The 72,089-nt window shown below is 38.4% G+C and overlaps 1 protein-coding gene and 2 long non-coding RNA genes across 5 annotated transcripts; 1 reads left to right on the plus strand and 2 right to left on the minus strand.

The window, feature by feature from the left end:
- Positions 1-9,523: 9,523 nt before the first annotated feature.
- Positions 9,524-10,421, minus strand: LOC104229179 (uncharacterized). The gene is made up of 3 exons (XR_711546.2): positions 10,152-10,421; positions 9,984-10,060; positions 9,524-9,826 (listed from the first exon to the last, which is right to left on the minus strand). It is a non-coding gene; the product is annotated as an uncharacterized lncRNA (long non-coding RNA).
- A 37,621-nt stretch (positions 10,422-48,042) lies between these two features.
- LOC138888009 (uncharacterized) lies at positions 48,043-48,399 on the plus strand. The gene has a single exon (XM_070169804.1). The coding sequence runs from the start codon at positions 48,043-48,045 to the stop codon at positions 48,397-48,399; it is 357 nt and encodes a 118-aa protein (XP_070025905.1).
- Positions 48,400-50,192: 1,793 nt separating this feature from the next.
- On the minus strand, positions 50,193-55,765 carry LOC138886911 (uncharacterized). Of its 3 annotated transcripts, none has more exons than XR_011405868.1 (5): positions 55,538-55,765; positions 54,168-54,273; positions 53,532-53,621; positions 53,207-53,432; positions 50,193-51,654 (listed from the first exon to the last, which is right to left on the minus strand). It is a non-coding gene; the product is annotated as an uncharacterized lncRNA (long non-coding RNA). The 3 variants fall into 3 exon arrangements; XR_011405869.1 differs by having other exon boundaries at positions 54,145-54,273; XR_011405870.1 differs by lacking the exon at positions 50,193-51,654 and adding an exon at positions 52,406-52,711.
- Between the last annotated feature and the right edge of the window lie 16,324 nt (positions 55,766-72,089).

Below are 72,089 nucleotides of genomic sequence, written 5' to 3' on the forward strand. Positions count from 1 at the left end.
ACGCTCGTGAACGCTCTCCTGGCTGCGCTACTAGAGCGATCACGCTCCTGGACGCGCTAGTTCCGACGATTTTTTGTGTTATATTTTCTGAGTTGTTGTAATTTTTTTTTGTTAGTTGTAATAAAACCCCCCTCCTTTAATCCCCCAAACCCATACCCCACTCCCAATCCCCACGCCCCAATTCCAAACACAAGAGAAAGAGAAACAAAACCCTCCCCAAATCCTCTTCTTCATCAAATCCCCTTCACCTTCAACTCCCCTCTTCCACAAATTTTCATTTTTTTTAATTGGCCCCATGTCTCCAACCACATTCTCCTCCACCTTTTTTCTCTGTTCCCCACTTTCTATCACTACAGGTATGCATTTTAGGGACCATTTTTTTTCTTTTATTCCTTTTATTTCTGATTTTCGTTTTTACCTTTATTATTGTTGCTCTTGACCTTGTTTAGTCAAAATTTGTAGTATTTGTTGTAGTAACTATGGGTGGAATGGTTGGTGGAGTTAGAGAATGATTTAGTTGTGCTTGTGGCTACATTGTGGTGGTTTTTGATGTTGTCAAATGCTTGAAAAGGGTTGTGAGTGCCTAATGTCCACAAGGTGTTTGTGGAAATGCCTCAATGAACGTAACTATGTAGTTGTGACCACTTATGCATGTGAAGTCTGAGTAACCGTAATGCGTCACAATTTTGTGTTGAGTTGTGCTAATGTGTTCCCGTTTTTCAGGTACTATGACTCCATCTAGGAAATGCCGCGCCACAAGTGCATCTTCTAGCAGCCAAGACGGCTCATCCAGGACACGAGGAGCAGCCCATGCACGCCCCTTTGATAGCACCAGATTTGTCTCGTCCAAGGCTCAGGACCGATTTGCGGCGAAGGCCTCTAAAAATCCGATTCCGGAGAGGGGTATTAACATCGGATTGGTCCAGCGGCACTGCCCTCACATGTACACTGAGATGATGAGGTGGGGGTTGCAAACTTTCATTAATGAGCCAAGTGAGGGCAATGTCATGGTTGTTAGAGAATTTTACGCCAATGTGTCGGAGCATGACAATGGTGTAGTCATGGTGCGCCGAAAGGCAGTGAATGCTTCTATTGAGGCGATACGGACGACATACCAATTGCCCCCTCCTGTGGTTGATTATGATGACTTTTATGAGTATGGCCATAACCCAACACACGAAAAGTGGGAGCGATTCTTTGAAACAATCTGTGTACCAGGGAAGGAGGTGGTTTGGATGAAATATGGTGAGAAGTTTCACTCCTCGGCACTAACCTTTGAAGGAAAGTGCTGGTTGTATCTTATCAACAATCGTCTGCTTCTGTCCTCCAACATTATTGAGGTAAATGGGCCCCGAGAAGCTTTGATTTGGTGCTTCGTCAATGGTCACAACTTCGATGTGGCCAAAGTGATACATGAAGAAATGTTCATCCGCTACCCAGTGAAAAGGTATAGGTTCTTTTTCCCTTCTTTAGTTACTCAGCTTTGCAGGGAAGCTCGGGTGTCCAAAAATCTAGCTGTGGATGGGCTAGTACCAAGAGACCGTAAGTTTCGGGCTGACAAGGTAACAACGGGTAAGGAGCCGGCGATAGCTGAGGGGGAGGATAGTAGTGGCTCTGATGACTCGGACGAAGAGGAGGACGAACATGAGGATGTGGAGGCCGAACCACAGGCCCATGAGCACAGTGCAGCAGCTGCAGCACCACCTAGGACTTCAACATCCTCTCAGCCACGCCGTAGTACCTGCATGACCGCTTTGGAGCAGGATATGGCTGGGTTGCGTACCTCCGTCACGAATTTAGGTGCCCGCGTTGACGCGGTGGCTGAGTGGCAGGTGAAGTCGGAAAAGAAATTCTTAGGCTGGCTGAGAGCTCTGGGTCGCGCATGCAATGTGAACCCAAACATCGTCTCCGATCAGGAGTGATCCTTCAGGGAAGTTTTTTTACCTCACTACTCTTTAAATTTTGGTGCCATGACGACATGTCCATTTTAAGTATGGGATGGGGGATACTTCAATGTATATATGTAATTGTACAATTTGACTATTTGATGTCTCTTTGTTTTGCGTTGATTGTTTTCGATGTTTGAGTAATAGTTTCATTAGGTTAGTTTAAAGTAGGTAAGTGGCTTGTTCCGACGACGGATCTCTTTCGGCGAGATTCTTGAGGGACTAAGTCGATTGAAAAAAAAAAGGAAATATGGCGACTATTCCTTATGACGGAGTCTTTAGACAATTTTCTTGAGGGAAGTAAGTCTAGAGAAAAGACCAAAAAGATTTTTTTTATGTAGTATAGTAAACCCCCCTTGGTTTTTCTTTGGGCCACGGTTCTTTTCCAATGGTTTAGCTTGAACCGGGTATAGGTAGTTTTTGTTCATTTTGTTTTCTTTTTAGTAGATTAGAATTAATAGGCTACGAGCTAAAATCGAAAGTTAAGTCTCTAGCGTTGATACACCTGAACACAATAGACACTAGAGTGTAACGCTTAGTCTCAATAGTTGATTCTTGCTAAAGTGCCTTAAAAATTGTATGTTTGTTACTGACTTGAATACTCAGAAGAGAGTGTCTTGATAAGCCAATCTAGAATGAGTCATGTGCCATGTGTGTGTGAGCTTTACTGTATTCCATGATTCACATTTGATGCCTAGAACTTGCCCTGTGTGTTTGCAAGGCGAAATAGTAGTTTCATTCAGTCCTAGAAGTGATATAGGTATTTCTTTGTTGAGACAGACATATAACTAAACCCACCTAACTGTATTACATCTTAGTTAACCCCGTTGAGCCTATAAGTCTGTTTCTTTGGCAACCACATTGCGAACCTTACCCAATTGTTTGAATAGCCTGTTGTTTGAACCCTTCTACCTCCCATAAACACTTGAATGGTATGAAAATTATGCAAAGGCAAAATTGTGGGATGGTGGTTTGGTGTTTGAGTGGAACCGTTGAAATAGAGAAAAGGTGCAGTGTTTGGAAAAGTAAAAGAATAAGCACCACTGAAAATAATGAATAAATGTAGTAATCGATAAGTGGTGGTTTGTTATAATTGCATCCAATGGATGGGATTGTTGTAAATAAAAGAAAAAAAAGCGGTGGGACGTTTGGTTGACATAAGTATGGCTTTGAATGTTAATGTAATTGTATTAAAAAGTGCTTAGGAAGGTTAGTCACTATATCCAAATATATCCTACCTGTCCCTTAGCCTACATTACAACCAAGTGAAGACCTATTGATCTTAGACTGAGTGGGCTCGATTAGTATAGTAGTACACTACGGGCAAGCCTATGGTGCATCTTTGTGGCATGTGAATGTTCTTTTTTTAGAGTGAGCTAGTTTTGTCTATCTAAGTTCCTAATTGTTCTAAACATCATTATATGTACAACTACTCTCTTGTGTGGATGTGAGGGCATGTGATTCATAAAGGAAAGACAAGTCTTGACTTCTGTGTAGAGTAGTTTAAGAAAGTATGAATATTGCACGACACATGAGAGTCAACTTTTAAGGCTAAGATTGTTCACTACTAGGCGTAACTCATGTGATTTGTTCTTGGTGTGATGCGTTAAGGAAGAATGCTTAGTGAAGGAACCTCTATAGAGTGTGGTGGATTGCTCGAGGACTAGCAATGATTTAAGTGTGGGGTGTTGATAATAGGCTAGATTTATGTAATTTGGCGATTGTTTATGCCCCTGCTTAATTATGTTTCAATGTTATAATATAGTTAAATGATGAAAAATGGGCTCTAATTGTGAATGTCACACATTGCATGAGTGAGGAGCTTGTATGAGGCCTTAAAGCTGTGATAGGAGCTACATTGAAGCAAGAAAAAAAACCCTAGGAGCTGAGTACTCAAGAAGACGAGAGAAAAAATAGTTAAAATGAAGGCCTGGACTAGCGCGGCCATTAGCGCGGCCACTAGCGCGACCGCGCTAGACCAGATGGTCGAGGCAGAATGATAGGGCATTAGCGCCCCCATTAGCGCGGCCGCGCTAGCCCAGTTCCGAAATATTAATTTTCAAGGGTAAACTTGGAAGTCTGGGGGAAAAATTCACTTAACCTTTAGAAGGTCAAGCTCGCCCAAGGAGGGGCTATGCAGCTTTTCATAGCTTAGTGCAAGAAAAGGAGAGGCAAGAAGCAAGGAGGAGAATTCAACATCAAGTTCTTCCTTTCGTCCTTTGTTTTATGATTTGTGATGAATTTGATTATTGTTGTGGTGAACACTAACATAAATAGCTAAATATTTAGTCTAAGGTTTGATGGAACCTATTGAAGGATAAACTTCTTGATTATATTAATATAGTTTGCCATTTTAATCTCTATTTGTTCAACTACGTGCTTGTTGTAGTTAATTGACAGGATCCTCAATTAGTTGTGCCTATTTAATGTGTATAACTCGGGAGAGAGTGCATATTTAGGTAATTATTGAACAACACCACTCCCAAAATATATGAGGGATCAATAATTGCGAGTTTAAAGGCGGGATTAGGGATAACGAAGCCTTGGCTGTAATAAATAAATCAGCTAGCCTAACTCGGGAGAGTGCATCTAATAGATTATCGTGATTACTCGGGAGAGATTTACAGTAGTAAGAGTGCTCAGGATTGATAGAGATGATTTGGTGAACCTATGTGAAGCATAACCGGAAGGGAGTCCATCAATAAAGGAAATCATAGCCTTAAAACCTTCTCTTAATAGTTTACAACTCAATTATAGTTATTTTTCAGTTGCTTATTTACATTCATTCGTAGTTAGTAAAAATACCCTCAATTGTTATTTACAACGTTTGAGAAGTTGATTCTGTGAAATTTAGTAAGTCTAACGAGAAGTAATTGATAGGTTAATTCCTTGTGGGTTCGACTCTGGGCTAAATACTCAGATTATATTTACAACGTCTGCGTGTCCTTTATATAAGACATAGTTGGGTGTGATCAAGAAGAAACTGATGTAAGTTGAAGAATGGAAGACGAAGTTGTTGAAGCTGATGTAGTTGGGTGTCCTTTATCCTCATCTTGTGCTTCATGCAAGTTTTCCTGCACGATCGAGCGAATGAATAATTATTTTCAAATATGATTTTGGGGAATTCTCATCTCACGAAATAAATTTTGGATTTGAGTGAGGTAGTACAACTAATTTAATTTTTAAGCATTTACCTTAATACTGAATTTAATACTTTTAGCGCCATATCATAAGCCACAATGCTCTCGAGCATTCGAAAACTCAGGAGTTGACACTCTAAAGTTAGAATAGGTTTACCAACTTGACAAACCAGTAATGAACAATAAGAAATTTTCATAGATTACACCCTGTCAGAATGGCATCAAAATTCAACTCAAAGACCTTATGAAACATAGTTTATGCTAATTGATAGCATAAATCCATATACTAATGTTGAGAGTCAACTTCTAGAAAAATCCAAATATAAAGTGAATGCAATTACAGAAAAATAGACTAAGATAAGAGTGTCAATAAATTCAAGATGTCAAAAGCAAACATAACTAAAGACTGACCTTTTTGAAAAGTCGTCTTTGGCAGATTTTCTACAGGAACATTAGTTCTAAAAATTTAGACTCACAGTAGCCACACCCTAACGAAAATAAAACCTTAACAATTGGGGTTCAAAAAAACAATAGAAAGCAGATATTAAATACACTACCACACCCTAAATATTATAGAAAAAGGGAACGATTAAAGAAGAAAATACACAAATTGAAAAAGAAAAACTTACAACTAAAATAAATTTTTTACGGAGTGCCTTTTGCGTTTGCTATAGAAATCACCGACTTCCGAGTTTATGGGTTGAATAAGACGATGCTGGGAAGATAGTCTGAATGCTAGCAAAACGGACACAGATCTTCTGGAGATCTCTCACCGGACTACTGGATTTGAGGGATTTCAAAGAGAGAAATTAAAAGGAAAAAATGGGTGCGAGGGATTAGAGTGAATTGGGGAAAAGTGAAAAGGGTTCAAATTTGGGGAAAATATAACTAGAGCTAGAGTAATATGAAAAGGGTAAAATGGGTACGAGGGATTAGAGTAATTTGGGGAAAACTTTATTGGAGATAAAGGAAAAGGGAAAAGGGTTCAGATTTGGGGAAAAAACATAACTGGAGCTAGGCCACATCTACTTTTATTTAGAAAATAAATAAAAATTATGGATTTAACTATATATTACATATTACATATGAAAAAAAAAAAAAGGTAAAAAGGTTTAAAGAGAGAGTACTAGATCTGGCGGGCTACGCGAAAAAATTAAGGAGGGAACAATAACCGTTCCTATAAATATTTTATATTTTTTGGAAAAAACCGTTGCTACTGATAGATATATTATAACAGTAAAAGAAACCGTGGCTATAGGCAAACGTACGGCAACGGTTTGGTTGCTAAAGTGTATTAATAGCATCCAAAAAACCTTTGGCAACGGTTCAAACCGTTGCAATAGAGATCTGTGGCAACGGTTATATAACCGTTGCTGAAACTTCCGTTGCCATAGGTTCATTTTCTGGTAGTAATACTGCCAAGAGTTGTTTTAGAATATTTTTTTAGCTTTTGAGAAATATTTAAGTTAATGTGTTCAAGTGGAAGAATGTTTAAACTTTTACTAGTCTTATATTTAAGATTTTATATTTATTCGTATCACTTCATTTATTTGAGTTGGTATTAGTGTAGCACCATTGATATGATTACAGGAAGTTTGGAAAAGCTCGAAGTTTTGAATCCATTGATGACTCCGTTAATGTGCCATGTATGATTTAGAGGTTAGAAGAAGAAGAAGAAGAAGAAACTGATGTAAGTTGAAGAATGGAAGACGAAGCTGTTGATACCAAAGTTTTGGGTTAATGGCTACTCAGATCAATAACTTCAAGTCATTGATCTGAGATTGTCAGAGGAAAGATTCCAGATTCTGGTTCCAAAACATGACCTGAAAGTGATAGAGGAAAGGATGTTTAGTGAAGCATAGATCTGAGTTTTCAATAAGATAAACGAGAAAAACATTACAATGATTAATTTGGTTTTAAAAGGAACGAAGGTTTAGCCGTCAAATTTATATCTCAACTAGTGAAGCGGTTATAAAAGACATGAATTTATGAAATAATTTTTTTAATGATTTAATATTAAAAATATTTGAATTTTTTTATAATCTTCAAATCCAAATAGATTAGATTTTATATATTTAGTTTTAACCTTTTTCCGTTACTTAGTGTACTTTTTGTCTGACAGAGAATGATTTTATATAATAATTCATATAGATGAAACGATATTTTCTAGTATTTTATTTAGAAACATGAAAGGGAGAGATGAACTTCAAGAAAATTGATCTCTTTGCATATGCATAATAACTTCAACCTAGCTTTTTCTTGTTAATTTAATATCTTAAAAACCAAAGAACTTTTCTTCTCCAGCCTTCAAAAGTTATATTTTAATGCTTTCACTCTAAAGCTATTCCTTTCCTTTCTCAAAATCATCAAGGCTATGCTAAAAATTCGTAAAATCTAAAAAGAATTGCTCATTTCCTTGAAAAGTTTATTCAATAAATTCAACACACAACATCATTGATGGAATATATACTACAGCGGAAGCAATAACATAATCTTATTCACGTGTAATCTAAACAACTAGCACGTATGGAGATTTTAGGATTACCTCTTGAAGCGTAAAAACAACAAATCTAGGTCGTTCTCCAGTTCCTCAGTTGAAAACACACTAGCAGATTTCCAGTCTTCTACTGTGTTACCCAAACAATAACCGAAAATAGAGAATTTTGGGTGGGCAAAATTCTAGTAGAAACCGCAGTCAGAATCATATAAAAAACGTCCAGCCCTTATATCTATATATATAGCTGCGTTTTTTAGGTCAAAACCGTTTTCAAAACCTGTTAGGTTTCCTTCTCCCACTAAGGGACGGTTTCCACGTTTTCTTTCCCACTAAGTAACAGTTTCCATTATTTTCTATTATTAGGCACAGTAAGGACCACAAAATTTAATTAACAAGGCTTCCTATTATGATATTAATTTCGAAATTCTGAAACTAATTTCCATCATAATAAATTACAAATTATTCCACTAAAAAAATCGTAATTTCACTCCTTATTCAATTTCGAAATTCTTCCATAAAACCTTATTTAACTCCTCATTAAGATTCAGATACTAATCAATCAAATTAAATTACTGACTATTTAATTTATTGATTACTTCCTTTAGACTTACACTTAACTTATTTCATGTGTCGGATACAAAATCCACCGGCCGGGTTTACACATGAAAACTTATAAGCTTTCATAAAGGAGTATCATCAATCTCAAAATCGAGACATGGATTCCATCAACTAATTATTACTTCGCCAATGTATATCATTGTTATCCAATTTACCAGGCTTATTGACTCGCGAAAGAATCTCGCCTTTTAATAAATCAAAACAACAAGTGACATACACAGCTAATAATAATTATATCAGGATTAAGAGTATAAGTACATTAAATGGACTAGAGAAATTATTTTATAAAGTCAGTATAAAATACTCATCTCTACTTGATCCGTTCAATACATACAAAATGTACTAGCACAAGAAGTTGGAATTAAACCATTCCCATAATCAAGATAAATTATATTTAATCTTGTGCTACAATCATTCCGATGATTTGTCCAATTCCATCATTAGATTGTGAACATTAACTTTTATGTCTTACAAGAACCGATGATTTAATCTTCCGTGTATAAGCTAAACTCTATACACTAAATCATCTACTATGTAAGCAATGGACGCACAAACCAACACATGATCTATTTAAAATGAAACTTTATTGAATTTAACAAGTAAATAAATAATTGTTCATAAAGAATACTATAACAATATGCATGGCTTATAGTATATTCTAACAATCATAAAAAAGGGGAAAGACTTCACAAGAGGACGGAATTTTCAAGCTTCAATTTCATTGACATACTACTTTTGACAATTGAAAATATATCATATACTAATTCCTTTCATTGTAATAATAGAAAACAATTGATATCAGAAACTCTAGTACCGGGACAAACTTGCTTTGTCAATTCAACAAATTTCAAACTGGTTAGAGAACAAAATAGGAGGAAGAGAGCAAAAATAGAAATTATACGAATCCGCTAAAAACATATCAATACTTACCTCATAAACAAAATAGGTAAAATTACTCCCACATATAACCTATTATTCACCTATTTTTAGTTTGCTAAAAAAATTACAACCATGTGTCAAAAGTAATAATGTTCGTAAAGAAGTTGAACACATAAGGAAAGAGTCCTAAGCTGATATGAAAGCCAATTTCCTTAAGTTTATAACTCAACTAATTTTTGAGTGTATGCTTGACGGTCATTGTTATTTACACATTAAACTATATTTGGGAGTGACAAACATAATTAACAGAGGTTTTATAGGGAGAGGAAAGTTTAAAAGAGGACACAAATAGATATCAAAATATCCAATAAAGAAACGGTTATAGACTTTTTTACCTAATGAAAATAAGACAATGTAGAAATGAGGTGAAAAAAGCCCAAAAGGAGAAAAAAGATAAGTGACTTTCTTAACCAAAGTTCCTAATAATAAGCATTTCAATCTGCCTCCTTTTATCTGTCTAAATCTAAATAGTAGCGAAAATCAAACATACCAAAACAATATAAGAAGCAACTATAATTTAACATATTTTAGTAGTCTGTTTGAGAAAAAAAATTACTGCAATATTCGACAATTGATCATATGACTCTCCATCATCTTCTTTTGAATTTACTCAACTGATTCTCTACATTCTTCCTCTGTAACCTTCTTCATCCCGATTCATAAATTGTTAGATGGCCCTTAAACACCTGAAATCATACCCTGTAATTTTTATGTGACCTAAAATAAAGGGGGGAAAGGAAAAAATATTCTTATAGTTTAATTAATTACTATATACCACTTTTATGTGACCCAAAATTAAAGAAAAAAAGAGAGAGAACAGTCTTAGAATTTAATTAACCATACCTTGATAGACAATGTGAATTATTGGTTTTCAGTTGCTGTAAAACTCTGATGGAGTATGAGTGTTTCTTAGAATTGGTCTGCATAAAGTAGACACATTAAAGAAATATTTTGTGTTGAGTATATCTGATCAAACACACCTAAAATTAAAAAGAAAAAAAATATTCCTACCATGGGTTCTTTGCAGCTTGTCCGATCCAACCATGGTTCTCATGAGTGAAAGAAAATCACGATACAGTGATTTTACTTCATTTTCTGTCCCACCATTACCTATACGAAGGTAAAAACTTCACCGAATATGGATTCTTATAAATGAGATTATTTAGGCATTAGTGGACAATAGGAACGAATCAATTTATCAAAACGGTGCATTCGCCATATGAAACGTTTTGTCGTAATAAAATACTATGAATAGAATCACTGCTTTCGTTTTGTGAAACGTTGGAGTAATTATTAGACTTTACTTCTTACAACAGAATAATAATTAGGGAATAGAAAAAATGCTGAAAGATTCAAAAAAAAAATTCCTCAGAAAAAAGATAAATGTTTTTCTTGGCTCGAGAGAGGTGTCACCTCACTTTCTTAATGCCCTCATATATATATATATATATATATATATATATATATATATATATATATATATATAGATCATGTTGATAAGTTAGTACAATAAATTCATATATACTCCTCCGGTCCACAATAAGTAACCAATTTTGTTTTTTTATTTTGGTCCAAAAGAAGTGTCTATTTATATAATCAAGAAAAAATTCAATTTATTTTTTCAAAATTACCCTTATGTACGTATCCCTAAAAAGTCATTTACTCCTCACATTTGAGAAGAAAAGTACTACTATAACTATGGTGCAATATTTAATAAAAGATAATTTAATCACACTAACTATTTTCATTTAAAATTTATTATTTTTTTAATGGGTGTGCTCAAAGTAAATTTGTCACTTGAATCTGAGGGAGTACAAGAAAATCCGAAGAGGGAACCACAATAACAGCTGGAAATGTTGCACGTGGTCCACGGGTTTCTTTGGGAAAACCACGGCGCAAAGCTTGGTTTAATTAACTGTCAAAATCGTGTGTTGGTACTAATGCGTGTAGTATTCCCTCGAAACCATTTTAATTAATTTTTTTATTATTATTTTTATTTATATTAAGAAATTTATTTTTTAACATTAATTAATAATGAAATTGACTATACACCACAAAAAAAAGGGCCAAAAATTTAAATAAAATGGACCGAAGGAACTATCAGTTAGACAATATAATGGCTTCATACATACATTTGAAAGGTCTTTTTTCTTATCTTATCTTTCAACAAGGTTGACTACATTTTAAGTCTCCATGAGACAAGGGTGGCGGTTGGGGCGGCTATTTTCGCCACGACTTGAAAGGCAACTCTCTTTCACTTCCACTATCCTTTTCGAGAATAATCTTAATGTCTATTAGTTTCAGAATTTAAGGTTTATGTATTAATCTTAAGGTTATCAATTTTGAACCCATTACTTTTTAAAATTATGAGTTTGTATGAGTTTATGTCTATTATTTGTTACAATTTTAGTGAATGTTTATATATAAATATATATTTTAATTTGCGTCGAAATTAAAATATTAGGTTCAAATGAATCTAGTTATGACGACCCGGCCAGTCGTCTCATGAGTTACCAGCCCGTTTCCCCCATTTTTGCTTCTTTATGCTTTGTTATCCTTGTTTTATGTGATCGGGTTGATTAGATTGAGTTCGGAGAGGATTTGGTGAATTGAGACACTTAGTCTTTTTTAAGAAGATTTAACATGGAAAAGTCAACCGGATGTTGACTTATATGTGAGAGGGCTCGAACGTGAGTTTCGATGGTTCGGTTAGCTTCGGGAGGTGATTTATGACTTAGGAGCGTGATCGGAATGGATTTTGGAGGTCCGGAGTAGAATTAGGCTTGAATTGGCGAAGTTGATATTTTGGCAATTTCCGGTTGATAGGCGAGATTTTGATATAGGGGTCGGAATGGATTTTCGAGGGTCGTAGTAGCTTCGTTGTGTCATTTGGGATGTCTGTGCAAAATTTCAGGTCATTCGGACGTGGTTTGGTTGAATTTTTTATCAAAAGTGTATTTCGGAAGATTTTAGAAACTTAGGCTTGAATTCGAGGTGATTTGGTAGATTTAATATTGTTTAAGGTGTTTTGATGATTCGAACAAGTTTGAATAAGGTATCGGGTTATGTTTGTGCTTTTGGTCGAGGTACCGGGGGCCTCAGGATTATTTTGGGTGGTTATCGGAGAATTTGGAACTTGGTTGCAGCAGTTGATATTGCTGCTTCTGGTGTTTTCGCACCTGCGGTTTGGGGACCGGTGCAGTGCCACATGTGCGGAAAGGGAGCCGCAGAAGCGGATTCGAGAGGTTTGGTCAGTAACCGCAGATGTGGTAGGTGAACCGCACCTGCGGAGTCGCAGATGCGGCGAGTGAACCGCAGATGCGGTTTGGCTGGGTAAGTGAAATTCCGCAGAAGCGAATGGTTAGACCACAGAAGCGGTACCGTAGAAGCGGGTTTTGCACCGCAGATGCGGAAAAGCCTGGGCAGAAGGTATATATTTCATCCTTCGCGATTTTTGAAGGGTTTAACCATTTTTGAACTCGAAATTGGGAGCTTTGGGCGATTTTGAAGAGAGAAATCAAAGAGACTTTGTTGAGGTAAGAATTTTGGACTTAAAACACTCTTCTATGGTAATATTTCATGGATTGGGACTGAAATTTAAAGAAATAAAGGAACAAAAATGGAGGTTTAGGGCTTGAGTTTAAGAGAGCTTAAATTGAGAATTTGAGGGGTCATTTGAACTCCGATTCTTATGTTTTTAATATGTATAAACTCGTGGGGAGACAAGAAATCTAATGATGTAAAATTTTTTGAGTTTTGAGAAGTGGGCCGGGGCTCGGGTTTTGCTAATTTCGGAATTTTTGGTATTTTTCGATTGTTTTCGCTTGGGCTTTGTCCCCTTAGCATATTGTGATGTATTCGTTCTGATTTTGGATAGATTCGATGCGAGTGGAAGCCGATTCGAGAGGCAAAAGCGTCGCGGAGTAGTATTTTCATCGATTCGAGGTAAGTAACCATTGTAAATCTGGAATTGAGGGTACAAAACTCCGGTATTTGACTTGCTTTGATAAAAGCGGTGACGCACATGCTAGGTGACAAGCGTGTTGGCGTGCACCGGTAGGGATTGTGAATTGGTCCGTCCCATAGCGACTATTAAGCCACATACTTGATTTGGGAATCTTATATTATTCCGCATTTCAGTCTTTTATACTGTATTATGGGCTGTATGCCTTATTTGGGGCCTTATGCCGACTTGTAGAACCCATAGGGGAGTTTTGACTGTTTTTCCTCACTTTACTTGTTAAAAACCATATCCTCAGTCATGTTTTTACCTGTTTAAATGATTAAAGCTGGTTTTATCACTCTATTCCGAAATGCGATGATTGTTTGGGCTGAGAGCCCTACCTTCTATTATGGTGCCCGAGAGGCTGTGAGGTTAATGACTGAGAGAGGTTGAGAACCCAATTGTGAGAATATTATACGTATATATTATGGATCGGGTTGCACGCCGCAGTGATATAGCGATTGGGCTGTAGGAGCCCCTCCGGAGTCTGCACACCCCCAATGAGCGCAGTCGACTATATATATGGATCGGGCTGCACGCCGCAGTGATATATGGATCTGGCTGCACGCCGCAACGGTTACTATGATTTCTGTTATAATGAGGTATATATATGAGCTGAGTGCTGAGAGTGAGTATTAAGTGACGAGAATTGAGTCCTGAGTGACTGAGAGGCTGCCCAAGTGGCCATATTCTGAGTGATTCTTTGCCCGAGAGGCCTTGTTATGCTGTTTTCATTGTTTCACTCTTTTTTAAACTAAGCCTCTGTTGGGGAATTCTGCTAAGTATACGATTTTCATGTTTCGAACTGAAAGTGTGGATCTTATGACGAAAACTGGTTTTAAACTGTAAATTTGAACAATAATCCTGTTGCTATTTTTAGTTATATGTTTTTAACTGCTCGTCACTATCTTCAGTCTTTATTTACTTTAGTTACTTACTAAGTTGGCGTACTCTTGTTACTCTCTGCACCATGTGTGCAGATCCAGGAGCCCGTGTGGCCGAGTGAGCATTTTTTAGCTGGTTCAGCTTTTGTTGGGGGATTCTAAGGTAGGTGCATGGCGTTCGCAGCCCTGATTTCTCCCCTCTATCTTATTATTTTTCCGTATTTCTAGACTATCTATGTAGTAGGTTGTTCAGACTTGTATTAGAGGCTCTAGACTCGTGACACCAGATTTGTTGGGCTATGTAGTAATCGCTGTGTTGATTTTTCGCATATTTCTATTATTTTAATACTTATAATGGATTCCGCATTCAAAACTTATGTTAGAAAAATGGCTTAATGTTATTGGTAAATGGGATGTGATTACGGGTTGTCGGCTTGCCTAGTACTATGATAGGTGTTATTATGACCGGTATTTGGGGTCGTGACAAGTTGGTATCAGAGCCTAGGTTACATAGGTCTCGCGAGTCATGATCCGATTTAGTAGAGTCTCGCGGATCGGTATGGAGACGTCTGTATTTATCCTCGAGAGGCTGCAGAACCTTTAGGAAAAACCTCATATTCTTGAAATTCTTGTCGTGCGAACTTGTTGATCCGAGTACTAAACTTCTGTTATTTTATTCTCTCACAGATGGTGAGGACACGAGCTACCGGACGGGGTGGATGACCACCAGTTCCACCATCTGAGGCCACCAGAGGTCGAGGTCGCGGTCGAGGCCGTGGCAGGGGCAGAGCAGCTAGAGCAACACCGGTAGACCCACCAACTGCCCCAATTCCTGATCAAGTCCTAGTTGTGGATGCTGCAGCAGCACCACTGCAGGCACCAGCTATGCCTATCGTGATTCCAGGCCTTCAGGAGGCCTTAGCTCAGATCTTGCCAGTGTGTACCGGTTTGGCACAAGCGGTTTCAGCTACTACGACCGCAGCTACTTCCCAGGCCGAGGGAGGCACCCAGACTCCCATTGCTCGCACACCTGAGAAGGTTGTGCAGGGATTACAGACACCGGGGGCACCTCTATCCAGCCGGTTGCACCAACTCAGGAGTTTGTAGTACGAGTTATGCCTGATGATGAGCAGCGTCTACTTGAGAGGTTTGGTAGGCTCCAGCATCCGTCATTCAGTGGTGCATTGGGCGAGGATGCCCAAGGTTTTCTAGATAAGTGCCAGCGGATGCTTCGGACAGTAGGGGTTCTTGAGACTAGTGGTGTGGCATTTACCACCTTTTAGTTTTCTGGGGCTGCCTTCACTTGGTGGGAGGCGTATGAGAGGCATAGGCCTGTTGGTGCAGTGCCCCTTACTTGGCAGCAATTATCTGTTCTCTTCCTGGAGAAGTATGTACCGCAGTCGCGACGAGAGGAGTTGCGCACGGAGTTTGAGCAGCTGCATCAAGGGGAGATGACAGTGATGCAGTATGAGATGTGGTTCTCTGAGTTAGCCCGTCATACGGTTTGGATGGTTCCCACAGATTGAGAGAGGATCAGGAGGTTTGTTGATGGCCTCAAGTATCATCTTCGAATTCTCATGACTAGAGAGAGGGTGATGGGTGCTACCTTCGAGGAGGTTGTTGATATCGCCCATGAGATTGAGACGGTTCATCGGCAGGAGCGAGAGGAGAGGGAGGCCAAGAGGCCTCGGGGATATGGTAGTTTCAGCAGTGCTCCTTCGAGGGGTTAGTTTCAGTAGGGCAAAGGTCGTTCTTTCAGACAGGCCCATTCAGCTAGCCTACGTTACCGTGGGGCATCTTTAGGCATGGTTACCACGGATCCCAGCAGGGCCAGTCATCACTCAGTGCCCTAACAACCCAGAGCTTGTCTCGTGCTCCATCAGTCTAGGGTTCTTCCATGCCGGGTCCTTCTACTGGTCATCCCGGTGCCAGGGGTTCCCTTCAGTCCCTATCTCCAGCACCGAGGAGTTGTTATGAGTGCGGAGTTTGGACATATGAGGAGGCAGTGCCCTCGACTTCATGATAGTCAGTCTCAGTAGAGGGGTCAGCCCTCGACTTCAGCTCTAGTTACTTCACCACCCGCCCACCCAACTAGAGGTGGGGGTCAGGCAGCCAGGGGTCACCCCAGAGGGGGAGGTCAATCAGGCGGTGGTCAGGCTTGTTTTTATGCTATCCCAAGGAGACTAGATGCTATCGCTTCAGATGTTGTCATTACATATATTGTTTCAGTCTGCCATAGAGATGCCTCTGTATTATTTGATCCATGTTCCACTTTTTCTTATGTGTCATCATACTTTACCCGTTATTTAGATATGCCCCGGGAGTTTCTTGCTTTACCTGTTCATGTATCTACCTTAGTGGGCGATACTGTTGTTGTAGACCGTGTGTACCAGTCATGTGTAGTGACTACTGGGGGTCTGGATACCCGAGTGGATCTATTGCTATTAAGCATGGTGGATTTTGATGTCATTTTGGGCATGGATTGGTTATCTCCGTGTCATGCTATTCTGGGCTGTCATGCTAAGACAGTCACCTTGGCTATGCCGGGTATGCCACGGATCGAGTGGCGGGGTGTGACTGATTATGTTCCTACTAGAGTGATCTCTTTCTTGAAGGCACAGTGTATGGTTGGGAAGGGTTGTCTTTCATATCTAGCATTTGTGAGGGATGTCGGAGCTGAGATTCCTAGTATTGATTCTGTCCTAGTTGTGAAGGACTTTCCCGATGTGTTTCCTGCAGACCTATCGGGCATGCCACCAGATAGGGATATTGATTTTGGTATTGACCTGGTGCCGGGCACCCAGCCTATTTCTATTTCGCCGTATCGTATGGCACCAGCGGAGTTAAAGGAATTGAAGAAGCAGCTTCAGGAACTTCTAGATAAGGGGTTCATTCGGCCTACTGTGTCACCTTGGGGTGCACCAGTTTTGTTTGTGAAGAAGAAGGATGGCACACTGAGAATGTGTATTGATTATAGGCAATTGAACAAGGTAACAATTAAGAACAAGTATCCCTTGCCTCACATTTATTATTTATTTGACCAGCTTCAGGGAGCGAGAGTGTTCTCCAAGATTGATCTCCGTTCAGGTTATCACCGTTGAAGATAAGAGATTCGGATATTCCTAAGACAGCTTTCAGGACCCGATATGGTCATTATGAGTTCTTGGTGATTTCTTTTGGGCTGACCAATGCCCCAGCAATGTTTATGCATTTGATGAACAGCGTGTTCCGGCCTTATCTTGACTCATTTGTCATAGTCTTCATTGATGATATTCTGGTGTATTCGCGTAGTCAGAAGGAGCACGCAGAGCATTTGAGAGATGTATTGCAGAGATTGAGGGAGGTGAAACTTAATGCAAAATTCTCCAAGTGTGAGTTTTGGCTCAGTTTAGTGGCTTTCTTGGGGCACGTGGTGTCCAGCGAGGGTATTCAAGTTGATCCAAAGAAGATAGAGGCGGTTCAGAGTTGGCCTAGGCCGTCCTCAGCCACAGAGATTCGCAGCTTTCTTGGTTTGGCAGGCTATTATCGTCGGTTTGTTCAGGGATTCTCATCTATCGCATCGCCCTTGACCAAGTTGACTCAGAAGGGTTCTCCATTTGTATGGTCGGACGGGTGTGAGGAGAGCTTTCAGAAGCTCAAGACAACTTTGACCACAGCTCCAGTGTTGGTTTTGCCATCAGCTTCAGGTTCCTATACCGTGTATTGTGATGCTTCGAGAGTTGGGATTGGTTGTATATTGATGCAGGATAATAGAGTTATTGCTTATGCTTCTTATCAGTTGAAGCCCTATGAGCAGAACTACCTCGTTCATGATTTGGAGTTGGCCGCCATAGTTCACACATTGAAGATTTAGAGGCATTACTTGTATGGCGTATCTTGTGAGGTATTCACTGATCAGTCTTTAGCATTTGTTCAAGCAAAAGGATCTTAATTTGAGGCAGCAGAGATGGTTGGAGTTGCTTAAGGATTATGATATTACTATATTGTACCATCCGGGAAAGGCTAATATGGTGGCCGATGCTTTGAGCCGAAAGGCAGTGAGTATGGGGAGTTTGGCATATATTCCAGTTGGGGAGAGACCTTTTGCAGTTGATGTTCAGGCCTTGGCCAATCGGTTTGAGAGATTAGATATTTCGGAGCCCAGTCGAGTTTTGGCTTGTGTGGTTCCTCGGTCTTCCTTATATGAGCACATCAGAGAGCGCTAGTATGATGATCCACATTTGCTTATCCTTAGGGACAGAGTTCAGCATGATGATGCTAGGGATGTGACCATTGGTAATGATGGAGTGTTGAGGATTTAAGGCCGAATTTGTGTGCCCAATGTGGATGGGCTTCGGGAGTTGATTCTGGAGGAGGCCCATAACTCGCGGTATTCCATTCATCTGGGTGCCGCAAAGATGTATCAGGATTTGAGGCAGCACTATTGGTGGAGAAGGATGAAGAAAGATATTGTGGGATTTGTAGCTCGGTGTCTCAATTGTCAGCAGGTGAAATATGAGCATCAGAGACCGGGTAGTTTACTTCAGTAGATGGATGTTTCTGAGGGGAAGTGGGAGAGGATCACTATGGACTTTGTAGTTGGACTTCCACGGACTTTGAATAAGTTTGATACTATTTGGGTGATTGTGGATCAGCTGACCAAGTCCGTGCACTTTATTCCTGTGTGTACTACCTATTCTTCAGAGCGGTTAGCAGAGATCTATATCCGAGAGATTGTTCGTTTGCATGGTGTCCCAGTTTCCATCATTTCAGATAGAGGTACTCAGTTTACTTTGCAGTTTTGGAGAGCCGTGCAGAGAGAGTTGGGTACTCAGGTAGAGTTGAGCACAGCTTTTCATCCTCAGATGGACGGACAGTCCGAGCGTACTATTCAGATATTGGAGGACATGTTGCCTGCTTGTGTCATTGATTTCGGAGGGTCATGGGATGAGTTTCTACTACTTGCAGAGTTTGCTTATAACAACAGTTACCGGTCGAGTATTCAGATGGCTCCATATGAGGCTTTGTATGGGAGGCAGTGTAGATCTCCTGTTGGTTGGTTCGAGCCCGATGAGGCTATGCTATTGGGGACCGATTTGGTACAGGATGCTTTGGGGAAGGTGAAGGTGATTCAGGAGAGGCTTCGTACGACGCAGTCAAGGAAAGAGAGTTATGCTGATAGGAAGGTTCGAGATGTGTCCTACATGGTTAGGGAGAAGTTTCTGTTGAAGGTTTCACCCATGAAGGGTGTTATGAGATTTGGGAAGAAAGGGAAATTGAGTCCTCGATTCATTGGGCCTTTTAAGGTGCTTCGGAGGATTGGGGAGGTGGCTTATGAGCTTGCTTTGCCACCCAGTTTGTCGAGTGTGCATCCGATATTTCATGTTTTTATGCTCCGGAAGTATATTGGGGACCTGTCCCATGTTTTGGACTTCAGCACGGTTCAGTTGGATGATGATTTGACCTTTGATGTGGGGCCAGTAGCTATTTTGGGTCGTCAGGTTCGAAAGTTGAGGTCAAAGGATATAGTTTCAGTGAAAGTGCAATGGAGGTCAGCCCATGGAGGAGGCTACCTGGGAGACCGAGCAGAAGATGCGGAGCATATATCCTCACCTATTCGAGGCTTCAGGTATATTTCTTGACTCGTTCGAGGACGAACGTTTGTTTAAGTTGGGGAGGATGTGACGACCCGGCCAGTTGTCTCATGAGTTACCGCTCCGTTTCCCCCATTTCTGCTTCTTTATGCTTCGTTATCCGTGTTTTATGTGATCGGGTTGATTAGATTGAGTTCGAAGAGGATTTGGTGAAGTTTAAGACACTTAGTCTCTTTTAAGAAGGTTTAACTTGAAAAAGTCAACCGGATGTTGACTTATGTATGATAGGGTCGGACGTGAGTTCCGATGGTTTGGTTAGCTTCGGGAGGTGATTTATGACTTAGGAGCGTGATCAGAATGAGTTTTGGAGGTCCGGAGTAGAATTAGGCTTGAATTGGCGAAGTTGATATTTTGGCGATTTCCGGTTGATATGTGAGATTTTGATATAGGGGTCGGAATGGAATTCCGAGGGGTGCAGTAGCTTCGTTGTGTCATTTGGGATGTCTGTGCAAAATTTTAGGTCATTCAGACGTGGTTTGATTGAGTTTTTGATCAAAAGCGTATTTCGAAAGATTTTAGAAACTTAGGCTTGAATTCGAGGTGATTTGGTAGATTTGATGTTGTTTGAGGTGTTTTGATGATTGGAACAAGTTTGAATAAGGTATCGGGTTATGTTTGTGCTTTTGGTCGAGGTTCCGGGGGCCTCAGGGTCATTTTGGGTGGTTATCGGAGAATTTGGAACTTGGTTGCAACAACTGATATTGCTGCTTCTGGTGTTTTCGCACTTGCGGTTTGGGGACCGCAGGTGCGGTGCCGCACGTGCGGAAAGGGAGCTGCAGAAGCGGATTTGAGAGGTTTGGTCAGTAACCGCAGATGTAGTAGGGGAATCGCAGCTGCGGAGTCGCAGATGCAGCGAGTGAACCGCATATGTGGTTTGGCTGGGTAAGTGAAATTCCACAGCAGCGGATGGTTAGACCGTAGAAGCGGGTTTTGGACCGCAGATGTGGAAAAGCCTGGGCAGAAGGTATATATTTCATCCTTCGCGATTTTTGAAGGGTTTAACCATTTTTGAACTCGGAATTGGGAGCTTTTGGCGTTTTTGAAGAGAGAAATCAAAGAGACTTCGTTGAGGTAAAGATTTTGGACTTAAAACACTCTTCTATGGTAATATTTCATGTATTGAGACTGAAATTTAAGGAATTAAAGGACTAAAAATGGTGTTTTAGGGCTTGAGTTTAAGAGAGCTTAAATTGAGGATTTGAAGGGCCATTTGAACTCCGATTCTTGTGTTTTTAATATGTATGAACTCGTGGGGAGACGAGGAATCTAATGATGTGAAAATTTCTGAGTTTCGAGAAGTGGGCCCGGGTTCGGGATTTTTGGTATTTTTCAATTGTTTTCGCTTGAGCTTTGTCCCCTTAGCATATTGTGACATATTCGTTCTGATTTTGGATAGATTCGACGCAAGTGGAGGCCTATTCGAGAGGCAAGGGCGTCGCAGAGTAGTATTTTCATCGGTTCGAGATAAGTAACCATTGTAAATCTGGAACTGAGGGTACAAAACCCCGGTATTTGACTTGCTTTGATAAAAGCGGCGATGCACATGCTAGGTGACGAGCGTATGGGCATGCACCGTTAGAGATTGTGACTTGGTCCGTCCCATAGTGACTATTAAGCCGCGTACTTGATTTGGGAATCTTATATTATTCCGTATTTTAGTCTTTTATACTGTACTATGGGTTGTATGCTGTTTGGGGCCTTGTGCCGACCTGTAGAACCCTTAGGGGAGTTTTGACTGTTTTTCCTTATTTTACTTGTTAAAAACCATATCCTCAGTCATGTTTTTACCAATTTAAATGATTAAAGCTTGTTTTATCACTCTATTCCTAAATGCGAGGATTGTTTGGGCTGAGATCCCTACCTTCTATTATGGTGCTCGAGAGGCTGTGAGGTTAATGACTGAGAGAGGTTGAAAACCCAATTGTAAGGATATTATATGTATATATTATGGATCGGGCTGCACGCTGCAACGATATATATATTGGATCGGGCTGCACGCCGCAGCGATATAACATTTGGGCTGTAGGAGCCCCTCTGGAGTCTGCACACCCCCAGTGAGCGCAGTCGACTATATATATGGATCGGGCTGCACGCCGCAGCGATATAGCATTTGGGCTGTAGGAGCCCCTCTGGAGTCTGCACACCCCCAGTGAGCGCAGTCGACTATATATATGGATCGGGCTACACGCCGCAGCGGTATATGGATCGGGTTGCACGCCGCAACAGTTACTATGATTTTTGTTATAATGAGGTATATATATGAGTCGAGTGCTGAGAGTGAGTATTAAGTGACGAGAATTGAGTCCCGAGTGACTGAGAGGCTGCCCGAGTGGCCATATTTTGAGTGATTCCTTGCCCGAGAGGCCTTGTTATGTTGTTTTCATTGTTTCACTCTTCTTTTTAAACTAAGCCTTTGTTGGGGAATTCTGCTAAGTATACGATTTCAAGTTTTGAACTGAAAGTGTGGATCTTATGACGAAAACTGGTTTTAAACTGTAAAGTTGAACAATAATCCTGTTGCTATTTTCAGTTATATGTTTTTAACTGCTCGTCACTATCTTCAGTCTTTATTTACTTTAGTTACTTACTGAGTTGGCGTACTCACGTAACTCCCTGCACTATGTGTGCAGATCCAGAGCCCGTGTGGCCGAGTGAGCATTTTTCAGCTGGTTCAGCATGTTGGGGGATTCCAAGGTAGCTGCATGGCGTTCGCAGCCCTGATTTCTCCCCTCTATCTTATTATTTTTCCGCATTTCTAGACTATCTATGTAGTAGGTTGTTCAGACTTGTATTAGAGGCTCTAGACTCTTGACACTAGATTTGTTGGGCTGTGTTGATTTTTCGCATATTTCTATCATTTTAATACTTATAATGGATTCCTCATTCAAAACTTATGTTTGAAAAATGGCTTAATGTTATTGGTAAATGGGATGTGATTATGGTTTGTCGGCTTGCCTAGTAATGTGATATGTATTTGGGGTCGTGACACTAGTACTTCAAAGCTCCATCCGCCTCTATTAATAGCCTTTTGTTTCTCCACTGTACTCCTTGCTCTTGATATGCTTTTCTTTTACGTCATTTCTTGTCCTGTAAACAAACTTAATAGATTAAGTTACTAAGTAGTATTTGTTTTAGAACATATAAGTATTTATTATGTCTATATCAAAATAATATCATCCTTTCGTACTCAAGTACTAGTTTATACTCAATTTATATCACATCGAGCATCTTGATTTGAACTACGACATTTATGCTGACACGTAGAGCTCAATAGACATGGTGTTTCATAGCTAGAAAATCGAACATGTGACGGTTATGAATTACACTTATAACACTACAGAGATATATGTTAAGATGTATGTACTTTTCATCTATTATTATGCAATATTCAAAGAACTTTCATTTGTACAATAGCATACGTCATTTTTGGTATAGACAAACAACCGTTTTTTCCTAGTGAAGTTTATTCCCACGCACTGTTTTTCAACTTCAGTTTCAACAGAATATTCATCCAATTAAACATCTATGCAAAAGATCTAGCTAGATAACAAATTCTCCAATTAATTAAATAAACATCAAATAAATGAACGTGCAAGGAAAAAAGGTGAATATCCTAATAAGAGCGGACATAAAAGTTATCTAACATCCACATAATGTGTTCTAAAATATTCTAACAAGTGGATTCACTAAGATATGATTTTCAATCTTATAACTAGTGGAGTATTAGCTTTTGGATTCTTACCTAGCCTAACGACAAATAAAGAAGATTAGTTGTCTTCAATAGAGTCCGAGTCGGAACCTAAATGTTGTTAATTTTGACTCAAAATACGTTTTTAATGATTAAAAAATGTTATATTTCTATATATAACGCGGTTTTATATAGCGTTATATTTTAACGATGTTTTGGCCGTTAAAGTATAGCGCGGTGTAAAACAACGTCATATATGTATAACACATAAATAAACAGTGTTATGCTGACCTGATGTGACGGATATGTATAGCGCGGTTATATATATATATATGTGTGTGTGTGTGTGTGTGTGTGTGTGTGTGTGTGGGCCCACCAATAAGTCTCATGTGGTTAACTGACATAACAATAATTCAAATGGGTATAGCGCTCTTTAAAAGAGCGCTATACATCAAAAAATTCAGCCCCCGAGCTAGGCATTGCCTTATTTAAAGGCGTTAGGATTTTATGAAAATCCATTCAAAAAATATTCTAACTCCCCTTCATATTTTTCTTGTTGTTATCAAGCATTTTTTATAATGTCTGAAGAGCGAAAAATAAGAGTTTCATTATATTGTGGGGGGAGGTTATAGTGGAGAATAATTTTGTGAGGTATAGTTTATCTCCACAGTGTCATATTAAATTGCCGCTTACAATGGAGTACGATATATTGATATCGTTGTTACGTAAAAAATGAGAGTGAGGAAATATTTTGTGAACCTTAAAGTAACCTGTAGATATCCGTATTCTGTGACTCCACAGAGGTTTGCTTGTCATTCTGAGTTTAACATCGAAGATGATGAAACTCTGAGAGATTTTTTGCGTATTCCGGATGAATACAGGGAATTTGTTGTGATAAAATTGTTGGAAATGTATGTCAACGCTGAAGACGTTCGCAATAATGAGATTGCGCAAAAGAAGGGATAACCCCCAGTCATCGGGTGGTTATTTTGGAGCAATTTTAGCCCAACAGGTTCCGGCTGAAAGAGTTTGGCCAGATCTTAACTTATCTCCGCGGGCGAACGAGGCGCAAGGAAATAATTTCTCTCCTACTTTACATAATCCACAAGACGACTGGTAAACTTCAATTTTTCTTTCTGTTACGATATTTTTTTTGTTATTGAATTTGTATTAACATTCATATATTCCACAGGGGGTACCGTCCGAATATGAATTTTACAAGTTATGACCCCACGCTCAGTTGGAATATACTTAGTTTTGGCGTGTTGGATCACGGTGGTCCATCCGGGAGTCATCACCAACAGAAAAATGTCCAACATGGAATGTCAACACAGTATGACTTGTAAGTGAAATGATATAACTATATGTAAAGTATTTATCAAGTTGAGTAGCTTATCATTTTGTTGTTTGTGTAGTGAAAATGAGCAACTTTATGGTCCTGACATCACTCAGTTGCCCGTAGATAATGTATTTACTCGGGATTTGGCAGATGCTCATAGTCAGGAAGATAATAGTGATTTTGACAACAATGCCGATGAGTTTGGAGATGACACACTCTTCTCTGACGAGGGTGATGATAATGAGGAAGTGAATGTCGAACCTGAGCTGACGAGGGAGCATGCTCCTCCACCTCTTATTAGACCAAGAGTGTACGAGTACCACGTGCCATTTCATTCAAGGCGTATTTCCTACCTTGATAATTTGCCAAGTATGCCGGATGTGGATGCCCTCACAAGGAATGCTGACAAATTTCGGTCAGCAATGTGGGATGAGTCTAGGGCATCGGTGCTGGCAAAGGGCAAGCATTTTCCCAATAAAGCACGCCTAACCAGGGCTGTAAAAATGTATAGCATAAGAGAGTGCCGTAAGATGACGGTATGTAAGTCAACTCCGGATGTATACAAGGACGTATGCCGTAGATACTTTATGGGTTGTAACTGAATGTTGCGTGCGAGCAAAAAGGAAACAGGGTTGTGGAAAGTGGGTAAATATATTAGCAACCACATTTGTGAAATGGGCACATTCAATGAGAATCACTTCAACTTGGATGTAGACTTGATTTCTCTTGTCTTGATTCCACACTTGGAAGTGTCCATTAGGTACAAGATCAAAGAGTGTATTACATCCGTCCACTAGGAATATGGGTGTACTATTACCAAAAGAAAGGCATATTTCGGGCGCAAACGTGCATTTGAAATAATTTATGGTGATGGGGATAAGTCATTTTCATCTCTACCCAGGTACATAACCGCACTGAAACAATTTAATCATGAGACTGTTGTTGAATGGAGGCATGAGCGGAGTCCGGGAATATCAGAATATATATTTAGATACGTGTTCTGGGCATTTAAACTAGCAATTGATGATTTTGTGCATTGTCGTCCGGTAATTTCCATAGACGGTACTCATGTCTATAGAAAGTATGATATTAAGCTATTGATCGTCGTTGCAATAGATGTCAATGGATAAATATTTCCACTAGCTTTTGCCATTTGTGCCAATGAAAGCGAAGAGACGTGGACGTTATTTTTGAACCACTTGAAGTAGCATGTTGTCAAACAGCGTTCAGGTATTTGTCTAATATCTGATCGGCATGGTGGTATTTTAAGTTCTGTGCGGCATTTGCCTGAATAGCAGGAACCATATGCATACCACCGTTACTGTGTGAGGCACCTGAAGGCCAATTTTCAGAAGAAATATCCCACCAAGGAATTGCATGATTTAATGTGGATGGCTACAACTGAGCACCAGCAGTGCAAATTCAGGTGGCGCATGGGAGCGATCCGACAGTTAGACGAAAGAGCCTATAATTGGCTGATGGGACTTGAGCTTCACAAGTGGATATTGCATGCTGATAGTGGCAGATGATGGGGAGCCCTGACTACAAATGTATCGGAGTCATTCAATAGGTTATTGAAGTCTGCGCGTGGATTGCATGTCATTGTCATGGTCCGGATGACATTCAAACAGATGGCGGAGAGGTTTGTTGAAAGGCATAGAGCTGCATCGGAATTGATGGACATGGGTGTTGAATTTATGGCAATACCGATGAGAAGATTTGAGAAATACAGGAGGCGAGCACATTGATATTCATATTTACAGTATGATCACGACCGGGGTATTTTTGAAGTTCGCACTGCTATCCGCAGACACTGAGGGAATAATCTACACGCCGTGAATGAAGCCAACAGGTTGTGTTCATGTGGGAAATGGACCATCTACCACATGCCATGCGCACATGCCATGAAGTGCTTTCAACAAGTTGGTTTAGGGGCAACCCACTATGTTGATAGGCAATACAGTGTTACTACATACGTAAACACATATAGTGGGCAGTTGCAACCATTGAGTGCTGAGCATTATTGGCAGCCAGAACCATTTAAAATGCTGTGTAACAAGGACTACTTGCGCAAGCTGCAAGTGCAAAAGAGAACGCATATACGGAACCAAATGGATGTTGGTGATACAGTTTATGTGCGTAAATGTGGCAAATGCTCGAACAGGACACGACCGTCGTAAATGTCCTTTAGTTGGTTTGGGTGGCGGTGGTAATCCATCTCCTGGTGCAAGTTCGCCTAATGTACCCAATTATCAAGGATACACCTAGTGTTTTATTTTCATAATATTTTTCTTAATTAAGTGTCTATACTTGTTTATGTTGCAAGATGTATCAAATAAAATTATGTTCCACAACCTTATTAAATCTTATTATCTAACATGACCTTTTGAATGGGGATGATGATATGATAGTTCCAACATTCAACTTATTGGTGTTAGTAAAGAAGAACAATATGAAGATTGAAATTTCATAACATAATACTTCAAGAGAAAAAAGCACAACAACCATAACTAAAACAACATACATGAAAATAAAAGATAATAAAAGGATAAATCAAGACAAACACGTCCTAGTACCAAGTAAAACCAGATTAGTACAAACAGGATATCCGTCTCCCTTCACGTACACATTGAAGATAGCACGCAGTGGTGAAACATCAACCAACGTAAATTTGACGACGAAACCTCGACTGATAAAACTCTCCAACACAAAAAGTCTCCAGGCTACCTTGAACCTTCTTTGATCACCAACACTCATATTTACATACCACTCTTTGCCACGATGGCGAAGATACGCGTGTTCTAATATTGGAGGAAGATACTTGCAAATTTTTCTTGGAATATATTTTTTTTAAAAAGCATTACTATTAAGTTACGGAAAATATGAAATTGAACAAAGATATACAATACTGATGTATATATATTTTCTGGAGTTAAGGTATAACAAACAAAATTATTTTATGTTAAAGAAATAAAGTTTAATGGACATAATAATTTACCAGATCATTATCATCGATGCATGAATCAGTCATAACCACTTCAAATGTTGGAGGGTTCTCTTCTTCATTATCACTGCTAGTAGAAGAGTAAACATCACTGCTAGTAGAAGAGTAAGATAGGGCTCGTTTGGTAGAGGAAGAGTCATCTATGGTTTAGGGTTTGAATTTGTGAGTGTGTTTTATGTTTTGAGTATCTGACTATATATATAGGGACACGCATAACATATCGCGGTTAAATACTACATTTTGTGTGAATATATATAGCGCAGTTGAATACTAGTTTTGTGTGTTGTCTTGTCGGTCTAAAAAGCTGACCGACTGCGAAAAAGCTATTTCGTTTCAGAAAAAGTCAATATGTATAGCGCGGTTAAATACTATGTTTTGTGTGTTGTCTTGTCGGTATGAAAATCTGACCGACTGCGAAAAAGCTATTTCATCTCAGAAAAAGTCAATATGTATAGCGTAGTTAAATACTATGTTTTATGTGTTGTCTTATCGGTTTGAAAAGCTGACTGACTGCGAAAAAGCTGTTTTGTTTCAGAAAAAGTCAATATGTATAGCACGGTTAAATACTATATTTTGTGTGTTGTCTTGTCGGTCTGAAAAGCTCATCGAATGCGAAAAAGCTGTTTCGTTTCAGAAAAAATCAATATGTATAGCGCGATTAAATATTACGTTTTGTGTTTTTGTCTTGTCGTACTGAAAAGTTGACCGACTGCGAAAAAGCTATTTTGTATCAGAAAGAATCTTTAACACGCCAAGCATATAGCAGTTAAATACTACATTTTGCATGAATATATATAGAGCGGTTAAGTACTACTTTTTATGTGTTTCCTTGCCTATAAATAACATGCGCATTCTAGTTATTTTTTGCGCTTAACAATAACCAATAGCAAATATTTCCATAAAAGTAAGGTTTTTTTTACGCTTTAACAAATGTCTGAATCCCTTTATGTACCAAGGTGAGAGTGCGGTAAAATATGCATGATGAATGACTATTGGGATGATGGTGAAGTTGGACGCCGCTACTGGATGTGTATGAACAAGTTTTATAGGGTTCCTAACGAACCTGTTTGCAATTTTGAGGTATGGATTGATGAATCCTGTCAGTAGGAATACTACAAAGAAAAGTTGCAGTATCTAGAAAAACAGTGGGAATATGAACAACATTACAAACAAGAAGTTGTGGAGATGAAGGAGAAACTCAAAGAGGTAGAAGAAGAAAAACATAAGCTGGAAATAAAATTTAAGTGGTTGGAGCAGAGAATACTAGGCGGTGATGACTAAACAATGACATGTACGTTTTGAGCATAGTAGTGTATCTTTATATTTCCCTTGTCATGTGCTTTCATTAGTTATACTGAATTTAAGTTATGTTAAGTTTCTATGTTTGTGTTTGTGTTGTAGTGTTAAAATAAAGAAGAAATGCGGTAATAAAAACATAATGCGCATATTATGTAAGCATAAAAAAAATTATTGTTATTATTTACATAATTTATTATATACATAAAATACAAAAAAAGGAAATCAATGAGTCCCACAACCCTTGTGCTTCAATGCAACCGCTGGCCTGAGGGGCATTCCCTCCCGCCCGGATACACTATCAGGATCATCCTCATCACGCTGCCTCTTTATATGAGGATGCGCTGCAACATGATCGTCAGTTGGGCTGGCAGGGTTGGTAGAAGAGGCCGTCGGTCCATCAACAACCTACAAAATAATGAATAAGCTCAGTATATGAAAATGTATATTAGTAATGTACGTGTTAAGTCAAAAATATTTTCTTACCATGGTCTCGTTAGGCTCTTGAATATAAGCATCCGTGGTGTCCTCAGCATCGCACAAAGTGGCATCCGTGACGGGCTGTGATGAAGCCTTAATAAAAAAATTAAAAAATAATTTATGGCGAATCAATGAGAAGAAAAACAAATTAAAATTTAATAGTAATACAAACATAGTTGCGTCAGTGATAGATCACAACACTCGACAACGATGAGCCAAAACTCAACCTGCGCCCACCATCCACGTCTCGGGTCGGCCGATCCTCATCTGTGGTTGATGGGCCTGAAAAGAACTGCTCCCAATCTCCGGTGAAGCTCATGCCCGTATTCAACAATAGATCTGACGGGGTCACCTGCGATGCTGACAGCGACAACTAAAGGCTATATGACGACATGCTGCTGGGATGCTCGTCTGGCTGAGGAATGTAACCTGTAAGATCAGCTCCAACCTCCTCATCAGGTGCTTCAACGCCCCCTTGATGGGGACCACCTCCTCGCCGACCCCCACGACCCCCGTGGGGTATCCCCTGCCTCGTGGGATAGCCTTGCCTCGTGGGACAGCCCTGCCTCGTCCCCGTCCCCTCGGGTGTGCGATAGGCCTACCCCGTTGGTAGTGCTCTGGCGCCACATAACCAGGGTCGTGATCTAAGCGCTTGCCCTCTCTGGCTCACTGCAGTGTCCCGGCAGCTAGCTCTGTCACCTGCAGGTCATACTCCTACAAAGCGACCATAGGATCGCCGGCATGCTGTTGCATCTGCAGTCCTAACTGGTGGAATAAATGTAGTCCAATAGCCTGCACAACATGTAAACTATAAATTACAGAACACTATATCACAATTATAAGTATGAATACCAAATAACATACCAGTGCCTTGTACCTCCCGGCATATGGAACATACCGACTGCCAGCTTGATGAATGGGATTCCCGACAAAAGGTTGGGTAACACAGCGGTACCAGGATGTATAGAGCTGAATAGTCGTTGTCTGGATCTGTGAAGGTAGGGGCGGAATCAGGTTAGCTCGCTGGTCCCAAGTATGGATCTGTGCCTCTAGCCATGCTTCAAATGCGTCGTCCGCCGTGGAACGATCATCCCGCTGATAATGTGTAGCCTCCCATGTAGGCCCCTTTGATATATACTGTAGATGGCCGCTCTGGCAAAGTACCAGCTCCGTGGCATGACGCTCCACAATATCGAGGTACATCAGCGGGACGGAAGTGTTCCAAATCAGTCGGCCGACCGAGCAATAATCGGGCAGGCCACCTATCAAGTCATCGTTGTATGGCGTCCAGATGAACTATCACATAAGAACAAAAAAGTGAGTATGCGCAACACAAGTGAATCTATACCAAGTAAGTTTAGGTATACATTTACCTGTGCACCCTCCAGCATATTCAACACATCCCTGCAAAGAGGGAGATTATGATGAGCATCATAATCTCGTACATATCCACGCCGGAGAACCCACCTCCTAGCTAGAGGGAGAAACTTGAGGTGGTGCATCCGGAGGTAATGGTGGTAGAGGTGGCTGCAACGGCAGGAACCGCTTCCAGACCCAAACCTAACATACAAAGTTGACGTAAAGTTTAAGATAAATTTTGACTAGATAGAATTGGAAGTAATGAACAGAGTATTCGAATATGTTGTCACCTGTAGAAGCGGCAGAAAATCACATACGTCGCTCTGGGTGCCAATGCTCGCCCGTCACAGATGCCTGTACATGTAAGCGAGAATAACAGCACCCCAGCTATACTGGATAAATCATCTAGTAGCTGAAGATTATGTAGAAATCGCAAACTCACTAGATTTCCCGAAGTGTTCGGGAACAAGACTCCCCCAAAAAGAAGGAGTAGCACCAACCTCGTATACCAGTGAATATGTAGATCATCTGTCTCGTCGGTGATGTTTGGCCCCTGAATGTACAGTCTTATCTTGTGGCCTAAAACCAGTGAGCTGCAGCAGCAAGTCCAAATACTACACACGCATTATATATCTCATACCTTGAGGCAGTGCAACGGGCAGTCCATCAACAAGCATCCTGTATAAAACCTCCACGTCCTGCAGCATGATGGTGGCCTCGCTAATGGGCAGGTGGAAAGTGTGCATCTCCGGTCACCACTGCTCTATCAAGGTCGTGATCAAAGACCAGTCGAGCTGCAGCCGCCCAATCTCAAAAATCCCGTAGAAGTCCGTATCCCGCAGACACTGGACTACACGGGGATGGAAATCTCTGCCTCTCATAAAGTCCCACAAGTCGTCCACTCTCCTCGCGCGGAGAGGCTGGGTTAGTAGCTCTCCCTCCCATACGTAGGAGGACCTATGATCGCCATGTAACACTAATAGCTCATCGGAGACAGGTCCAGGATGCACATGCGACACGTCCATGTCATCTACTGTAAATTAACAATATTAATTGTGTATTTGTTTTATAAATTAAATAATTAATTTTTGTAAATTATAATTTGACAAAGTATATATCTATGGGTTCCATGCTCGATATTTGAGGCCCAGTAGTACCAAGCTATCCTGAATTCTTATGTGTGTAAATTTTAATATTTTTCATAATTTTGTGTGTTTGTTTTATATATTAAATAATTAATTATTGTAAATTGTAATGGGGCAGAGTATATACCTATGGGTTCTAGGCTCGATATTTGAGGCCCAGTAGCACCAAGCTATCCTGAATTTTTATTTGTGTCAATTTTAATATTTTCATAATTTTGTGTTTTTGTTTTATAAATTAAATAATTAATTTTTGTAAATTAAAATTGGATAGAGTTTGTGTTTGATCTATCAATATAATAGATACATAAACTACAGAGATTCTACGCTAAAAGGCTCTACATTTTACTACGTTAAAAGGCTCGACATTTTACTAAGCTAAAAGGGCACTAGTCTTTAAGCAAATAAATAATCTAAACTAGATAAAAACAACAAATATATTTTAATAACATAACATTCACGAAATTACATATAAAACAGTAAAAGAAATTTATGAATATTTTTATTAACAAAAAAAATGATTTCTCAAATTTTAAATATTTTTTTAAAACACTAATATCTTAGTCCGGATAAAAATAACATACTAGTTTAATCGCAAACAAAACACAAAACAACATGAAAACACATTCAAGACAACTAATATGCATTATTATACGAATTTCGACATAAACTAAACCGGAATACCTCGATTTATGTTTTTCGAAAAGTCGATGAATTGAAAATTTGAGCCCGAAACGAGGAAACCACAACAATAGAAGGCTTGGGTAGGATGTGAAACCTACATTCTTATCTTTTTGTGTGATGGGTGGGGTTCACTAAAAAAAATTTAAGATGAAATTTTGGGAGGGGGGGACCGATCTGTTTTGTTTAGAAAAATGGGGTCGTCTAGTTCGATGATCGTGAGGAAGAAGAAGGGGCCCTATTTATCTATATATAGTGCTTTTTATTACTGCTCTATACCCATATAGTGCGGTTATATAGAGCGCTATGCTTAACTGTCTTATCACCACTGCATAGCGCGTTTCTTTAATGCGTTATACATATACATAGCGCTCTTTTAAAGAGTGCTATACTTTAACGGCCAAAACTCCATTAAAGTATAGTGCTCTTTAAAAGAGCGTTATTTATAAAATAGTCATTCTTTTTTTTTACACTCATTTATGTCAAAAGACCACAAATTGTTTCCGAATATTCATGCTGAACTTTGATTTGACAGCTACCGGTACATTGAATACCAGAATAGTCAGTAGTTAATTAAATCGAAGTATTTAATTTGTGTTTTCATATTCAAATGTCAAAGACTGGTCTGTACTCAGTAGTCCCAGTATTGTAGATAAGATATATTCCAAAAAGGAAGGAAGGAAGAAATTAACTGGAAAAGGCTCACAAGTTGCCGCATTAGCAGAAACCTCCCGAAACCCATACGAGTTATACACACAGAGATTTGGAACTTACTTTTCTGAATTACTTGCGAATACGGCAGAGAAGGATGTTCCAGTAACAACAAATTTTTGCGTCGAGATAAATAAATAATCAAGACTAAAAAATTGCATAATAAATATAGTATTTGATTTCAATAAACAATGAGTGTTACAATCTCTATAGTATTCCTCTGGTTATTCAAGAATGTAAACTACCTTGATGAGCTTGATTTTGATTTGATTCAAAGGCTTGTAAAATTTGGTCTTGAATCTCTTTCTCAAACTTGAATTTAGATTTGATCACGAACAAGTAATTTGATCTTGAACGCCTTGGTATTTGATTTTGTCTTCGTTCTTGATCTTGAATTTGTAGCTTGAGTGCTTGAACTTGTAGCTTCTAGAGAATTCTGCGGCGTTTGATCCACGAGCTCTCTGCTTGCTGACTTGACTTGATATGCCACCCTTTCTTGACACATGACATGATTTCATTGGCTTATTTATTTGACTTGGATTCCCACATCATTTGACACGTGACATGATTTTACTGGCTCATTCCTTTGACTTGGATCGTCACATCACTTGACACGTGACATGAGCCTGGGCTTTAAGATGGACTAATAGCTATTTGGACCTTGGGCTAATGAAGCGGGCATATCATTTAATTTTTAGTCCAATTAAATGAACTAGCCCAACACACATATATTAGATTTAGATAATTAACCCAATTTACTAGTCACCTTATTTGTTTGGACTAGTGTTTTGAATTTAATATGGTCCAAATTATTTTATGAATTTAAATCCGATAAAATTTAAATGCTTACAAATACCCCCAACTTCAAGACTTATCGGATATTAATCTTCTAAAACTAGGCTTGAAGTACGCATGAGTACCACGCTTTCACTTATTTTTGGTACGTGACTTCACGCAAAAATTTGGCAATAACTTTAAAAGGCCGTGAACATTTGAGTGAGAAATTAGGCCACTTAGTACAAACTACAAAGATTCATTTATTAGTCATTTATACGTATTGCATTTATCTTTGAATTCTTCAAAGGAATTCAATCCTTCTTTTCTTTTCTTTTTCATACCTTGATGTACTTCTGATTGAAAAAGGATCTGGACGTATTTTTAAGGATGTAAACACCCAATTAAATTCTCACATAAACATATATCCTTATAGGAAATAATTTTGTGGCCATTTATTGAATGATAGAAATTCACGGCAATCCAACATCTTTAAGGATTCTTTCTATACTTATCACATAAACTGCTTTCCATGTCAATGCTTGAGGATAGTTTAATGTGGAGTCCTAGTACTACCTCGACTTGATCATGTACTGATTTTTTTATTTTTTTTATTTTTTATTTTTAATAGGAACATGTTATCCTCAAAGATTGGATAGGAATAGGATCCTTATGGTCTTATCAAGAGACTAGCCGGGCTTGCCCGTGCGATGCATGGGCCCGAAATGAATAATATTATTTCAAACTTGAGTCATATTTATATTTGATTTTTTTTTAACTTTTAGCCCGCGTCAGAAACTATTTACATTCAGCCGAGAAAGTATATAAAATTTGTATAATTTTTGTATATATATATATATATATATTTCGACTATTATTTTGAGAGCGACCATACAATGTCATTTTCCTTTTAATAATTTTGCCAATCCGTCGGCCAAGTCAAGTATGAACAACCTTTAAAAGAACTAAACTCTAATAAAGGTATACCCAAATATCACATAGTTAAAGTAAGACAAATTCACCACTTAGTATCTTTACACTGTTAGTAATCTGTATTTGTAAATTAATTCTGAAAAAAAAAATAGAATAATATATAAACAGAAAATGTAAAGAGACAAAAATCAATTCGAGCCCACTGAATTCACAATTTTTTCTTAAGGAATTTAATCCCTTCCTGGTACCCAAGGTTATGGATTATTTCCTCCCAGGATAGAACGAATTACACACTGGTATAGTGGTACTTCAAACCCCAGTGTTTCAACGAACACAAAGTTCGGTAGCAAATAACACTTACTATTGCTTTGTTTGATGTTAAAAGTATGCAGAAGAAGGAGGAGAAACTCAGAAAATAAATTCTAAGAGAATGAACTTGTATTTATAGCCAAAGTTGGGCTGGAAACTGAAGAGGTACAACTCTTCAGAATGGGTGTTTATGCAAAACGCTCATAGCATAAATACCATAACATAAATGGCTAATTTATGTAATAATAAACCGGGAATTGAAGAGGGAAGTTTAATTTTCAGTTACACAACTAAAAAACGGAAAACTGATTGGATTTAATATTAATATTTATTTTAGTATTAATATTTTGTTATTAAAACAGATATTTAATAATATTTCTGTTAATATTTTACTATTAACAAATAAATTTGGTCCAAAAAATTAATCAATCAATCGATCATTTGACCAAATCCGAATCTGAAGCCGAAGCCGAGCTGAGCGAGTGATGATGATGGCGCGAGGCTTGCCTTCTTCTCAACTCTTTAAGAGCTAGAAGAAGAGCAATTGCTTATATACCCATAAAAAACCTCTTCATCTTCCAATATGGGACAATGTTCCTTCATCAAGGGGGAGAACATAAAATTTCACTTAAAAATTTCATTTCCCTCCATTTTCCTTTTACCCTCTTTTAAGCATTTAATATACTTAAACCCCAACAATCCCCCACATGAATGGGGAATGGCTATATCACAGAAATATACATGAAAAACTGTGTGATTCACAAGCAAGGATTAATTGCATCTGGATAAATAGGTTTCCCTTTGAACTTTCCGTAGTGAACTTATGTCGGATATACTCGGTCAATCGGTAGATTTGATATCTTTGAACCGTCAAACTTTGGTGTATACGTAGACAACCATAAGTTACACAACCAACCCTTAACCGTCTTTGGTTCTCATTCTTGTGTTCGTTTCATCCATGAACATCGTCTGGTTTCATAAGTGCATAGAGAACTGGCCTTACAAAGTTCTCCGTGAAGCGGCTAACACTTCAAACTTACATAGATGATTCCTAAGTGTGTCATCCCGTAGATACACTATTTGATATACCCCGTATCAAATTTAGAAATCATTAAAAGCCTTAATGCTTTATCATTGGTACTGAACATTGTCTCATCACGAGAATAGACCTAAAGTTTAGTTGACAATGTTGAACCGTCATTAATGACTTTGTTTGATCTCATTGAACCTAGATCTTGGGATCTCCAGTCTTCTAGGTAGAGTTATCGCCACTATGACTTGTTCTCGGCCATAGTCCAATTCCCATTGATGATTTCTCAACTACCTCTCTAGTTAGGCCTTTTGTAAGTGGATCCAACATATTATCACTTGACTTTACATAGTCAATCGTGATAATTCATCTGGAGAGTAATTGCCTAACAGTTTTATGTCTTTGTTGTATATGATGAGATTTACCGTTATACATAACGCTCCCAGCCCTTTCAATTGTCGCTTGACTATCACAAAGTATACATATTGGTGACAACTGTTTGGGCCAAAATGGAATGTCTTCCAAGAAATTCTGGATCCATTCAACTTCTTCACCGGCTTTATCTAAGGCTATGAACTCAGCCTCCATTGTAGAGGGGGAAATACAAGTTTGTTTGGACGACTTCAAAGATACCGCTCCTCCACCAATAGTGAATACATATCCACTTGTGGACTTCAAATCAGCTGAACCGGTGATCCAATTTGCATCACAGTATCCCTCAATCACCGCAGGATATTTAGTGTAGTGCAAAGCAAAGCCCTGGGTATGTTCAAAATATCCCAAAACTCATTTCATTGCCATCCAATGAGATTGACCTGGATTGCTCGTGTATCGACTCAATTAACTTATAGCACAAGCTATATCTGGTTGTGTACAATTCATGATTTACATTAAACATCCCAACACATGAGCATAATCCAATTGTGATATGCTTTGGCCTTTGTTCTTTGCTAATGCAAGATTCACGTCAATTGGAGTTTTTGCAACTTTAAACCCTAAGTGCTTGAATTTTTCAAGTATTGTCTTAATATAGTGAGATTGTGACAATGCCAGACCTTGAGGAGTCTTATGGATCTTAATCCCCAGAATTAAATCAGTAACTCCCAAGTCCTTCATATCAAACTTGCTAGTTAGCATACGCTTAGTAGCATTTATGTTGGCAATGTCATTACTCATTATTAGCATATCGTCCACATATAAGCAAACAATGACTATGTGATTTGGATATTTTTAATGTACATACATTTATCACATCCATTTATCTTAAAACCATTTGACAATATTGTTTGGTTAAATTTCGCATGCCATTGTTTGGGTGCTTGTTTTAGTCCGTAAAGGGATTTAACAAGTTTACATACCTTCTTTTCTTTACCTGGAACCACAAAACCTTTAGGTTGTTCCATGTAAATTTCTTCCTCCAACTCTCTATTTAAGAAGGCCGTCTTATAGCCCGTTTGGCCAAGCTGCAAAAATAAGTTTATTTTGGGAAGTATTTTTTTCAAAAGTGCTTTTCTCAAAAGTACTTTTGGTGAGAAACAGTTTGTGTTTGGCTAATTAGTTTGAAAAGCACTTCTGAGCAGCAATTAGTGTTTGGCCAAGCTTTAAAAAACTGCTTCTAAGTGTATTTTTCTCAAAAGTGCTTCTCAAAAAGGTACTTTTGGAGAGAAACTACTTTTTTCTGCTTCTCCAAAACTACTTATTCTCCTCAAAAACACTTTTTTCCTTCCAAAAGATTGGCCAAACACCTCAATTTTTGGCCAAAAGTGCTCTTGAAAAAAAAAAGTACTTTTAGCCAAAAATAAGCTTGGCCAAACAGGCTATTAACATCCATTTGATGAATTTCAAGATCATAAACTGCAGCTAATGCTACTAACATCCGTATGGATGTAATTCTTGTAACTGGAAAGTATGTATCAAAATAGTCAAGACGTTCTCGTTGTCTATACCCTTTGACCACAAGTCTTGCCTTATATTTGTCAATAGTGCCATCATCTTTCATTTTCCTCTTAAAGATCCATTTAGAACCCAACGGTTTATTTCCAGGAGGAAGATCAACCAATTCCCATGTATGGTTGTTCAATATGGATTCTATTTCACTATTGACTGCCTCATTCCAAAACAATGATTCCGAAGAAGACATAGTTTTTTTAAATGTTTGAGGCTCATTTTCCAACAAGAAAGTCACAAAATCTGGTCTAAATGAAGTAGACGTTCTTTGACGTTTACTACGTCTTGGATCCTCCTAATTAAATGTACTTTCTTTTGTTTCTTCCCGAGGTCATTTAGATCCTTCACCAATCGGCTCACATTCCTTTTTATACGAATATATATATTCAAAGAACTCAGTATTATGTGATTCTATAACCGTATTATTATGAATGTCGGGTTTTTCTGATTTATGAACCAGAAATCGATATGCTTTACTATTAGTTGCATATCCTATGAAAACACAATCAACTGTTTTCGGTCCTATTTTTACCCTTTTGGGTTTAGGAACTTGCACCTTTGCCAAACACCCCCACACTTTAAAATAATTCAAGTTGGGCTTCCTTCTTTTCCATTTTTCATATGGAATGGATTGTGTTTTACTATGGGGTACTCGATTTAGTATTCGGCTGGCCGTAAGAATGGCTTCCCCCCACAAGTTCTGTGGCAAACCAGAACTTATCAACAATGCGTTCATCATCTCCTTTAATGAACGATTCTTTCTTTCCGCAATCCCATTGGATTGGGGAGTGTAAGGGGCTGTTGTTTGATGAATAATTCCATATTCTAAACATATTTGTTCAAAAGGAGATTCATATTCACCACCCCTATCACTTCTTATCATTTTGATTTTCTTGTTAAGTTGTGTTTCAACTTCATTTTTGTATTGCTTGAATGCGTCTATTACTTTATCTTTACTATTAAGTAAGTAAACATAGCAATATCGAGTACTATCGTCAATAAAAATTATGAAATACTTCTTTCTACCACGAGATGGTATTGACTTCATGTCGCAAATATCTGTGTGAATTAAGTCTAAAGGATTTGAATTCCTTTCAACTGACTTATAATGATGTTTAACATACGTAGATTCCACACATATTTGACATTTTGATTTGTCGCATTCAAATTTAGGCAATACTTCCAAATTAATCATTTTCCGCAAGGTTTTATAATTAACATGACCCAAACGTATATACCATAATTCATTTGACTCAAGTAAGTAAGACGAAGCTGAAATTTTATTATTATTTTCAACAACCATTACATTCAGTTGAAAAGGCCCTCAGTGAAGAAACCTTTTCCTACAAATATTTCGTTCTTACTTATTACAACCTTATCGAAAACAAAAACACACTTAAAACCATTCTTAACAAGAAGTCCAACAGAGACTAAATTTTTCCTAATCTCGGGAACATGAAGGACATTGCTCAAAGTCACCATCTTGCCAGAAGTCATCTTTAGAAAGATCTTCCCACATCTTTCAATCTTGGCGGTTGCAGTATTTCCCATAGAAAGAGTCTCTTCGGGTCCAACAGGAGCATATATTGCAAAGGCTTCCCTAACAACACAAACATGGCGAGTGGCTCCAGAATCAATTCATCACTCCTTAGGATTTCCCACCAAGTTGCATTAAGAAAGCATAGCACACAAGTCACAAAATATCTTCATGCTTTTCAACCATGTTTGCTTGACCCTTGTTCTTGTTTTTCTTCAGAGCATGGCACTCCGTAGATTTGTGCCCAGTTTTCACACAGTTGTAGAAACTTCCGTTGAACCGCTTCTTGCTTGAGTTGCTTTTTGGTCCAGAAGCCTGCTTCCTCTTTCTCTTATTTTGAGAAGTATTCTCATCAATGTTTGTTCCCATTATTGTTGAGTTCCCACGACCTCTCTTTTCAGCATCTTTGTTGTCCTCTTTGATTCTCAACCTAACAATGAGATCTTCAAGGGACATCTTCTTGCGTTTGTGTTTCAAGTAGTTTTTGAAGTCCTTCTATAAAGGAGGCAACTTCTCAATCATCGCTGCTACTTGGAATGCTTCATTGATGACCAGACTTTCAATAAAAATTTTGTTAGTAAAAATACTAAGATTAATACTTTAAAAATCAATATTAATTTGATTTATACCTTCAGCAAGGAGATCATGAAAAATCACTTGCAATTCCTGGACTTGGATAATAACAGACTTGCTATCTACCATTTTGTAGTCCAAAACCTTGGCGGCAAAGAATTTCTTCAACCTGGCATCTTCAATTTTGTATTTCTTTTCAAGCGCTGTCCACAATTCTTTTGACGTTGTGAGACCCCATCTGTTTTTTTCTCTTCTCTTACGCAATATACGTAACGTGGCATGGTTATTAAGAATATACGATTGGGTATATCACATTGGGAGAATAAGACTAAAAATGTGTGGTAATATCAAGGAACTAACTAAAGCTTTAGGTCAAAGGAATCCCTTAAATAAAGGTTCGTGGTTAAAGAAATGGCTCGGGTAGCACTCCGCGTGTTCAGAAGGTTTAAGTTAACTTGCACCTGTGGGATAAGACCAAGTGTATCTAATATGCTAAGAATAGTTTATTATGAGGTATTATAATATCACACGGGTTACATGTTAAGTTTTGGAGTCAAGCAAGTTGCGAAATAAAGGTCGGCAAAGGTTATCGTAAATTTCTCTAATAATTTTTCTAAACTTTGGGTCAAATGTATCAGATCATTTCTCCCAATATATAATGAGTTATGGGACCCAAAACCTATCAAATTGAAGGTCTACAAGTCTAGTTCGCAACCAAAAAACCCTCAATCAAACGGACCTTGGAGTAAAGAGTTGACTGTTTTACCCCGGACTGTCCAGGCTAAAACCGGGCCGCGAACCGAGTCAGGTCAAACAAGTGGTATAAGTCGGCAAATCTGACTTGTAAGACCTCAAAACATTTCATTTTCGTCCCAAAATAGTGAGGGAGATGAAGAGAGGGTTCCATGGTGTTCTTGAGTGATTAAGGTACATTTTTAACGATTTCTACCGTTAAAGTTTGTCCCCGTTCCTAGAAACTCAATCTCTACGCTTTGCAATCGTTTCCCCCTTCTATTAGCTGTGTTTGGAGCTATTTTTGGAAGATAGGAATTTGTTGTTCTTGCTGGTTCTTCAGGCTTTATACTTGATTTTCCAAGGTAATCATCTTGGGACTCTTTTATGATCGTTTTTACAAAGTTCTAGGGATGTTTCGTCAAGTTAGGGCCATATGGCAAATCTGCCGATTTAAACTCAATTATGAACTGTTTATAGGTGTGTATAAGCTTCATATATATAGTGTTTGTGAAGCTTAGGACGTAAGGAACAACTTTCGTGAAGGAACTACAGGCATTCGGACGTTCGTTGGGAAGGTATGTTAAGGCTAAACTCCGTCCTTCCTTTTTGCACGAATTCTTGGAAATTCCTAAGACGTCAAATGTGATATTTTACTATTCTATTGCTATAAAGACCTTCTGTGAAAGGCATTAGGATCGTAGCTGAAGTATTTTCATGATGTTATTAGGTTGATATTCCACTTGTTCGATTAATTAGGGTATTCGACATCTATATATGTTATTTTGTCGGTTCTCTTATCCATATGTCTGTATATATGAATTCTTATTCGTCTTTGGGTTGTGTGACTAAACAAAATAAAGGCATATAGTATTTACGATCAGTTCTTCTTCCTTGTTAAAGTATATTTTAAAATCTCTAAAGTGACACATCGATTTCCAAAAATCTGAAATATAAATTTTACGTTTAAACTATTAAAACACTTGATTTTTGATATACTTTCCTTTACTAATTATCAAGAAATCAGGTATAAGGACTAAGTGAAGCACTTTAAGCTTTTTATGAACATCTTCAGAGTTAAGTTATCTTTCTAAAAGTCGAGTTAAGTTTTCAAGCTTATTTATTCAAAGAAAACATATGAGGTTCCACGAGACAATTGTATGCGATACGAAGTTGATTATGAGATCATGAGGATAAGAGTACCTATGAGCCAAGATTGACTAAGTTCTTGTTATGGCCTATTATGTGCATTCAAAGTTCATATCATACATGTCATATTATACATGGACTTCGAGCTATAATCGGAGGTATGGGGCCTATTTGCCCGAAAAACTATATATATTGTACATATGACCATAGTTGGCAATATGATACCGGTTAGCTACCGGGAGAGACCGCCATTGCTAGCATTTGGTTGGGTATGTCATGCATTTGCATCAATATATATGTATTCACGACATACGCTTACACGAGCATACCATGCATAATTGATTACTGTGAGGTCGGATGTCGGTCATAGAGGCTACAAGAGTTTCAGTGTCAGGTGGTTTCACTATTATTTTTTTACATCAGCTATGTATGATTCTACTTTCTGCCTTACATACTAGTACATTTTTATTCGTACTGATGTCCCGTTGCCTGGGGACACTGCATTTTTGTATTGTGCGTGTAGGTCCAGGTAGGGACTCTGATCGACCCCTCTGATAGGATTTCGGGGTTCAACTGTGAGTTGGTAAGCTCCACCTCTTCCTGGAGCTTTCATAGGATGGTTACTTTTGTGTATAGTTTGGGTATAGTCGGGGCCTTGTTCCGATAGTGCTTATGACACTCTTAGAGGCTATTGTGGACACAATATTCTTGCTTTCTTTTGGTAGCTTTTAGTCTCCAGCCCATAGGCTTGGCATGTATATATATGTGTAGGCATGTATGTCTCCAATCGCGGCCTCTTCAGCCAGCTAGTATTTTATTATTTTGGCTCGTCTACCTTTGTTTATATGTCTTATTGTTATTTAGGTCATGACCTTAATGGTCCAAGCTTAGTATTTCAGATGTTGTGCTGCCCGATCTGTTGGGCCCCCAGTTTAGTTAGCTAGTATGTTTAGTGGCTAACTCGATCGAATACAGTATCGAGTGCTAGTCATGCCTCCCCTAGTTTGGGGCGTGACAAACTTGGTATCAGAGCAGGTCGTGTCCCAGGGAGTTCACAAGCCGTGTCTAGTAGAGTCTTGATTATGGGTGTGTTGTGCACCATACTTATAATCAGGAGGCTATGAGGCATTTAGGAATGGTTATGTTTCTTTCAATTAATAGATCGTGCTATAGAGCGAAGTTATAAGAACATATGAAATCTAAATCGTGCTTTGTGTTTCTTATCTTACAGGCTACCTACGCTCAGGAGATGGCATAGCGAGAGATATGTATGAATCCGGGGGAAGGTACCAGTTGTTCCCCACCGGGTCAGAGGGATAGATTTCTCTTAGAGGCACACAGTGAGTCTCTAGTACCCCTAGTCTCAGCTTCCCCAGCACTTGTTAGAGCCTAGGGAGATGTAGTAGCACCAGCCTCACCAGTTATATTAGTACCTCAGGCAGCTAGAGACACAGGATCTCTAGCACCTGTTGTTCCGCCATCAGATACTGGGGAGCAGGGGATGAGGGAGGCAGTTCAGTTGCTGACTAGGATGGTTTCTATTAATGAGCGACAGCTAGAGTCGGGAGCAGATGCCCGAAGAGATCGGACTGGAAGCTCGACGGTACGAGAGTTTCTTCACTTGTCCCCTCCATTATTTACAGGATCCAGTTCCACTGAAGATCCCCAGGACTTTATAGACCAAATGTATAGAGTATTGAGGGTGATGCATGCCTCCGTCACCGAGGTTGTGGAGTTGACTTCTTTTTGACTGAGTGATGTAATCGTCTTATGGTATGAGGCATGGGAGTGATCTAGAGGACCTGATGCTCCGCCAGCAGAGTGGGAGGACTTTTTTGAGGCTTTTTTAGCCTATTATTTTCCACGGGAGGTTCAGGAGGCCCGTCTTGACCAGTTCCTTAGCCTGAAGCAGGGGGATATGAGTGTGAGGGATTATAGCCATAAGTTTAATTCTTTGGCGAGGTATGCACCAGATATTGTACGTACCATGAGGGCTAGAGTTCATCATTATGTGGATGGTTTGGGGGATCATCTGATTAGAGACTGTAGGGTAGATCCCTATCGGATGATGTAGATATTTCCCGCATACAGGCTTTCGCTCAGACTACAGAGGACCTTTCCCGTCGGATTCGTGATACTCGTAGGGATAGGGAGCAGAGTAAGAGGGCTCATACTATGGGGTCTTATAGGGAGCCACGGGGTGATTTCAAGCCCCCACTCCATCGATATCCACCTCGATCAGTAGGTAGTTTCACACCATAGATGCAGGGCCAGCGGTTTGATCGTTATATTCAGTCAAGACTGGGGCAGAGCTCAGGCTATCCTGAGAGCCGTCGACAGGAGCGTTCCGCACAAATGAGACAGCCTATTCCTCCATGTACTCAGTGCGGTAAGCTGCACACCGGGCAATGTAGACAGGGTTCGAGTGCATGTTATCATTGTGGGCAGACATGACATTTTATTAGTCGGTGCCCGGGGTTAGGCAGAGGTGCACCGGCTCAGCCTTCAGGATCCATAACAGCCTCTTCGCCCTCAGCCCGTGCTCCCCAACCAGGTCCACAGTCTACTCAGGGACGTGGTAGGGGGAGAGGTGGAGGATACACCTCAGGTTCTAGTGGTGGACAAAATCGCTTTTATGTACTCACAGGCTGACAGGATTCAGAGGCATCCCCAGATGTTGTCATAGGTATATTGACAATACATTCTCATAACATTTATGCATTGATAGATCCCGGCTCTACATTTTCATATATTACTCCATTTATTGCTGGTAAGCTTGACATGAGATCTGAGTTATTGCCACAATCAGTTGAGGTGTCTACGCCAGTTGGCGACTCTATTGTTGCTAATCATGTCTATCGAGGTTGTACAGTGTTAATTAATGACCGTCCAACTTCTGTTGATTTAGTGGAATTGGTTATGCTAGACTTCGATGTCATTATGGGTATGGATTGGTTGGCAGCTTGTTATGCTAATATTGATTGTCGTGCAAAGTTGGTCCGATTTCATTTTCCGGATGAGCCTGTTCTTGAATGGAAAGGTAATGCAGCCACGCCCAAAGGTAAGTTTATTTCATACCTTAGGGCTCGGAAGTTTATTGCTAAAGGCTGTATATACCATCTGGTTCATGTCAGGGATATGGATAAGGAGCCAACGACTCTTCAATCGGTTCCTATTGTGAATGAATTCCCGACGGTATTCCCTGACGAGCTTCTAGGAATTCCCCCCGAAAGGGAAATCGATTTCGCTATAGATTTGCTTCCTGATATGCAGCCTATATCCATTCCTCCCTATAGAATGGCTCCTGCAAAGCTAAAGGAATTGAAGGAACAACTGAAGGACTTACTCGATAAAGGCTTTATTAGGCCAAGTACATCCCCATGGGGTGCTCCGGTGCTCTTTGTTCGAAAGAAAGATGGCTCCTTGCGGATGTGTATTGACTACAGGTAACTAAATAAAGTCACTATCAAGAATAAGTATCCTCTTCCACGGATTGATGACTTGTTCGACCAGTTACAAGGTGCCAAATGCTTTTCGAAGATCGACTTGCGATCCGGTTATCATCAGCTACGAGTCAGGGATATTGATATCCCAAAAACAACATTTAGGACGAGGTATGGCCATTTTAAATTCCTTGTCATGTCTTTTGGCTTACAAATGCCCTAGCAGCCTTTATGGATTTTATGAACTGGGTATTCAAACCATTCTTGGATGAATTTGTAATTGTGTTTATTGATGATATCTTGATATATTCACGATCGGAAGCCGAGCATGCGGATCACTTGCGAGCTGTATTGCGGACTCTCCAGGACTACAGGTTATATGCTAAATTCTCTAAATGTGAATTTTGGCTAACTTCTGTAGCTTTTCTTGGTCATGTTATTACCAGCGATGGTATCAAGGTTGATGGCCAAAAGATTGAAGCTGTGATGACTTGGTCGAGGCCCTTGAATCCGACAGAGGTTCGTAGCTTTTTAGGCTTGGCAGGGTATTACCGAAGGTTTGTGGAAGAATTTTCCTCTATTTCTGCACCATTGACGAAACTGACACATAAGGGAGCTAAGTTTCAGTGGACTAAGGCATGTGAATAAAGTTTTCAGGAGCTAAAGAAAAGGCTTACGACGACACCTGTCTTGACTCTTCCGGATGGCACCGAGGGTTATGTTGTCTATTGTGATGCCTCGAGAATTGGCCTAGGTTGTGTTCTTATGCAACATGGTAAGGTTATCGCATACGCCTCTAGACAGTTGCGAAAACATGAACAGAACTATCCTACGCACGATCTTGAGTTAGCCGCAGTTGTCTTCGCCCTAAAGATTTGGCGGCATTATCTATATGGGGTTCATATTGATGTTTTTACCGACCACCAGAGCCTTCAATATTTATTTAAACAGAGGGAGCTGAACCTATGACAAAGAAGATGGCTAGAGTTATTAAAGGACTATGATGTTGATATTTTATATCATCCCGGTAAAGCTAATATTGTTGCTGATGCCCTTAGTCGGAGTCCATGGGCAGTCTAAGCCATGTTGAAGCTGATAAGGTCAAGATGACCAAATATCTATGCCAGTTAGCTAATTTGCAGGTGCGTTTGGTAGACGCAGAGGGTGGATACATTCTCGTTCAGAATACAGCAAAATCTTCTTTTGTTACTGAAGTGAAAGAGCGACAACACGAGGATCCTAAGCTTATAAAACTGAGGGGAAGTATTCTACAGCAATGACAACCTTTATTTGAGCTAACTAGAGATGGAGTCCTTAGTTACCAGGGCCGCTTATGTGTACCGACAGTCGGAGAGCTCCGCGCCAAGATTCTTTCGGAGGCCCATTATTCTAGATATGCAGTTCACCCCGGAGCGACAAAGATGTATCGGGACCTTCGACAGATCTATTGGTGGAATGGAATGAAAAAAGATATCGCGGAGATGGTAGCCCAATTTCCTAACTTCCAGCAAGTTAAAGCCGAACATCAGAGGCCTGGAGGCCTAACTCAGTGTATTGAACTTCCATTATAGAAATGAGACATGATAAATATGGACTTCATCACCGGTTTGCCTCGTACTCCACGGAGGTATGATTCTCTTTGGCTAATTATTGATAGGCTTACAAAATCTGTTCATTTTTTGCCAGTTAGGACGACATATTCAGCTGAGGATTATGCCAAGCTTTACATTCGGGAGATTGTGCGCCTTCACGGGGTACCATTATCTATTATCTCTGATCGAGGGGCTCAATTTACAGCACATTTTTGGAAATCTTTTCAGAAGGGTCTAGGCACGCAGGTAAATCTTAGCACAACTTTTCATCCGCAAACTGATGGATAGACAGAGCGTACTATTCAGACAGTTGAGGCTATGTTACGTGCTTGCGTGCTAGATTTTAAAGGAAGTCGGGATGATCATCTACCTCTTATTGAGTTCGCTTATAATAACAACTTCCAAGCTAGTATTCAGATGGCCCCTTACGAAACACTATATGGGCGGAAGTGTAGGTCGCCGATCGGTTGGCTCGAGGTCGAGAAAGTAGAGTTGCTAGGTCCTAATTTAGTCCAGCAAGCAGTGGAAAAGGTAAAACTTATTAGAGACCAGCTGCGTACAGCACAAAGTCGGCAGAAGTCTTATGCAGATGTTCGACGATGAGACTTAGAGTTTGATGTAGAAGATTGGGTTTTCCTGAAAGTATCGCCTATGAAGGGCGTTATGCGATTTGGAAAGAAGGGGAAGCTCAGCCCCAGGTATGTTAGACCGTATAAGATTATTCGGAGGATTGGTAGGGTCGCATACGAGCTTGATTTGCCTTCAGAATTGGGAGTAGTCCATCCTGTGTTTCATGTATCTATGCTACGGAAGTGCATTGGAGATCCTTCACGTATTATGCCCATTGAGGATATTCACGTTGCTGAAGACTTATATTACACAGAGGTACCAGTAGCTATTTTAGATCTGCAGGTAAGAAAGCTTCGAACTAAAGAAGTGGCTTCCGTGAAAGTGTTATGGCGAAATAACAACATCGAGGAAACGACCTGGGAAGCTGAGGAGGAAATAAGGAAGAAGTAACCCTACCTATTTACGACTTAAGGTGAGTTGCATTTAAATAATTGGAAATTATTTCTTTACAACACTTAATTGGATTTTTAAATGACAAGAAAGTGCAATTTAAATTTCTTATTGCGAGATAGCTATACGAAGCCTAGTAGTTGGAAGCTTCAGAATTCGATTTATGCTTTGAAAATGTAACAAATATAGCCTCGCAAATAACGTATTAGCGGAAAAAAATGAAACCAAGGAATTGATTTGACCCATTCGCGGACGAATGTTCTTAAGGGGGGGAGACTGTGAGACCCCATGTATTTTTTTCTCTTCTCTTACGCAATATACGTAACGTGGCGTGGTTATATTAGGTATATACGATTGAGAATATCACATTGGGAGAATAAGACTGAAAAAGTGTGGTTATATCAAGGAGCTAACTAAAGCTTTAGGTCAAAGGAATCCCTTAAACAAAGGTTCGTGGTTAAAGAAATGACTCGGGTAGCACTCCGCGTGTTCGGAAGATTCAAGTTAACTTGCACCTGTGCGATAAGACTAAGTGTGTCTAATATGCTAAGAATAGTGTATTATGAGGTATTATAATATCACACGGGTCACATGTTAAGTTTTGGAGTCAAGCAAGTTGTGAAATAAAGGTCGGCAAAGGTTATCGTAAATTTCTCTAATAATTTTTCTAAACTTTGGGTCAAATGTATCAGATCATTTCTCCCAGTATATAATGAGTTATGGGACCCACAACCTATCAAATTGAAGGTCTACAAATCTAGTTCGCAACCAAAAAAATCTCACATCAAACGGACCTTGGAGTAAAAGGTTATGACTGTTTTACTCCGGATTGTCCAGGCTAAAACCGGATCGCGAACCGAGTCGGGTCAAACAAGTGGTATAAGTCGGAAAATCCGACTTGTAAGACCCCAAAACATTTCATTTTCGTCCCAAAATAGTGAGGGAGTTGAAGAGAGGGTTCCATGGTGTTCTTGAGTGATTAATGTACGTTTTTAGCGATTTCTACCGTTAAAGTTTATCCCCGTGCCTAGAAACTCAATCTCTACGCTTTGCAATCGTTTTCCCCTTCTATTAGCTGTGTTTGGAGCTATTTTTGGAAGATAAGAATTTGTTGTTCTTGCTGGTTCTTCAGGCTTTATACTTGATTTTCCAAGGTAATCATCTTGGAACTCTTTTATGATCGTTTTTACAAAGTTCTAGGGACGTTTCGTCAAGTTAGGGCCATATGGCAAATTTGCCGATTTAAACTCAATTATGAACTATTTATAGGTGCGTATAAGCTTCATATATATAGTGTTTGCGAAGCTTAGGACGTAAGGAACAACTTTCATGAAGGAACTACAGGCATTCGGACGTTCGTTGGGAAGGTATGTTAAGGCTAAGCTCCGTCCTTCCTTTTTGCACGAATTCTTGGAAATTCCTAAGACGTCAAATGTTATATTTTACTATTCTATTGCTAGAAAGACCTTCTGTGAAAGGCATTGGGATCGTAGCTGAAGTATTTTCATGATGCAATTAGGTTGATATTCCACTCGTTCGGTTAATTAGGGTATTCGACATCTATATATGTTATTTTGTCGGTTCTCTTATCCATATGTCTATATATATGAATTCTTATTCGTCTTTGGGTTGTGTGACTAAACAAAATAAAGGCATGTAGTATTTACAATCAGTTCTTCTTCCTTGTTAAAGTATATTTTAAAATCTCTAAAGTGACACATCGATTTCCAAAAATCTGAAATATAAATTTTACGTTTAAACTATTAAAACACTTGATTTTTTATATACTTTCCTTTACTAATTATCAAGAAATCAGGTATAAGGACTAAGTGAAGCACCTTAAGCTTTTTATGAACATCTTCAGAGTTAAGTTATCTTTCTAAAAGTCGAGTTAAGTTTTCAAGCTTATTTATTCAAAGAAAACATATGAGGTTCCACGAGACAATTGTATGCGATACGAAGGTGATTATGAGATCATGAGGATAAGAGTACCTATGAGCCAAGATGGGCTAAGTTCTTGTTATGGCCTATTATGTGCATTCAAAGTTCATCTCATACATGGCATATTATACATGGACTTCGAGCTATAATCGGAGGTAAGTGGCCTATTTGCTCAAAAAACTATATATATTGTACAGATGGCCACAGGTTGGAAATATGATACCGGTTAGCTACCGGGAGAGACCGCCATTGCTAGCATTTGGTTGGGTATGTCATGCATTTGCATCAATATATATGTATTCACAACATACGCTTACACGAGCATACAATGCATAATTGATTACTGTGAGGTCGGATGTCGGTCATGGAGGCTACAAGAGTTTCAGTGTCAGGTGGTTTCACTATTATTTTTTTACATCAGCTATGTATGATTCTACTTTCTGCCTTACATACTAGTACATTTTTATTCGTACTGATGTCCCGCTGCCTGGGGACACTGCATTCGACCCCTCCGCTAGGATTTCGGGGTTCAACTGTGAGTTGGTAAGCTCCACCTCTTCCTGGAGTTTTCATATGATGGTTACTTTTGTGTACAGTTTGGGTATAGTCGGGGCCTTGTTCTGACAGTGCTTATGATACTCTTAGAGGCTATTGTGGACACAGTATTCTGGGTTTCTTTTTGTAGCTTTCAGTCTCCAGCTCATAGGCTTGGCATGTATATATATGTGTATAGGCATGTATGTCTCCAATCGCGACCTCGTTGGCCAGCTAGTATTTTATTATTTTGGCTCGTCTACCTTTGTTTATATGGCTTATTGTTATTCAGGTCATGACCTTAATGGTCCAGGCTTAGTATTTCAAATGTTGTGCTGCCCGATCTATTGGGCCCCCAGTTTAGTTAGCTAGTATATTTAGTGACTAACTCGATCGAATACAGTATCGAGTGTCAGTCGTGCCTCCCCTAGTTTGGGGCGTGACAGACGTCTCCACGCCACTATAGACATTATACAAATTGTCCTCCAGTCCGCTAAGAACATAATTCTTGCACAGAAAATCAGAATGCTTCCACGCCTCAATCACGAGAAAGCGTTCATTCTCTGGAGTTTCATCGGGTAGAACAGGAACATCTTCCTTGATGAACTTCTGCAGACTTAAAGTAGTCAGGTAGAAGAACATCTTCTGCTGCCACCTCTTGAAATCTAACCCGGAATTTTTTTTTGGGTTTCTCCGCCGGTGCCAACGCGGGTGTTCGGCTTGTCGACGCATTGCCAGTCACCATTGGAACAACTTGATTTCCGTTATCATTAGTCATTTCTGTAAATGATGACACAAGCAAATGTTAAAATCACGTAGATTTTAATCTCCAATGAAGTAGAAAACCACAAAGGTTTTAATCTTCAAAACAGTGAATACAACACAAATACAGAAAATATTAAATTCCTTAAGCTTGTTAGTAATCTGTATTTGTAAATTAATTCTGAAAAATGGATAATATATAAACAGAAAATGTAAAGAAACAAAAATCAATTCGAGCCCACTGAATTCACAGTGTTTTCCTTAAGGAATTTAATCCCTTCCTAGTACCCAAGGTTATGAATTATTTCCTTGCAGGATAGAACGAATTACACACTGGTGTTGTGGTACTTCAAACCCCAGTGTTTCAGTGAACACAAAGTTTGGTAGCAAATCACACTTACTGTTGCTTTGTTTGATGTTAAATGTATGCAGAAGAAGGAGGAGAAACTCAGAAAATCGTATGGAAATTCTGAGAGAATGGACTTGTATTTATAGCCAAAGTTGGGCTGAAAACTGAAGAGGTGCAGCTCTTCAAAATGGCTGTTTATGCAAAATGCCCATAGCATAAATGCCATAACATAAATGGCTAATTTATGCAATAATAAACCGGGAATTAACGAGGAAAGTTTAATTTTTAGTTACACAACTGAAAACGAAAAACTGATTGAATTTAATATTAATATTTATTTTAATATTAATATTGTGTTATTTAAACGGATATTTAATGAGACATAAAATACCACAAGCCAACAATATACTACCTAACTTCCAAATGAAAATAACTACGTTGATTCGATGTTGAACTGAACTAAACAAAGAATGTTAAAGACCCATTCGGAGTTTAATAAGCTCTTACATATTAGGCTATATGGCTAGGAAACTCTACTGTTGCTCTTGCTTTTTTCCCTTTCTACATTTTTCCTGACTCCCAACTCCCTAGTCAAGATTTGTATTTAACAATTATAGTTCAAAGTAACATAGCAGAGTGTAAATTACAAAAGCAGCTCCATACCTTTTTCCATGTGATAGAGGAATTCCAAAATTCGTGCTCTAACTATATCGCAATCTTTTTCCCCTAAAATCATTTTTGCATTTACCAATATTATAATAAGCACAGGAACCTAGTGGTGAAGGCAAACTCCAAATGGAAAGCAGGTACCATTAATCAAAAAGTTTTTCAAATTTAAGAGTGACACTACTTTGTTAAACCTTTTTTCTATCATTAAGATATCATATCATTCATCAAGCTAGTATTGTTTTTCAAAATCAAAGAAAATCTTTAAGGGAAAAAAAGAGAGGCCAAGGTATTTTCCGCAGCAAACAAAAAGCTTAAAACAGATGTTTATCTCAAAGTGAGCTTTCCTCTCATGTAACAATACTGAAAAGAGAAGCCATATTATTCTCATTTTGAGAGATAATAATGCAGAGTTGTCACGGTCCTTCTCTATATTTTATATTTAGGATGAGAATATAGCAAGTAGGTTAGCTTAAATCATATAGAATCTGGAATACTTAAACAAAGAGCGACCATAAATTTCCAAAATGTCGAAAGATGAAAGGAGAGGTAAACCTGAAAAATCTTCTTGAGTTGCTCGCCAACTGCTAAAAAAGATTTGAGGAGGAATTTAGTGCTAATGTCTCATAGACCCACAAAAACAAATGTTGATCATAATTACAAAAAAATTTGTCTTTTATCCATTAAGGTCTGCAGCTGCTTCATCATTTCTTTCGTTATAAACTTCGTTCTTGGTATAACTCAGGCCGATAAGATCTTACATTATCTGCAATTCAGCAACCTTGTCCAACAAAAAATATTCTGATCCCTTTTAGAATACTACCAAATATACATAAGAATATAAACAATAAAAAACAGTAACATATGTGACTCCCTTTACCTCCATTTACAACAAAGTTCATGCTACGGAAAACATTTTGTATTGTCCAACCATATTTGAGGACTCTCAACTCAATTATGATATTTGAATCTGCACATTACCAACTAATTGAAAATAATACCCTAAGAATATTCATCCAATGCAAAGGTGAAGATTCAAAAAGAGACAATGACTGAGGTTACCAGAGGCTGAATGATAAAAGTGTATATGCATTTTCTGAAATATTCCAAGTGCCAACACACAGGATTTCAAAGACCTTTTTATATGAATATACAATTTTTATCAAGTCAATATGATAATTTTGTTTAAAGATATTAGCTAAAGTTCACATAGTTTAAATACCGAGAAGCGAAAAGCAATCACATAAACTGGGGACCAAGGGAGTATGATTTCTTTTATTAAGAAAGAGAATTAATTTTCTTTGTAAAAGTTAAAACAATTTGTCAAGAACTTAGTGGCATAGCCCGGTCCAATGAAATTAGCAGAATTGGTTGCCGATAATAGAGTGTACATATTTGTTTAACATTTGAATTCCTAACTTCTAACCCCTTAACATTCTATATAATCAAATTGCAAAAAACTTAATGCAATAAATAAAGAAAATATTTCTCACTTTTGAATAATAAATTTAGGCACCTGCAAAGGAAAACAGTTAGAGGAGCATCAAACTCTTCCATTTTGGCTGCAACTGATAAACAGGACAAAGCAACTTCCAAGTTAGTGCATAAATTTGTACCTGCATCTGAGTTCAAAGATAGAAAAGACGCTATCAAATATTAGGAGAAATTTTAATGGTCACATAACTCCAATAACACATTTGGGCATCTCAAGAGAGCAAATTATATAATTTAATATGATTGCTTGAATTTCCTGAGCTCGCTTGTTCTTTCATTATTAAAATTATCATTTCAACCACATTTTCTTGAAGGTTTCATCTAGGGCATCTTATAATAATGACTCTTGTAGTTGGCTAGGTAGATTCATGAGTAGGAAGCATGATATTTCAAGTTTCAGTTTAAGATTGCTTGATGAATTGGATATAAAATTGGGGGCACTTAAAAGTAAAAGCATCAAATTAGTTGTTCTGCAGCCTTCCCCTGCTCTCAAATGAAAAGTACCTTAGTGTTTGATTTAGATTATCTCTCTTTAACGACAAAGTGAATGCAGAAAAATTTTGTACTTTGAACTTACTATAATAATCCCTCTAAAACGGAAATTACAAATAAATCCATACACACACATTCACAACATGGTATAGCGAACTCGGACTTACCATGCATGATTACAGTCACGAGCAGCTGAGCCAACAACTCAACTTTTTCAGCCAAACAACGATATTTTCAGAATAAATTTGTCTCTTCAGGCCCAGCCCATCTCTATTCATGATAAAAATGTTTTCCTTTCATTCGGCAATTTCATCGAACATGTCTTAAAGGAAATTGAAACAAAAGCAAACTGATCCAAGTACGGGAAGACGCCGAACCACAACAAATTTTTATATAATTCACAAATTTCAGTTATCAAGATCCATGCAAATCGGCAACATATCAGAACATACATGTCTAGAACTGGGTAGTCAAACGGGGAAAAATATATCAATAAATTCGCAAGAAGAAGAGACAACAGAAACATGAGGAATAATAACAGGTAAAACAATAACATGCTTTAAGGTGTTAAAAGAACAAGCTGATTATCGGGGAAAAAAAGGTTATACAAACAACTGCAAAAATAAACATAAGTTTTGACATCACTACCAATCAGTACACGTGTATTGAGGTCAATACAGAATATTTCACAGATAATTATAGGATATTCATGCAATAACGCAAGTTTTCTTTCATCTCCAATTTGGTTCTAATAGAAAACTGCAATTCACTTTCGCTTACTCTAGGAATTGTAATCGCAAACTATTAGAGACAATTAAAAGATCACACACATCTGTAGGAGGAGGAACAGTAAGCTTTAAAATGGTAAATAAAAATAAAAGGAGGATGATCCAAACTCACCGTAACACTATAAAATGCCAATGGTCTAGGATTTAGTTAGCATATTCACTTAGCACCCCTAGAATGTTGATAGAAATCTATGTTGGGGTTCAGAGCATGAGTCTAGCACCTTTAGAAACAGAATTGGGGGTTTTCTGGTTTGAGATTTTTCGGGTGAATATTTGTGAGGGGAAAGAGAGATGAAAAAAAAGATAATTGAGGGAGACAAACCAGGCTCTGGAAGTGTAAAAGCAGTATAGTGGGAGGTGACACGACTAAGACACGTGTATATGCACCTATGAGCTGTGTTTATTTCAACAAAAGTACATTTCAAATAACTTTTTGTACAACTTGTTGGAGTTGTGTTCGTACACTCGTTCGTACACTCATTCTCATTTATACATAGTAGTAATGTAATAAAGTAAAGTAATATTCATTCTAGTCCAACTCTATCTAGAATACTGATAATACCCACGTTGTTGGCTCTATATAAACAGGAGGCATTGGTATCAAAACTCACGGTACCAACTCTTTTTTAGCAAACTCTAGGAAAGCAAGGATTTTCCTGCATTTTATTCAGAAGGTAATCATCACTTTTACATTCTCCACAGTTAAGAAGCAACTCAAACAGTTCTCGTACTTTCTACCCTGAATAAAAGCTGCTTGAACTTTAATGAATCATGTGTAATGGCTGTATTATTTTCAAGAAGAATAGGTATTTCCTTCTCCATGTCACTTTTAAGTGAAAGTAAAATATCATATTTTATTGTACCTTTTCTTTTATTGAAAGAAAAATCCACATCGTAAAAGTATTCTTCGACTTTTTTACTTTCGCAGCTCTTTTAGAACACAACCTTCTTGAGTTCTTATCTCCAACAGTAATTTGTTACAAAAACAAAAGCAAGTACGTATTAGTTTCTCTCTTGCGGGAAACTAGCGAAGGTATGTCCTTTATTCATTCACAAATGTGTCAAATAAATAGATACCCCTCTTGCTTTCATATAAATAACGTTATATGATTCATGCCTGATCTGCAGCATTTCACACAAAATATTTAAATCAAATTGGTATATCTCTTCTTGCGATAGTGATTTTTGTCAGGTAGCTTTACTCTCTTAGTTCGCGGGGCCATGTAGTACTCAAAATAAAATTACTACGCAGAAATATAATGTTAGTTATAAATATATTATATTATGGATGTTCATTTAGTACTCCGTTGTAAATAATCTTCCTGAAGAAGCTTATCCATATGGGACTCCACCGTAAATATGTTTATCTATTTAGTACTCTATTGGAAGTAAGCTTCCTGAAGAAGCTTATCACTTCGGTACCCGGTTATGGATAAACATTACCCTAGGTAGAAGATTATCCATACCGGGTATAATAAGCTTATCCATTCAGTACTCCGTTATCGATAAACATTGCTCTCAGTAAAAGATTATCCATATCTGGTATAGTAGCAGCTTACACAGCAGCTTGCAGTAGCAACTTACACAGCAGCTTGCGTAGCAGCTTACACAGCAGCTTGTAATAGCAGCTTACACAACAGCTTGCGTAACAGCTTACACAGCAGCTTCCTTTCTTCTATAAATAGAAGAGATTTCAGTTCATTATGTACATCAGTTTGAATTCGAATAATATATCAGTTTCTCTCTATACTTGTCTTTACTTTATAGTCTTTATTTTATAACACGTTATCAGCACGAGACTCTGCCATCTCGAGCAAATATTTTGAAAGTATCTGAGGTAAGAACTTTCTTTTCCTAAATAATGTCAAATCTTTCTAAACTTGAATTTGTAGCCCTGGATATATCGGGCAAAAGCTACATGTCTTGGGTGCTTGATGCTGAAATTCATCTTGATGCGATGGGTCTGGCAGACACCATCAAAGACAAAAATCAGGCATCAAACCAAGACCGTGCCAAAGCAATGATATTCCTACGCCATCACCTTGATGAGGGCCTGAAAATGGAATATCTTACTGTTAAAGATCCAGTCATACTGTGGAATAATTTGAAAGATAGATATGACCACCTGAAGATGGTCGTTCTTCCACAGGCACGATATGATTGGACTCATCTAAGGCTACAAGATTTTAAATCTATCAGTGAGTATAATTCTGCTATGTTCAGAATTATTTCCCAATTGAAGTTATGTGGTGATAATATTACTGATCATGATATGTTGGAGAAAACTTTCACCACTTTTCATGCCTCGAATATGCTCCTGCAGCAGCAATATCGAGAGATGGGATTTAAAAAGTATTCTGAACTTATCTCACATCTTCTTATAGCAGAGCAACATAATGGGCTATTAATGAAAAATCATGAAAGCTGACCTACTGGTTCTTGTCCATTCCCTGAAGTGAATGAGACGAACTTCCACCAGGCTAAACGTGGAAAAGGTCGTGGCCCCAATCGTGGTCATGGTCGTGGTCGGGAAAGAAACTCTAATCATGGTAATAATAATGCACCAAAGAACACTCCTCACCACCAGCAGTGGAAAAGGAAGGAACAAAAGCATGAAGCGGTGCAAGCACCAAATGCAGAAAATGCATGCTATAGATGTGGAGAAAAAGGGCACTGGTCACGTACCTGTCGTATGCCAAAGCACCTGGTTGAGCTTTATCAAGCCTCCCTAAAGAAGACAGAGAAAAATGTTGAAGCAAATTTTATTTCTGAAGATAATTTAGACTTCATGCATTTGGATGTAACTGATTACCTTGCACTCCCAGAAGGAGAAACAAGTCATGTAATCGGTGGTGAATCTGTAGAAATGTAAATATTTTAATTTTTGTTATTTGTAATAGATAGTATGGTTATGTAATTGTTGTACATAAAGAAAAATTATGATTTGATAATGATGTTTACTATAATATATCTTGTTTATGTCATTTTGAAGAATATGAATAACATTATTAGATCAACTTAAACTCTAGCAGAGTTTGCAAGAAATATACAACCACAAGAAATGGTTATATTTCGTATATCTCATTGTAATTATATTTTGTTAACTACCAGAAGTGGTATATGCCTATGATCACCAGAAGTGATAATTTAGGCTTTCTATGGTTACAATTGAAGATAAGCTACATAAATATTCTCTATATTAAATGCACGCCTCGATTTGCTCCTGAAGTAGTAAATATTTTAAAAGAGGTTGAGGCATCACAATTTGATGTGATTAATGCGCATTCAGATAATTATGTTCGATTTCCTGAAGGATGAGAACTTTTGATAATATTAATCCATTCCCTGAAGTGAATGTGACAATACTAATAAGTCGGGTAAATATGAACGCGCTCTTGATGTGAATACATTACAATTCACCTCCAGAAGAGTTAATATAATTGAGAGAATATATACTCAATATTTCGTATTTTAAATTTGCTCCTGAAGAAGTAACACAATTGAAATTGCCTCCTGAAGTGGAAAAATATTATGAAGAGGAGTTTTCGTGTGCTTAAACAATTGTTTTACATTGTTTATTTGATTGTGATTTTCTCTCATGACACCAGCAGTGTCTGAGCAATATTTGATAGTACAAAATGTATCAACAACTCCTGAAGAGCTAAATGTTTGCCTAAAGAATACATGACACCAGTAGTGCCAGATAAATATTAGATTGTGGATAATAAATGAAGGCTCTCGAAGAGCTTATATACAAATATGTCATTCATATTATATGATTATGGTCAAAACATATGTTGTAGTAAACCTGAAGTTTACTAATACAAATGGCTATCATATTGAGACTACAAATGATTGGAAGATTGATAATCTTCATGTTTCCACAATCATAGGGGGTAAAATAATATGTATGTGAGAAGTTACCCGCCTTATTCTTTAATTTGTACTATATCATGTATCACAGTAAACCAGAAGTTTACTAAAGCAAAAGTTTATGCCATAGTAAACCAGAAGTTTACTAAGAGATAGCACATGACATGATAAACTTGAAGTTTTCATTTGCCATTTTTAAATGAGCTATTTGAGAATTCAGATAAGCATATACTAAAGAACTAGAAGATTCTTCAGGAATTCTCATGTGTTGCTTGTTCTCATAATGAATTGATTATACCAGCTAAAGTTGGGACTAAGACCCCTGATTCTGAAATATATAAAAGGTGAATATGGGCCCGTTCACCTATCATGTGAACCACTTATAGGTGCATATATGAGATGGTTACATGTGTAATTATTGTCAACCTGCAGTTTGGCATTTGGAATTGCTTTTCTCGATTAAGAGCATAATTTTCAGATTATGAAATCAAGACAGTTCATCTTGATAATGCTGGTTTATATTGAATACCTCCTATTAATGGCTAAACTATTGCTTATGAGAACAAAGCTTCATGTGTTGGTCTAAGATTTTCTAAATTGCATATAGCAGCACTTGTATGCATCAGATCAACAATATATGATAAGTCCTCCCTTCACAATTGGTTTAGGATCAGAAGCCAAATATTTTTACTATCTTTTGTTGTGTGGTATATGATTAATTTCTCTACCATAATACACAAAGATATGTTTTCCAAAGATGATTCGGGATATATATTAGTTTTTCTAACATTTGGGGGATGGAATAAATAGTTGAAAAATATGCTATATGAATCAAATTATCATGATCCTCACTTAGAAAATAATTCAAGTCGAATGCCAGAAGCATTTGCTGATCCAAAATTAAATATCATATTTCAGCTGCAGATGCTCCTATTAAAATTTAAGTCCCTGAAGGATAGAGTTTACTGTACCATGAAGCGTGGTAGACCAATCGGTTCCAAAGGTAACAATCCTTGAAAAATAGTAGGAGCTAATGATCAAAATGAGGAGGAAATATGCTCTAGAAGAGCCCACGACATAACATTTCATGAAACTCCCGAAAAAGTTCAGGTACCTGGAAATAAAGAAAGTGATGAGATCTCCACAAGTTATGTCGCTTCGGAACTGACACAAAATGATCGTCGACGATATATTTGATACAATATAGTGCACAATATTATAAAAGATTGTGAGGATCAGACCAGCAGTCCAGACACTTGAAGATGTCATACCATTTAGATACAAGTCTTAACCTATATGACTTATTTGGCTAAATCTATATGAAGATCCTTGAAGGATTGAAAATGCCCGAAGCATATAATTCAAAGTCTTGAGAAATGTACTCGATCAAATTATAAAGATCTTTGTACGGTTTAAAGCAATCTGTGCGCGTGTGGTATAATCGCCTCAGTAAATATTTGCTGAAAGAAAGTTACATAAATTATGTTATTTGTCCATGTATTTTTATAAAGAAAATGTCATCAAAATTTGTTACACTTGCTGTTTATGTTGGTGACATAAATCTTATTGGAACTCCGGAAGAGCTCCAAGAGGGTCTTAAAAATACTTTTACATGGACAAAGTGTACCCATTAAGTACACCAATGAATATTCAATCACTTGAAGTGAATAAGGATCCGTTCCAACCTCTAGAAGAGGATGAGGAGCTCCTTGGTCCTGAAATACTCTATCTCGGTGTAGATGGTGCACTTATTTATCTTGCTAATGCTAACAAAAGTGGTGCAGATCGTATTGGTAATGCAGATGCAGGTTATTTATCCGATACCCATAAAGCTCGATTTCAAACCGGCAAGCAGGGAGTGCATATGATTGAGATCAGTGATTCATTCGAGAAACATGTGGGTTGGAATGTGATAAAAGACCCACAATATTATACGGAGACAATGTTTCATGCATAGCACTATTAAAGGGAGGATTTATAAAAGGAGATAGAACGAAGAACATTTCACCAGAATTATTCTACATACATGATCTTCAGGAAAATTGTGACATTGATGTGCATCAAATTAGTTCAAGTGACAATCCAACAGATTTATTCACTAAATCTTTACCAACTTCAACTTTTGAGAAGATGGTATACAAGATAGGAATGCGGAGACTCAAATATTTGAAACAAGGTTTTCATCAGGGGGAGTAAAATACGCGATGCACTCTTTTTCCCTTACTAATATTTTTTCCCATGTGATTTTCCTTATAAGGTTTTTAATGAGGCACCTAGCAATGCGTATTACTAAATATGTGTACTCTTTTTCCTTCACTAGGATTTTTTCCCATGTGGTTTTTCCTAGTAAGGTTTTAATGAGACACATTATCTTTTAATGAACATCCAAGGGGGAGTGTTATAAATATATTATATTATGGATGTTCATTTAGTACTCCGTTGTAAATAATCTTCTTGAAGAAGCTTATCCATATGGGACTCCACCGTAAATATGTTTATCTATTTAGTACTCTATTGGAAGTAAGCTTCCTGAAGAAGCTTATCACTTCGGTACCCGGTTATGGATAAACATTACCCTAGGTAGAAGATTATCCATACCGGGTATAATAAGCTTATCCATTCAGTACTCCGTTATGGATAAACATTGCTCTCAGTAGAAGATTATCCATATCTGGTATAGTAGCAGCTTACACAGCAGCTTGCGTAGCAGCTTACACAGCAGCTTACACAGCAGCTTGCGTAGCAGCTTACACATCAGCTTGTAATAGCAGCTTACACAACAACTTGTAATAGCAGCTTACACAGCAGCTTATAGAGCAACTTCCTTTCTTCTATAAATAGAAGAGATTTCAGTTCACTATTTACATCAGTTTGAATTCGAATAATATATCAGTTTCTCTCTATGCTTGTCTTTACTTTATAATCTTTATTTTATAACAAATGTGTGTTTTTCCGTACGTAGACAAATAATTAAGAACTGTGCCATAATGTATTATTGTTGAAGTTAATCATTCTGTCCCTTTAATTTGGCGTCTCAGATTGATGAACCTATTTGAACGAACAGTAAAGATTGTGATCTCAACATAAAAGCCCTTTCATGAACCTAGTGAATTCATTATTCACTTTTTTTTTTCATTTTTCTTTTTCTCTTGCTTTATAAAGTTCAAAAGAGCAGCAAATCTAGAGTGGCTAATATTTACCCGCCCGAGATTTTACTCATTTTGACAAATATATTACTTCATATGAGCAAAGATGATTTTTTATAAAAGGCGAAGGCATTAATTTGCACAAGGGGAAGATTTTACACTGGCTCAGTGGAAAACTTTACTTTGTCGGTGATAAAGATCATTACACCATTTAAATCAAATAATTTAATTTGTAAGATCATTACACCATTTGAGCCAAAGAATTTACTTTGTCTAAAGCAAAGATCAGTACTCCGTCTGAGCCAAAGATTTTTTTTTTTTTTTTTAAAGCGAAGACCCTTATACTGTCTGAGCTGAAGACTTCATATTGTTTGAAGATTTGATTTTACTTTATCTGAAGCAAAGACTATTGCATCGTCTAGGCCAAAGAGTTTACTTCATCCGAGGAGAAAACCGTTACGCCGTCTGAGCCTTATTTATCTAAGGCGAAGACCATTACACCATCGGAGACAAAGATTTATTTTGTCTGAAGCGAAGACCATTACACCCTCTAAACCAAAGATTTTGTTTTATCTGAGGCAAAGATTATTACACCATCTAAGCCAAAGATTTTATTTTTTTCGTGCTTGATAGGATTAGTCTTGAGAAAGGGAATATTATATTATGGATTTCAGATCATGCATATTACATTTCCAAGTTAAGTTCTAATAAACACTTTTCTATCTTCTTGCAGTCTAAACATGGTTTACTTCAAAGACTCAAGACTTTCTTCCTCCAATTCACAATAACTTATTATTTCGAACCATAAAGGGAGCAAGGTGGAGACGAGGTTATCAGTTGCTAGGCCAGTCGGCCAATATGCTACAACTTCGTGGCTACCTTTGAGGGATCCACCTTATTTGGCCGACTGGACACATGAATACAACAACCGTCCTCCCATGACATGAATTCTTTGCACCCCTAATCATCATGCTTGGAATGTTGCGATTACTTTACCATGCCAGGGGCGGCAAATTATTTACAAGGAAACTTATTGGGGTGATGATTTGCCATTTGGCGGTGAATTTTATTATGTTCTTGGCTACCTGGAATAGGCAGAAGATGTCTTAAGTAGGTGCCGTCTAACCCAGTAGGGCGCAAGAATTTATGATGCCGTATATGCTTAACTCTTCATGTATGACCGTAATACAAATATTACGAAGGCTTTCTGTAAGGCATGGTGTAAGCACGTGATTTTTGACCCTCCCCGAGAATTTTCACATTTTTAGCGTGAATATGTGAAATTGGGTCTAGTATAGCTATTTTAACTATTTTACTTTATTTCGTTGCAAAAAGAAAATTTCAAAAAATATATATATAAATTTTAGTTTATGTATTTCTCATAAACTTGAAAAATACAAAAAAATTGCACTTTATTTTTGTACTTTATATAATTTCGAAAATTACAAAAAAAATATAGTTCTATTAAGGTTTTATAGTCATTTTTAACTTTGAAAAATACAAAAATATTACCTCATATTTTATCTTAATATTTAAAAACGAAAATTACAAAAAAATAGTTTTATTAATATTTTGTAGCTATTTTAAACCTTGAAAAATATTTAAAAAGATATAGTTTTGTTTAAATACTAGTCTTATTTTTGGTAGTTATTTTGCTTACATAGGACTAGTTAAACAACGTGTTCCTATTTCTCGGGTCCGGGCAAAAGAATAATATTTGGGTTTAAACTACCCGATTTTAGGCCTAATTTTCGGACCTAGCCCATAATAAACAGTGTCCAGAACACATGGGGAACCCCACCACGCGTGGGGGACATATGCCTCGAACCCCACCACACGTGGGGCTCATTTTTCATGGGCATTGTGTTACAAAACACGAGAAAAGCCAACAGGAAAGGGGGGACTTTTTCAAAAATTTTGGGGACGGGCAACTATTCATCTTCTTCTCAAAAAAGAGAAGAAGAAAAACCCTACGAAAACCAGGGCAAAAACCCTCCGATCCCTTCCGGTTACCTCCACGCCCAAAACCTCCATCGCCGACCGCCCGTCACCTTCCCCAGCACCCCACTGCCCATAACCACCAGTTCCCCTCCCCTCGTCGACCACCGTCTGAACCAAACAACCCCTACTCTCCCATCGTCAACCTCCTCGCAGCGTCCAAACACACAGACCTCCCCGTCACCTTCCCCAGCAGCGGACTTCCCTCCATTACCAAGCAGACCCCTCCTCCTCCTAAGCTTCCCACCGAGTGACCAGCCCCCCTCCCCCTCGTCGTCATTTCCCGACGACAACCAAACGACCATAACCACCAGCCCGTTCGTCGCCCCAGCTGCCGGAACCACCGGAGCCCCGTCGAGACCCACCACTGTTTCTGCCTCCTCCATCACCACCATCAACAAACCACCATTGTTACCCATCTAGCGTCGCCATCAGCTTCACCAACACTACGACCAACACCTTCCCCAGCACCGGACGACGACCTTCCCAGCTGCCCGTCAAAACCACCAGCCCAGCTCCTCCCATCGTCCAAACTCCACCACACCCCCGACGCCATAACGTGAAACCTCCACTTCCTCACGTCAAACCATCCTCGCACCCCGTCGTCACTGCACAAACGACCCACCATTGTTGCCGCGTCGTCACTGCACAAACGACACTCCATAGCTCCTCCTTCTTCGCATCCAAACGACCCCTTCCTGTTGCATTTCTTGCGCCAACCTGCTGCGTCGAAAATCCAGCAGCAGCTAACCTCTCGAAAAATCCGGCAGCAGCAACAGTTTTTCGGCCAAGCTTTCTATTTCATCGAGGTCGTCTTTGGTTCGTCGAGGTCCGGTACGTCGAGGCGCTGTCCGAGGTTCCGTCGTTGTTCTTCGTTCAGAAAGGTCCGGCTTAAGTTCCGTCGGAATCGTGTTTGTCGCTCTGAGTTGGTCGAGGTGCTAAGGTTAGTAAACCTCGATGTATTAGATAAATAAACTTACGTTGAATGTTTGAGATGCAATATAAAAATTGGTATGGAAATTTTCTGCCTATGTTTCATTGTCTGCATTTTGGTTCATTCTCATGTTATGTTATTCTTGTTTATTTGATGTCGTTTAATTAAGTTTGACTAGTTGTTCTATGACACAAGTTTGACGTTAATTTGTTCGTCCTTTACTTCGCTTAGTTCATTCAAAAAAAATTATTATTAGTACATGTTATTACTAATCCCGAAATACTCATTCGCTAAAACTCTTTTATTAAACCTCTAACAAGTTATGAGATTTTAGTTGTAAAGAAGCTGTAAGGTTTAGTATGGTTAAAAGCGTAAAAATGGCATCCCTTTAAAAAAAATAAAATAAAAAAAATAAAAATAAATAATAATAATAAAAAAAATAAAATGAGACAAGCCTCGCCAAATGAAAGGGACAAATTGCGGGGCCCTCACAAAGTATATTTATTAAATACTTAGATTCCGGGATGGGTCGTTTAGCAAATTTCACGGCCCTACCCCAAATAATAATGCGCTAGTTGCTTTAGGCGCGCCTTTAATAATGTTATCTCCCTAAGCTCGGGTGCACATTTATGTGACCCAAATCCAAATCTCAACGGAGTCGAAATATGTCTCTAGTCACGGGCGCATTGATTGTGGCGTGGCCCGAGATGCATTTCCATGACGTTGCAAATTCTTTAAAAAATAAGAATGAGATGAGCCTCGCCGAATAAAAATACAAATTGCGGGGCCCTCAGTAAATACTTGTTTAAAATTACTTAGAATTCAGGAGGGTCGTTTAGCGAATTTCGCGGCCTCCGCAAAATAATAACGCGATAGTCTCTTTAGGCGCGTGTTTAATAATTTACTTTCTTAAGCTCGGGTGTGCATTTCATGCGACCCAAATCCAAATCCTAAAACATCAAATAAAATATGTTTCGGATTGTGGGTGCATTTCATGTGACACAGTCCAAAGATATATTTTAAGCGATGTTCACATTCTTGTAAAAACAATAATAATAAAGCGGTTAAAAGATAAATTTGCACATAAGTTCATATTGTATTAAAAATCAGATAAATAAGCCAAATATAACAGTTGAGCGACCGTGCTAGAACCACGGAACTCGGGAATGCCTAACACCTTCTCCCGGGTTAACAGAATTCCTTATCTAGATTTCTGGTACGCAGACTGTAATATAGAGTCATTCTTTTCCTCGATTCGGGATTAAAATTGGTGACTTGGGACACCCTAAATCTCCCAAGTGGCGACTCTGAAATAAATAAACCAATCCCGTTTCGGTTGTCCTTTAATTGGAAAAACTCCCCTGCGCCCCCGCGGGCGCGGAAAAAGGAGGTGTGACAGCTCTGGCGACTCTGCTGGGGAAGATAAACCCAGAACCACTGGTTCAGGGTTAAGAATTCGAGCTTAGTGTAATTGTTATTATTTGGCTTTATTTATTATCTGATTTTATTACATGTTTTGAGCCTAATGTGCTAAATGCTGCTTTTACTGCTTTGATATTGTTTGAACTGTACATATAAATTGTGCCGAAACCCTTCTCTTCTCTCTTGAGGAGCGCACGCTGGTCGTGGCTTCTTTCTGTTAGTGTCATATGCCAAAATAGAACGAGGATTCGGAGGAGTTGCAAAATCGGATGGCCTTTTGGTTACCGGTACACAGCTCCCATCCTTGGCTCGAGTTGTCCGCTCGGGTAAGCCAGGTCTAGAACAAATACCCAGGTTATGAACTTAGTATAACAAAGCCACATGCCGGATCCCTAGTAGGAACGCTTATTTGCATCATGTGCATCTGACTTAGGGGACTCAACACAGGGGTTGGGTCCGTCTAGGACAAGCAACCTGAAAATAATAGACCATCTTTGGCATCCTATGTGCTACATGTTATATTTATTCAAGGGTGAATGAGTCATTTGGCGGACCAATGATATTTGCGGACAAATGACACTTCTTATCATGCTGATCACGTTAAATAAGAAAGTTGCACGATTTCTTATTAAGCATGCTATTATATTAATCAAAGCATGGGGAACATTTGTGGAATCCAAGAAGCCTTGGAATTCCCTATGTCCCCCACGCTTGCTTTTTGGGAAAGCACATGGGGAACATTTGTGGAATCCAAGAAGTCTTGGAATTCCCATATGTCCCCCACGCTTCATATGTTGGGAAAAGCGCATGGGGAGCATTTGCGGAATCCAAGAAGTCTTGGAAATCATTATGTCTCCCATGCCACATTTTTGAAAGAAATAATAAATATAAAAAAAAACAAATTAAAAATAGTTTGCCTTGCCATAAAAATGAAAAAAAGAGTCTTGTTTTGAAATGGGTTTTTATTTATTTATTTGTTTATGAAAATACCAAAATAAAAATAAAAAAAATAAATAAAATAGTTTGTTTTTTTTAAAAAAAATGGTTTGTTATTAGTTGCAAATATATATATATACATATATATATATATATATATATATATATATATATATAATCCAAAGGTTTTTCATTATCTCCTAAAATGTGTATAAATCTTTATTTTTGTTGCAAAAATGCTTGTCTTGCAAAGTCTAGAAAAGTTCTTCAAAACCAATAATCCAAAAATATTTTCCATTATTAACTTCTTTCTAGTTGTTTCTTTAAAAAATAAAATAAAAAAAAATAAAAAATATATAATATATATAAAAAAACAAATCCGAAAATATTTTGATTCTTCTTTCAAAAATTGAAAAGAAAATTCAAAATTCAAAAAAAAAATATTTGAGAAGCATTTCTTTTATCAAAAGCAAAATTCCGAAAAATATTTTCTTCTTCTTCTTTAGAACAAAGAAAAAAAAAGAGCAAATGAAAATATATCTTAGAAGTGTTTCTTTTAAAAAGAAAATCAATCAAAAAAAAATGCTTCCTTTCTTCTTTTAAAGTAGTTCTTTGGACCGAACTACGCGGGTTTGATTCTCACCGGATGTGAGATACGTAGGCAACCCTCATCGGGTCCAACCCCACCTTCTCAAAAAGAAGGAATGTTTTATGTTTTTCGTTAATTCGTTTGTTTGTTATAAATGAAAAATAATAGAATAATAGTCTATTTGATTGTTGTGAAAATAATAATAAAAAAATATATATATAGAAAATGGAAAAGGGTCTTCTCAATAATAGTTTATTTGCCCGAACTACGCGGGTTTGATTCTCACTGGATGTGAGATACGTAGGCAACCCTCATCGGGTCCAACCCCACCTTTTGCTAAAATAGCTAAAAATCAAAAATTTTAATCTTGTCATAAATGAGTCGGGTGATGTCCAACCCACCTTTTGCTAAAATAGCCAAAAAACAAATAAATAAAAAATATATGTCAAATTTTAATTTTGTCATAAAGAAGTCAGGTGACGTTGTTTTATCAAGACATAGCCGAATGTTCTCGAAAGGGACGCCGGAAGGCTGACTTTGCATAAACAACCACTTTTGGGTCATTTTTAAGACTTGGTCCAGTTGACCCCCACAACCTAAAATCTTCGTCCCCGAGACGTTGAAAGGCCGTGTTTACAACGCCAAGTCTTTTATTGTAATTTGAAAAGAAAAAATCAAAGAGTCAGCGGTCATGTGAATACCGTCTTTTGTCATAATAAGCCGAGCCAGCTTCGGCCGCGTATTAAACCGTTCTTGCCGAAATAGCCTTAGAATAATCTTTCAGTTGTCGAAGGGTTATTTTCGTAAAAGAATGGACAAGTTTGTAAAGTGTCGAAATAATCCTCCTCGGCCTCAAAATTCATGTGAGAGTTGGAAAGGGCCACGTTTGCAAAAAACAACCATTTGGTTAAAATTAGCAAATGGAAGAAGGAAGTTGGCCATTTGTTTTGAAGTTTGTAAACCTTTTGATTAAAATAGGTGGGTTGTTTGATTTTCAAGTTTGTAGGTCATCTTTAAACCTTTGAAATCCAGTTTGTTTAATATGAAAGTGAAAAGAAAAAATGTTCATTATTGTTTATTTTTATTGGTCCGAACTACGCAAGGTCTGATTCATGCAGGGACATGATACGTAGGCAATCTCCATAAGATTCGACCACCACTAAAATGAAAAAATAATAAAATAAAAAAAATAAAAAAAAATAAAAAAAATATAATAATAAATAAATAAAAGAGAGTGTGGAAGATTTTCAGGGGGCACAATTGTCTAACTGCTTAGGTACATTGTATCTCTGATATATGATTGTCTGTCCAATGCCCTAACACTAACGTGATGACTTCCCTTTGATGTGTCCATATATAGAGAGTGGTTGGTTGTGGTAACTCCTCCTTGCAAAGCAAAGTCAAAAGACAATGGATCAGAACCGCAGAACCGAGTGGGTCGGTACTGATGACCGACAACAATTGGTCAAACGGAACAACGGGTTGGTGGAAGAAGTAAAAATGCTGAGACAACATGTGGCAGACATGTATCAGGCGTGGATAACTGGAAAAGCACCGCCCCCTCCACCGCCAAGCTTCTTGAACTCTGTCGCTTCCCAAGCATCCAACACCATAATGGAAGATCCCCCATACTTTCCATCCCAACCCACTTATGGAAGCCTTTCCAGCTACCCGAGTAGCTCCATCACTCCTCAATGCTTCTCCACTCCCCAACACCACTTCTTTCCCCGCCATACTTCACTTTCCAGGCACCCGGCTCCACAAAATTCCTACCCACCTACACAAGCCTACCAAAAACCACCTGGATCAGGTTTCCGGCCCTGTCAACATGCAAGAATGAAGAGGTTGCTGAAACGAGGAAATGCTCTCACCCCCATCGGGGTATCTTATGCCAGTCTGTTTGAAAGGCTAAGGCATGCTGGTTCGATTGAGCCACTCCCCGCATGTACTATAAATCCGCTCGCAAGGAGCTTTGATCCGGCAGCACGATGCGCCTACCACTCCAATGTCGTAGGGCACAACATTGAGAGCTGTCATAGCTGGAGAAAGGAAGTAGAGAAAATGATCCGAGAAGGGCGGGTTGCGATTAATAACAGTGACATGGAGCACTCGAACCTCCTCGAGAACTTGCCTGCGGAGGTTGATGAGGTTGAAGCTGGTAATGTTGATGCAAAGCTCAGTGGCTAAAATGCCAATTTTGATAAAGTGGGAGGATGTTTTGTTCCTTGGTCAGCAAGAGAGAAGCTTGTGGTGGCTCATTTTGTTGTCATTTCTGTTGTTTGGATTATTAGGGTTATGAGTCGGATGTTGTCTTATCCAGTCTGTTTTTAGGATTTTGTTCTGGATTGTTTTGTTTGTTTTGTTATTAAAACCATTTCGCCGGTAGTCTAATACAAAGTCCGGTCTTTTATTATTTCCAGTCACCTTTTGTTTAGTCCTTTTTACCATTTTTGTTCAATACCGATTCTAGGGACATGACATGCGCACCCAGTTTGGGCCTAATCTTAAAAGTTAATCATAAAACCCTGGGAAGGTTATCAAAGCATTTAAAGGAAATAAGAGCGGTTTGAGATTATTTGGAGCCCGAGTCATGTGGAACTGGGGCAAGTTAAACACAAAGAAAACTGTTAAAGAAAGATTCGCCTAAATTGGCATGGGGGTCATTCATAATAATGAGAATGAGAGTGTCGCCCAACGGTGCTTTAGAAGTGACAAATGACCAAACAGATGTTGAATATAATTGTCAAGTCCAGTACCATCAGAAGAGACTACGAATTTAAGTTGTGTTGTTTGCACTTGGCATGTTTTGAAGACTGGAATGACGAAGGCATTTTGTTCTGCTACCCAAACACTTTATCCTTCGTTACCCCTTTTTGAGCCTTATTTATTTTCTTTCATACCCCTCGTTCGGAATTAGTAGCAACGAATAAAATATGCGAGCATGGCAGGTAAGAGAAAAGAAAGAAAAGAAAACAACAAAATGGAAAAAGAAGAATAAAAGAAAAAAGAGAGAAAAAAAAACAACAAAAAGAAAGGAGAAATGAAAAGAGAAAAGAAAAGAAAAGTGATAACAAAAAGAAAAAAAAACAAAAGAAAGTCGGAATGAAAAGAGGAGTTGGGAACTACGTTTGACCTGATTCCTCAAAGAGGATACGTAGGCGCTTCACGGCTCGGTCATAGTTTTGAAAAATGAAAAAAAAACAATTAAAATATCCCCAAGCAAGAAACTGGGGCAGATGTTGCGTTTGATGTAAATAAATCTAATTCCGAAGGTTGTAATTAATAACCCAAAATGAATGCATTTTTGAGCCTTTAATACCCTTTCTTTCTAGCCCAATCCAAAAACCCACATTACGGTCCAAAGAAAGACCTTCCGATCAGTCTTCAAAAGATGCCAAGTCAGACAAATGAAGAATCTTACCGGCGAACATAACATTCTGTTCCACAGCAGAAAGGACTCTAATCTCCAGCAGAAAGAGTCGTACCGGCGACACTCCAAATCCCCAGCTGGAAAGTGATACAAATGAGAGAGTCTTATCGGTGAAAACCTTCACAGGCACCATAAGGCGATGAAAGCTGAGAGAAAACCAAAATGAGAGAGACTTGATAGTGAAAACCCTTCGGGCACTACAAGTCGAATAAGATTGAGAATCAGAGGGGGAATCGCCAATGGAAGATCTTGAAAGATGATTGACGGTAGAGGATAGGTCACATACGCATGTCATGGCCATTAGAGTCGGTATCTGCATTTGATAGGTTTTTATTT

This window comes from Nicotiana sylvestris, chromosome 3 (genome assembly GCF_000393655.2).
Source record: "Nicotiana sylvestris chromosome 3, ASM39365v2, whole genome shotgun sequence".
NCBI classification, from domain to species: Eukaryota; Viridiplantae; Streptophyta; class Magnoliopsida; order Solanales; family Solanaceae; genus Nicotiana; species Nicotiana sylvestris.

Coding starts and splice junctions, on each gene's coding strand:
- LOC138888009 (XM_070169804.1), top strand. CDS start 48,043: ATGCGATTTGGAAAGAAGGGGAAGCTCAGCCCCAGGTATGTTAGACCG.